This window comes from Liolophura sinensis, chromosome 12 (genome assembly GCF_032854445.1).
Source record: "Liolophura sinensis isolate JHLJ2023 chromosome 12, CUHK_Ljap_v2, whole genome shotgun sequence".
In the NCBI taxonomy this organism is placed as follows: domain Eukaryota; kingdom Metazoa; phylum Mollusca; class Polyplacophora; order Chitonida; family Chitonidae; genus Liolophura; species Liolophura sinensis.
The window spans coordinates 19,279,539-19,351,627 of NC_088306.1; the positions used below are offsets into that span (position 1 = coordinate 19,279,539).

Sequence of the window (72,089 nt, forward strand, 5' to 3'; positions counted from 1 at the left end):
TTGCGAGTAAATTTACAGAGCCATGGAGTGTTCACAAAAATAAGAAATTTACATGCTGTTTCTCACATTGAAAGGATGATGCCTTCAAAACAAAATGGTTTGCGACCGTTTAGGTATTTTTCCACCCCTTGTTCGAAATAACCAAAGTTGTATTATTTTCTGTTTATTCTTTTAAAGGAGAAACATTGGCGCTCTGCCCCACAGGTGTAACTTTCAAAAATCCAGTGAAACAACTTTGAACTTCTTTCCAACATTTCAGTACAAGTACAAAGGTATACAATTTGTGAAACTTCTCACGTCACATCTTCAATCAAGTACGTATGTGGGAAGGCCCGTCAGCTACCTGCGGATGGTCGAATATTTCACTTTTACGACGGTCAGCAATATGGTGGGAGGGAACAGGGTAGAGACCGGGGGAAACCCACGAGCATCCGCAGGTTGCTACCAGGTCTTCCCACGTACGGCCGAATCAAGTATGACATACTCTATGTATGTATACGTAAAAGTACATGACACAACATGTGTTGACAAACGTGCATTTACCAACTGGAGAATAAAACCAGACAGGTGCACGTAAACTGCAAAAACAGAAACATGTATAGCTAAAAACTAAATGCGTTTCCGACAATATAAGTGCAAAATTGTACAAAATCTATGCGACAAAGTGTGTCAGCAACCTACGGGTAGTCGTGGGTTTCCCCCGGGCTCGGTCCGGTTTTCTCCCACCGTAATGTTGGTCGCCGTCATATAAGTGAAATATACTTGAACTCAGCGTAAAGCACCAAGCAAATAAATAAATAAATAAATAAATACAGAACAAATCTAAAGCGTAACCACGCTTATTTATAGACGTATTATGTAAAATGACTCATGGGTGTCAATTCCGGACAGGCCTTATAACCCAGATAGGGGCCGTATAATAATGTATCTATGAACAGTTGCAATCAAAGCACAGCTCAGATAGGCTGCATATTTTGATTATAACATATGAACTATATTAGGGGCCTCCATGGCCAGTTCTTCAAAAGTGTATTAGCAGTTAAGTCGTGTATTAACTTTATTCGGGCTATTTGGGCAGTAGATTTTTGAACTAGAACAAGGCTGGTATTAAGGTTTAAGCTTGTCTTAAGTTTACGATACATTTCTGAAGAACTGACCTCCGGCACAATGACCCACGGGCCAATGTGGTTCCTGTGAATTCCTGTGAAAGCCCAGGTCAGGCTGGTACCCTCCCCGGTTTGCCGGCAAACCCCGGTGACTTCCCAGCATAATGCTGCATGGCCACCGTCATAAAAGTGAAATATTCTTGCAGCGTTAAACACCAATCAAATAACATAAAAGTATACATATGCACTATATCTTGATGCGCGATTTGGATACCGATTTCATCAAATCGCCTATAACATTCCTTTCTTCTTGAAAACTGTTGACTGCATGAATCCGTCTTTCGTAGTTTCTATGCATTCTGTGTTCAGTTTGTTTTACGGCTGGTATACGAATGTCTGTTTTATCGCCTAGATTTACACGACCCTGACATGAACCAGAACCACATGGTGAAACTATATTGGCGCTTATTCACTTTTTGTGGGTTGAATTACCGCCTTTGCATGTCGCTAGAATTAAATATTAATGTTATCTTGTGCTGTACGCTTATAATTTTTTGCTACGGTTTGATCTCGCTGTTATTCAGCCATTTGAAAGCCATTTACCTAGTTCCCGGAGGGCGTATTGTTTTATTATTTAGCAAAAGCAAACGCTTAATTGTGTTTGCCGAAGCGTTACTTGAATTTTCTAGAAAACGAGTCTGCATGTTTCCACTGGCAAGCTATTTGTTGCACTTCCACAATCTCAATTAGATTTCCGAATCACGTCCCTTGCAATAAACCTCCCTATAACGACATGCATGGTGGCCATTCGGGGAGCCTCCCTCAGAAATTTAACCCTATCTAGGCCTATAGGCAAAGGGGAACTGCGCGCAGAATTTCTGGATTCCTGTCTCCCATAGCATCCATGCACCAAGAATTGCCAACACAAACCGTGTAGTCAGCGTGTACAAAATGGCTCTACCAGTTACTCAGATTCTAACAATTGGCTAACCATGCATACTATACCATACTGTGCTGGACGTACACGCCATATAGACCTGTTCTCGTGAATTCTTTAATTTATGTAGGCCTACATACATGTGGAGGAAATCTGCGTTTCTTGTCAGACCTATACGGGCCTGTGTGGAACAGCTCTGAGATCGGTTGGTCATGTTCTCAGCTTAGCTTCCACTATCTGCTCTGAACCGTTACATTCACTAAACTGGAATTCGATCCTGTCGCCTGCGGTGTCCTCAAAAGTTCCAACGTTGTACGCCACAAAAGAGGTGTCCCGTGATCTTAAAAGTAATTCTGAATTCCGTTTGGTCTTATGACGACGAAGGAATCCTTAGAGTGCATGTGATGTGCCTACTTGTCGCAGGACTGATTGCAACCGCTCTTTTATCTAGTGCTGCTTCACCGAGACGTCTTACCGATGGCAAGTAATTCACCCCGCCCAAACTATTATACTGATGCGGGTCAACCAGTTCTTGGAAAATAATAAAGAACATCACAAATGTGACTGATGCAACCACTCGGACATCAGAACTTCGTCAACCACTATTTTCGAATCACTGAACTTCATTGTTGTGGTGGACTCGACCGCTCTTCCCAACTCAAGATCGTCTCCTTTCTTCCCAACAGCTGACTATAGTTTCCTTTTGTATATTATTTACACACAAATTAAAATACTACCGTACATAGGTAAGGTAATTTGTCAATCGCCCTTTAGATGATGTACAATATCCTTATTTTCAATCTAATCATTTCACGACCCACTCGAATTGAAAACGAGGGTTAGGAAGTTTAGCTTGCTGCCGATGTAACAGGTACATTTGTGGTAATTGTGACTTTATGCTCTTTATTATTCACGAATAACTGGGTGATATGAAGCAAGAATTACTCAAGGACTACAGGAAACGTTTTTGTGGCGTACAGCTTCGACTAGTTGTGCTCCTGTTTAGTAAATGGAAGAGTAGGGCTACAGAAAGCTAAACTGAATGAACTTTACAGCCACGATATTCTCACTCAAATCTCAGCTGGCTGCTCTACGCAATCTTATATACATGTACATGTAGCACGTCTGCGTCCAGTTAAAACATGCATTCTACGTTGTGCATATTGCACATTTCGTGCATTTTATCTTGGGACACCCGGAACTTCCCTTATGCACAGGTCGAAAACTTTGTCAGTCGTGTTTTACATTTGTTTCTCCGAGCTGAATTTCAGGCTGCCGTCAGTCTAGAATGTTTACAACACAAGGGAAGGATGGCTACATGCGCTTCTGATTGTGCCACGTAGCCTACTACCCTTTCTATGCCTTAAACAGTTTATATCGATACCTCACTTCACTGTATTAGTGGGTTGTAGGCTCATTTCAAAAATTCTTCCGGTCTCTGAACCAACTGACTGATCTACTTTTGAATGTTAATAACGATCATGCAAGATATAGATTTTGTTAGGCCAATGTAGCTCTCTCACCGAGAAAGTATATTTCGTCACCAGCCATGGTCAAGCTAACACAATAACTAAGTCAGGGCCTACAACTGAATGCGTTTTATTAATTTCTGGATATTTTAATTTGGAATCCACTCCACCTGTTGTCTAGTGCAAGATCTTTTTGTACGAACAAGCCAGTCATGTTTTGGCTCTTTGGTGCTGTTGATTTGCATTCGAGACTGCCAAATTGTATTTATATTTCACGCATTTTTTTTTGACACTCCTGTTTAGTTAGAGGCATGGAACGTGGTGTATCAAACCTACAAACCATTAAGGAAATCGACAATCTGCAGGATTCCTGTCCTAGAGACCCCAACAGCCACACTTCACCAAGGCTTAATCGTTTTCTTTTGTTATGGATTGTTTGTCAAATGAAATTTACATAAATCTTTGGGAGAGAATAAGTTACCGGAAGTCGAGCTTCACGATGGGGTACAGGTCACCAGGTAATGCAAACATCTTTTCAACCTTTAGTTTTCTCGAACTGATTGGACCGCCGCGTATTTGTAGGGCTGATACGTGGACAAGATCTATAACATACATATCAGGACTTACGGTCAGATATCGCCTTACGATTTCAAGCCCCATTACGGACACGAGTTTACCTACATGCATCCATATTGTGATGTGGAATGCTTGAGAAAATTATACCTTGCTCTCGTCGCCTAGTCACGTGTCAAGGTTTCCGTGAATGAAGCGGTATACACACACTCAATATCACTGAATCAAGTCTGCTACAACACCTACCATGGACAGAACGATCGGTTTAGCCCTTGCCACAGCATTTTGGAGTCTAAAAGGGCTGAAAAAGCTTGGAAAATGGACGAAACGATGTACCTCCAGTGTGACAAATTTAACCACACCAGTCTACTTCGAGAAGTTCTACAAAACGAGCCAGGAGATAAAGATAAAGTAAAAACTACTTTTGCCTGCATTACTGCAGTCTTCCGATTTGATCATTCATATATAATAGGTACGGTATCTCAAGGCATGGTTCAATCACCAAGAGAAGGAAAGCTCTTTCTTCGGGCAATGCACGTTGCTTTCACATCGACGTCCACGTGAAAATTGAAACATTGCACAATACTACTGAAGACATCTATACACACATTCAACAATATGGAGGGCTCAATAATACTGACGAGAATAGTGATTGTGTGAGGGGTGCCTTTGGAAGCCGATTGTTTCCTAATATGTCTTCTGCCTTTCTTATCTCAGTTCGCCCGCTTCCAGTTTTTCCTTGAACCTCCTGGATGAATCAAACGACTATGACTCAAGCCCGATGGCAATACTCCAGCCACCTCGTGCATGGCCACCAAGCCTTCTACAGTTAAGCTCGAAGAGCTGTAAGGTGTTTCCGAAGACTGCCTTCTCATTAATCTAACATTTTACAACGCCAACTTGTAAACCATACCTATTTGCAAGGTAAATTTCGCTAGTGCAAGCCTCCGGACTACTTCGGCATCAGTTTTGGCCACGCTCTTTCGCAACAGAGGTAAACTTTTTGCCCATATTTTAGTATGTAGGTCCCAATGTACAAAAAAGAATACATCTTATGTGCATCTTTTAACACAAACTGAACGGTTCCTTCGCTATGTGGTAATTGTTGCTGCTAACCCAATCGTAAACATTTGAGGCACCTTTCCACACTCCCTGTAGGGTTTTGGCGAAGGGAGCGACTACCCATCGGCTAAACGTTAAAAAAAAAAAAAAAAAAAAAAAAAAAAAAAAAAAAAAAAAAAACCACCAATGGAAATATCAAGTGTCACAGCTTACCAAACTGAAAATTTTCGCCTTTATTAAATTCTCCATTATCGGTAGCAGAGTTTAGGTTTGTGGGGTCACACCAGTAGATGTGTTGTGCCAGAAGTTAGATGTCAAATCCCGCTTTACGGATCATATTCTAAAATTAGCTTAGAGGTGTGGCCGGTCGACCGGTTTCGTCTAAAAGCTACTAACCAGTCGCTCTACAGTCTTCGCTTTACTATACCGCCGTTTAGCTAGTTGCATTTATTTTAATGTTTACTTCTTGAGTATATGATTGGGGTCACAAAAACTAAGATACACCTCGAGTGGCTACTATCTTTTCCTTGGTGAAGGTGTAGTCCAGTTCGAAAGTAATAAATTGTTTAAACTATGCAAACGAATTGAATTATACAAAACGGACACACCTCTATAATTAAGTCTTACGATGTTCACCTGTATAGCACCGCTTAATGGTTAGAATCATGCAGACGTAAACCGCGAGGTCAGGCTGACTTTGATTCACCTTTTATTTATTCCAGTATTCTTGGAGAGGGATGGAATGGAGTGTGCGTGGTGGGGGGGTAGGGGGTGGGGGTTACATCGCGTAAAGTGCTTGTTGGAATTTATTTAGTATACACAAATGTGCAGTGGTTGACAAATCCGGCAAAATTTTACTGGTTTGTTTCGTCGTTTAATTACTACTGTATCTAAACCATCAAGCGATGTTACAGTCCGAAACATTTACATTAAACGGAATTTAGTTTGCAAGATTTTGTGATGGAAATGCTGAAAATGTTTTAAATCACTTGCGCTTTTTAGTTCCGATCTCCAACTGATTGGAGAGGAGTTCATAAAACTGAATTTAGGTGGACAGATTTCGTGAATGAAATGCCGAAAATATTACAATCTTCCGTCTGTTCAGCATAGATCTCCATATGATCCGAACTGCAACGTTGCAACCGTCCTTGTCCACGTCTAGCCTAGACTGCCTGGGTCAATGCAGTCAACTGGGGTTGGTGAGGTCTACATCTTTCGCCTTGCTAACACCGCCTCAGTCACCATACGTTAATGTGCCACCGCCAAAACGGCACCAGCCATCTCGGTGCACTGGCTGACCCAGACTTCTCGCCACCAAACGATCCCTTGTTGGGCATATATTTAAGGGACCACCTCTTAGTCACAATATTCAACCTCATCTATCAGAATTGAGAAGCAAAGGCTGGTACTCGACCTTCACACCTCTGACACACTGTAAAGTTAAAAAGTAGTTCGAAATTTATACACCATTCACAAAAGTTCATTTACATCGGCAAATGAAACCTTCCACCTATACCATCAGGGGTTGAAAGAACATACACTCATATTTCATCTAAAAAATGTTACTATAACCTGAAGAGGAAGAATCAAGGCTATACCGGGTTTTGCACAATTTATGCAATGCACAGAAGCCAATCTGCATCCATCCTATACTCACAAATTTTGAAAAAGTGGGTAGCCTACTGACCCAAAAAACAAGGATGCGAGATACTGGGATGAAAAAGAGGAAACTATACATCACACTCATAATTTTGTCATTTACAGCATTTCTGAATTAAAATTCTGAACATTTTTCTGATGCATTTTTTTAAATAAATAAAGAGGAATTCCTCCAAAAAGAGGAAAAATCTCAGGCTTGAAAGCAGCATTCTAATTCTCAAATGGTATAAGACAATTTAGGTAAGCTTTTACACGCAGGTTCCTAAAATTGGTTGCTTTATCTTGCATACATCCATGGTCTACTTATAAATATAAATTCTTTATAACTTTCCTTAAAAATCAACTCTTATGCCATTTATACCTAGCACTTGCTTCATGGAAAAATCACAAAAATGAATCTATGAAGAATTGTGAATGTGGCTCCTGGTCTTAAAATTTGCTTATGGTTTATGATAAGAACTAAACAAATCAATTTCATTTACATTTGATTACAATTTTAGCATAATTAAAAATATTAATTGAAAAACTGCTATAAATTAAGGTTTGCAAATCCCAACTTGACACACACAAAAAAAAAAAACAGCCATTTAAGAGTGGGATACCTTTGATGACCAGCACCTCTCAGGCTTAACTCTCGGCACTCATTAGGTAGCAGAACAGGTAACCCAGCAATCGAGATCTCCTTGCTGAGAAGTGAACATTTTTGTAGGGGAGAATGGGAGGCCAGAGAATTTCAATGCCACATAGACATCTTCACACAGCCACTCAAGTTGCGAGACCACACCCATGGGATGAATCAAGGCTCAGACCCAGACAACTATTTCAACTTCAGACAGAACGCCTACACCTCTGGGGGCGTGAGCACGAATGAGGGGGGAGGGACCTCTCCATACCCTTACCAACCCAGTGTCACGCTGACTGTAAATCGAAAGAGAATGAATTAAAGCAACTGTTTTGAGCTTGGTGCCTTTGTTTTCTTCCATGGGCTGCAGCTCTTGTAGGACCTCTGAGTATACATGTAAATCTCTTCTTTCATTCACGACAAACATTTCATTCAGGCAAGAACAAACCCTTGTTAGTACAGATAACCTGAAGGTTTACATCTCCTTCACACTGTCAGATTCTGACACATGACATTTGTGTGTATCAGGCATATACATTGTAGTCCGCTCATATGCTCTAAGATGGTAATCAAAGGCTATTTTCACTAAACAGAGCATGAAAGATTTTAAAGATTTGAGTAACACATGCCATTAATAAGAAATAAAACCGTTGCGTGCTGTATAAGGGTTTACTCTTGCCTTCAAAGATGAAATACACTGAAGTGTTAGATTTTGTGCCTGAAAATCTCTATTGATTTCTTAGGGAGTTGCACAGTTTAGCAGTCCACTCACAGCTACTCTGTATTGAAAATGATCACGTGGTAGAGGATAGTACATCAGCTCACTAAGAACCTGTGTTTCACAATAAACATCTGAGAAATGGTCGACCATGGGATCATCATAAATCCTCATGGGCTACCAGATTTCACTCATATGAATTTGTTTCAGATATCTAACAAATATCAGGTACTAGTACCTTATTGGAATTTGGCAGACTGGCAAGTCTAATACTGAAACAAAACATTTATAAAATTCGTCTGAAATTAATTCTGTATATAGTTGGTGAACTTGACCTTAAAGTGCTCACGCTCATTTCTATAATGTGCCTGAACAAGTTAGCTGTGCTGAATTCCTTTACAAAATTGGGTCAACTTTGCAATACCTTGGAGAGTTTAACTTCCAAGGAGACATCCGCCCAATTCTTTTTTTTCTACCCTTACGGAGGACCATGGGAGACGGCACTCTGTTGTAGAGACACGATATGGGAGACCCAAAATGGGACAGCCAGACCTCATCGGGGACATTCGCTACACCCTCATCTAAGTGACTTGTTTTCGAGATCTCATTAAGGACTTCTCAACCTCTCAAGCCATAATTGAGCGAGTTCATCTGCCCAGACCTTCTAGTCCTCTCCAGAAGCAAGAGGTATGACCCCAAACTCAATGGAAGCCTCAGCATGTAATATACCCATTTCTCTTACACTGTAACATGAAAATAAAACAATGTTATAATACAAGGCAGTTACACATGCTGCAATGCAAAGATGTTAAGATATTAAAAACATGTTTATTACCTAAATACTACATACCAAACACTAATATAATGACAAAGCTGACGCTGAAACAAATGGCATTCTAAATATGGAGTTCCATTCCAGTTCTTAGAACACAAATTAATGTCAATGAAATGAAAGTGTATCATGATCTGTATTATGACATCGTTACTGGATGATTCTGAACCTTCGAATTGAACACTGAATATATTTAGCTGAATTGAAACCACAAAGGAAATTGCAGTCAGCCTGTTTTTCTCTTTTGAGGCACTGTATTGTTCACATTAGTCTCCTCAGTCTTGCTCTTCCTGTTTAACGTCCTCATGTCTTTCTGGGGAACCGTTCTTCTCTGGGGTTGCAGACTTGGAACGAGATCTCGACTTGGACTTGGATCGACTTCGGCTTCTTGATTTACTCCTGGATTTGGATTTGGATTTCGACACAGAACGGCTGCCCTTTCGGTCATGATCTCGATCTCGGCCTCGACTTGGGCTACGGCTCGCACTTCTACTCCGGCTTCGACTCTTGCTGCGGCTTCTGCTTCTGCTACGTCTGGACCTGGACCTGGACCGACTTCGGCTGCGCGATCTGCTGCGGCTGTCACTGCTCCTGCGTTTTCTAGATGGTTTGTCCTCGACCAGACGAATTCGTCTACCATTTAATTCAGTATCATCAAGTTTGTCAATTGCATTTTTCATATCCTTGTAAGTAGCAAATTCAACAATACCTTCGTTACGACGCTGTTTGTGAGCGTCAGCGTACGTGACTTCTCCCCCCTGGCGTACATAGTCCTTGAGATTCTGCCAACTCACGCCAGATGACAAATTTTCAACAATCACTCGGAAATCTGTTCTGCTCGGTGGACCATACTTGTCCCTGCCTCGACCACCTCGTCGACGAGGTGGGAAGCCCCAATCTCTCTCTCGTCGATATTCGTCGCCCCTGGACATCCCTCGTCCCCTGGCATGCTCCACTACAACCCTCTCGCCACAAAGCTCTTTCCCATTGAGCTCATAAACCGCGTCGTCGGCGTCTCTGTAATCGTCAAACTCAACAAATCCATAACCGTTTTTCAACATCAAATCACGGATTTTACCATAGTTCCTGAAAAACCTTTCGACATCCTTCTCCCTGGTATGGTACGACAATCGCCCGATGTACACCCTCGTGCCCATTTTGATTGCACTCGTTCTCTCTGAAAGGTCGGATCTAAATGGCACAAAATGGCGATGTGGCGATCGAGGAAGGCGCGCATGAAAAACATTAACTTGGTTTGACGAAATCCTTACACCATCTTTTCTGTATTTAAGCAATATTATTACATTCAATCATAAATATTAAAACACCACATTTTTTAGCCAATCACTCACATGTCTTTGAAATTTAAGCTTGTTACATAATGTTGTAAAATAGTAATGATTTATTTTAAGTTTGAGTTTCGTTTCTATACTAAGTTTTATTTTTCAGAGAATCTGACACGCTTCGACTTGCACAGGTGCCCGGATGATCACATGCCTTCGAAGGGAGGTAATGTAGACGGCGCTTTTTGTGTAGCTGTTGACAGTTCTAATTTTGAGTATTTGGAAGCAGATATAACGCTCATTAAACTGACATCCAAACTGAAAAGTTAACAACAGTAAATATTTCTTAGAGAACGATATACTTAGAGTTAATTTTCCAAACAACAGAATGTCTACAAGTGTAAATCGGCAAATTTCATAAAGTGGTGCAACAACATTTTCACGTCACATGTTGAGCAGGCAACTTCAGTTCACTTTGAGTTCCCATGCATGCTCTTCCTAGCTTGGCTTCAACCTGTCAGTGCCAATGTAAAGGACTTGTGATACAATTCTGTCAGTGACTCTAAAGATCTGTTGCTGCATTGTTGACTAACGTAAGTCGTATTGCACATATGCAAAGTGAATTAATTGGAGATCATATTTATTTTAAACATATAGACCTGTAATACAGGCCTAGGCCTACATCTTAATTTTTTTTTTACTTTATTTTGTTTATTAATATTTATTTATTTTTAACAGTTTTTACATTTATAATAATTGTTTTTTGTTTCCTTTTCGTTTGAAAAAAAGAAACTTGAATTTAGTGTCAGTGGAAACATCTGTGAAAACTTTATCTGAACATACCTTTGTGATACTTGTTATTTTAATTTTTGTTTTTTTTTTCCAGTTTTCACACAGTGACAGAATTTAGTTCAGTCAGTGTCGTTGGAAGCAGTCCGGCACAAAGAGGTAAAAAAAAAAAAAAATGTTAAAGAAAAAAATATTAAATCAAAAGTAAAGTTAAACCAATTTAATGGCGACCAACAAAATGAAGGCCTGTGCATGCACACACATGTGCACTGTAAACTGTTAAGCACATAACATTACTATGGATCTATGCGAAGAATAAAAAACCCATAAAAATATTTCAGGTCATCTCCAGACATTTAGCATCCCAAAGCTAGCTAGGCGATCCCTGTGTCCTTGCCTTTTGTGCTGGGATAGATGACCAGTGGCTGCACCACCACTTTCAAATTGCTTCGGATGTGCCTAGCAGTCAAATTGTTTTTTTGTTGTAGGGTGGAACCATAATAATACTTTGTAACCGTGTCAGTGACCCGTCAGTGATCAGTGACCCTAATTAAAACACATATAAAGTTAAATTTTCTTATACCAGTTCAAATAGGGCCTACATGCAGTCAGTGTTTCTAATGGTCTATTATAGAGTTTAGCTGAATATATTGATTTATCGTTAAAATTATCAATTTTCATATTAATCAGCTTGATGGCCATAAATATCAGCAAGTCAAATTTTCACCACTTTATCTCTGAACGTGTTAAAAGGAAATTCATTTGAGTTTTGCAGAAAATCATTGTGACTGTACAAATAGATTTGACGTTTTCAAATCTATATTGAGACCCTCATTAATTTGCACATTCATCCACCTAATTTTTGTAATTGTTTAACTTGTAACCGTCATTGTGTGAATCAATCCATTGGATTCTTCCACTTTGGCCGAGATATGGTCGTCTAAAGAAACATGGAATATTTATTTGATTGGTGTTTTACGTATGCATGGAGTAGGTAGGGTAAGGATTGCTGCAGTTCTAGCTCTGGATGTGGCTTATAGTCACTTTCATTTTCTATGCCTATATTTTTGAAGTTTGTCAATAACAAGTAAGTTCAGTTAAGTTCAGCTTTCACTGGTTTAGCCATAGCTTTATGTCATGGAAACATCAGTTATCTGATGAGCTACAGTGCTGTACTCTGTGCACTTCAGTTTGCTGCATCCGTAAAAATTGGACAGCCTTGTTGGCTTAATGGTTAGAGCGTCCGCCTCGAAGTTGGGAGACCTAGGGATCAAACACAGGTTGGGTCATACCAAAGACTTTGAAAGTAGTGCTTGTTACCGCCTGGCTTGGTGCTCAGCACTGAGAAATTAGAGCAAAGAAATGTGGTTGGCCTGTATAGTCAGTATAATGTGGGACTGAGTAGGGTGTCATGTTTGGTGTCTTCAGCATGATACTTTTGTGGCTGCAGCACTTTGGCGACATGGACATACCTTGCTGTAAGAAGACACAATATACAATACATGTAAGTGATGAATAAGTGATGAATGATATAGTAACTCCTTGTCATCATTAGACTGAAAAATCGTTAAGTATGACATTAAACCCCAAGCATAAATACATAAAAATTCTTCAGTGAGAACTGTGACTGAACACCAAATAAACTCAGAGAAGATATATTCTTAAAGGGTAGTATTAATGATTTCCATGTATGACACGTATTAATGTTACCGTTTCAGTTGCAAACCTTACATCAAGTTCTCAAAGCTGCATCAGTGATGGCATCCAGGCAGGAAGACGATGCCAGGTTACAAGATCTGGCTGCTCTGAGACTCTGTCGGCCAGCATTTGCCCGAATGGTGTCTTGGGAATTTGGGAGGGAAGATTATAACAAGCCTGCATCGAGGAAACCAGGAAACAAGTCTCGTATCACTGGTAAAGAGATTGGTGCTCTCCTGGTAGATTCAGTCATATGAAGACGACTCCTGGTTGATGATAACCATATGCAGTTTCAGACCTACTTGTGTAACATGTAATATATAGGATTTATTTATTTATTTATTTATTTGATTGGTATGTGTTTTACGCTGATTGGTGTTTTACGCTGATTGGTGTTTTACGCTGTGTTCATGAATATAATGGCAAAGATTATGGTGGGAGCAAAACCAGGCAGACCCTGGTCGAAACCCACGACCAACTGCAGGTTGCTCTCAGACCTTCCCACATACGGCCAGAGAGAAAGTCAGCCTGAGCTGGACTTCAACTCACAGCGACCGCGTTGGTGAGAGGCTCCAGGGTCATTGTGCCACACTGGCATGCTCACCACCTTGGCCATGGAGGCCCCTAAGGATAAATGAGCGGGCATCCCAGTATACATATTGATGTGCTACCACATCCAGTTTTTTTCTTGCTCTCCAAAAAAAAAAAAAAGAGTTGCAATTCATTTCATTTTAATTCATAAAGCCTGCTGGGGGCCTCCGTAGCTCAGTTGGTTAGCGCGCCAGCCTCTCCCCAATGCAATCGCTATGAGTTCAAGTCCAGCTCATGCAAGCTTCCTCTCTGGCCGTACCTGGACAGGTCTGCCAGCAACCTGCGGATGGTCTTGGGTTTCCCCCGGGCTCTGGCCAGTTTCCTCCCACCATATTGCCGGCCGCCGTCGTATAAATGAAATATTCTTGAGTATGGCGTAAAACACCAATCAAATAAATTTATTAAATAAATAAAACCTGCTCATACATCCACAGTAACTTAAATTGCAGGGCAAAATTCAGATTTTATGTAAAGTATTAAGAATTGCGTAGTTTAGGTATTGCTAAAATAAATGATGAATGATTGAGGTGTAATAAGATCAGATTGGCAATATTTCATCTGATTTTATGTAAAGTATTAAGAATTGCATAGTTTAGGTATTGCTAAAATAAATGATGAATGATTGAGGTGTAATAAGATCAGATTGGCAATATTTCATCTGTATCATGATGAAGCTAAGGCTAGATCCCTGCATTGTGTGTCTCCTTGAACAGGTTGTCATGGTTCTACAGGGAATGGCAGTTGTAAGACAGAAGCTGAGGGGCTGGCCACGGGTGTGTCAGGATTTGATGACGTTACTGCTGCAGATGACATTGATGATAATGATGATGCCGGAGATGATGATTCTTATTCCAGTGACAGTTCAATGTATTTCAGTGCTGAGGAATACACATATGATGATAACAATGAACTTGATGATAAAACAGAGTATCCGTCTGAAAATGCGGTGGAGATGGATTCTAAATCATCATGTTCTTCGACCTCTGTTCCCATAAGGGAACAGGAAAGAAAGCGCAGGCCCAGCAAAAAGCAAAGGAAAAAGCGTGTCAGAAATTTCAAAATGCACTACCTCAGTCTAGCTGTTCCATTTCAAAATGTAGAAAGTCTCGGAGTAGAGCTGCCCTATGACAGCGTCCATGATTCTGTTGTGAGTTTATCTAAAGAAGTGCCGAGCCTTGTGGAGCTGTGCATGCGTTGTAAAGGAAACAAAATGTATGAGAATCAAGTAAGGGGAGATAACCCTGAAAGAACAGCTTTACAAGTACCGTATGGCTTGTATCACATGACCTCAAAATATCGCCATGATGGAGCCATGGCGGCTTTACAGTTGTCATGGTTACACAGGACTCTCTCTCTCCACAACAAGTTGCTCTCTGGCTCGGATAAGGAACACTTCGTTTTATCAGAAACTTCTGGAAACAAGGAGTTAAAATTTGTTTGCCGTCCTCTGAGAAATATGTGGGCTTTGTATGAATGTAAAGTTGATCGAAGCCGACTGTCACAGCAATCTGCAGCTAAACTGATCAACAGTCTACCTGTTACTATTACCCTTTTGCCCACCCATGGAATTGAATGTGAAAAAGGCAGCAAACATCTGATGTGGTCTCGTAAGTAACATTTCAGCTGAAATTACAAAAGCCACTTCCTTAATCATGTTTTCCCTGTGATGTGCTTGGTTTCTTCCCACCATAATGCTAAAATGTATAAATGAAATATTCTTAGGAAAGCATAAAACACCAATCAAATAAGCACATAAATTCAATTTTTTTGTACAAATCTTGATACCGCCAGATTCCATCATTCAAAATGCATGTACATAGAGACCTATGAAAGCTTTCACCGAATGGACATTTAAACAAGCCATTGCAAGCAAAAACATATGGAAAATCATTTGATATAATTGATACCCTCTGGGCGCCAACAGCCCGCCATAGAATTCGACATTTGTGAAGGCATTTTACATGTTCGGTTGGAAAATTCTAAAACCATAAGTCAAACTATTTTTTCTGAACAGTGTTTAATGGCATTTCATGTGGTATATACATGTGCTCTAATTCCTCAACATTTTCGCACATGAAAAGAGCAACGTATTTTCAGTAGTTTTTTAAATTTGATTTGAGACAAAACTACATCGGATGAGTTGGCTGATTTCAAGTCTTCACAAAAAGTGTAATTTTATCACTTTAAAATAGTGATAATGCTTTCAGAATATGGTTGAATAAACAACTTGCAAACATGCGAAAATGTTGAAGGATTACAGCACTTCATTTTATTAATGGTTTCTTTGCCTTTCAAAAGTGTTTTTGAATCAGATTTGCTCCACTCACACAATAAAACGTACCAGACCAAAATAAAACAGTTAAATCAATCAGTCGATCATAAATCAGTCTTATGTTTTCCTCATCAGATCTGGCCCATTGTATTGACCTCATGTTACCTGCGACACTCCCCTCCCATTCTGGCGGCAAGAGACAGGGGCAGACAACTGAGGAATGGGTGGATAAGGCCACAATGACCTGCATTGTAAGAGTAAAGCGGGCTTTGGCCTTAAGGTGAGTATTCAACATATTATATGTAACAGGGTGTTATATATAAACGCTATCTACCTCTGGGATAGAGGGAATTTCCCTTTAACCTAGTAGTAGAAGCGTGGACTCCAAATCCCCAGCTAGTAAGCCTCGTCACATTTGGCGCTGCGAGCAGGGTTGCTGGGGTGGCCGAAAAAGTAGGCCTTGATGCTTTAGCGGACCCTGTGTAAGTTGAACTCCCCTTTCCTGGGTGGGCATGACTAGGAAAGCTGGCTCTGAATGTACCTTGGTGATATATAAGCACTAGCTCACTTTGGGCTGGAGGGAATTTCTTTTTGGCCAAGTGGTAAATCACTAGTTCAAATCCCCAGCTGGTAAGCCTCATCACATATAGTATACTATATATTTGACCTAAAATTTTGCATTTTTACAAATGACTGATTTTGCTTTACATTTATGCATCCACCTTATATTGCCACTTAAGAGTTTTTGGTGAAGTTGATTAATTTCTTATCAGAAAAAAACTTTAATATTAATTGACATCAAAAATATCATTTTAAGGTGCTTTTATGCTTCTGGAAGTGCATTCCTAAAGCTTGCCACTATCACACAAGTGCAAAATTCTTCAGTGTGTCATTAAATAACAATCAGTCAGTTAGTTTGCCTATCCTCTGAGCAGTGATAATATCATACAAATTGTCTCAATTATGCTTTTTTCAGGTACCCGTGTCTCATTGAGGTGTTGTTTGAGGCTGCGTTACCCTATGCTCTCTGGGCAAGGGGCCAAGTGAAGAGAGCAGCTGAACTCTTCTTACACCTGTCAGAACAGCAGACAGGTAAGTACTTTTCTTACCTTTCTCTCTCTGGGCACAAGGTCAGGTGAAGAGAGCAGCTGAACTCTTCTTAAAACTGTCAGAACAGTAGACAGGTAAGTACTTTTCTTACCTTTCTCTCTCTGGGCACAAGGTCAGGTGAAAAGAGCAGATGAACCGTTCATACACCTGTCAGAACAGCAGACAGGTAAGTACTTTTACCATTCTCTCTCTGGGTATAAGGTCAAGTGAAGAGAACAGCTAAACCGTTCTTATGCCTGTCAGAACAGTAGACAGGTAAGTACCTTTCTTACCATTCTCTCTCTGAATACAAGGTCAGGTAAAGAGAGCAACTGAACTCTTCTTACACCTGTCAGAACAGCAGACAGGTAAGTACCTTTCTTACCATTCTCTCTCTGGACACAAGGTCAGGTGAAGAAAGCAGCTGAACTCTTCTTACACCTGTCAGAGCAGCAGACAGGTAAGTACGTTTCATACCATTCTTTCTCTGGGTGTAAGGTCATGTGAAGAGAGCAGCTAAACTCTTTTTACACCTGTCCGATCAGCAGATAGGTAAGTGCTTTTCCTTCTTAAATGTTTGCTATGACGTCACGCTGTTTGTCTGAGCAGTTGATTATTTTTCAAGAATGCATGCTTTGGAGTTAGTAGTTTGAGTGGTGAAGGGTGGCAACTTGTACCACCTGAGTGTGCGTCCATTTGATGTACGGTAGAGTGGGACTCAAGCCAATGCTCACAATGCTTTAAAACTTTCCAATATCCCCCTGAGCTATCAGGGAAGACCACACAGCCTTCTCCTTGTAATCGACTTAAAATGTTTGTTGTAATCCTTTGTCTAACACCAGACTACATAATGCACTAGTCTTTGGAAGGGACTCATGATAATGTCATCAGGCGTCGCCTACAATGCAAACTCACACGGAACCTGTATGTAACAACAAAGTGATAACAAAAACAGTTATGAATCCATGGCAGGCACATATGGCAGGTGGTTTTCAATTAGCTCAATACGGTTTAAATATACGGCACTTCTGCACTGATTTTGGCACACCTGTAATTTTCGTGTCCAGTGGCATTTTGTTTTGCATTTTCTCAAGCACAGCTGGCTTTGACAGATCAGCTTGCAACATACAAAATCCATGATTTTCAAAAAATTCTAGAAAACTAAAAAATTGTAGGTTCTGTAGCCCAGTTTATCAGAAACTCGCTTCTCTTTTATTTGTAATTGTTTTCAAGATGAATATATGCTATAACCTGAAAAAAGATTGGAAAAAATGTGAGCATTTTGGCTTAATTGTAGCAGTTAGTGGCAATACCTTCTAAGCGGTCAACTGCCAATGAAATTTGATTACAAAACATAGGTATGGTAAAATTAATTAGGCTTGATTGCATGTCCTATATTTCTTAAAAAATTCATGCCTTTTCTGTCTTACTGCCACTGTCAAGCCCTTGACCTTGACCCTTGACCTTGACCCTTGTTTTTAGTCTTTTAAGCCAGATTAATTAATTTCAGGTACTCTGGCTTCTTCCACCCATAAACCTGACTGTTGTCATCTGTTAAAGTCAACATTTCTTCATTAGAGCGTCAAACAGTGAAATCAAATGAACAAAATGAAGAAGTTGGAGATTTTCCTGGACTTTTTATAACAGATCCATGCGGTTCATGTCATTGTTGCTCTAATCGGTTTGACTTGTGCTTGTTCTGTTCAGCCTGTAACCCTGGCTACAGAGCCACCCATCTTAACGAAGCAGGCAGGCTGTACGCCCAATTTGGTGAGCTGGCTATGGCAAGAAAGATGTACCTGAGAGCTGCCGAGCTGTGTTGCCCAGGAACATCAGACGATGTACGTCAAGCTCTCATTGGTCAAGCCATGATGTTGGTAGCCAATCAAGAGGACACTGGGTAAGTCATGTAAATGTAGGGCTATATGGATGAATTGGGCGTCCATGGGATGATGGTAGTACCAGTGGAGAATTTGGCCAGTCCATTGAAGCTAAATTTTTGTGGCCAGGCCAAGGAGAATCTGGGTTGTATGTTCAGTGACATTAAGCAACCATGCAGTCAGGCCAGGCGGATTGTGAGTGGCGGTGACGAGAATAGTTGATCGCTTGGCACTGGTAAAAGTAATAATCGAGCTGATGTTAAATGAAAACAAAAAAAACAAAAAAACTAAAGCCTGAATCTTATTGAATGGAAAAAGCGATTGGTGACCTTCACCGGCTTGTAGTGGTGTCTCACTCCGTCCTGTAGGTGAGGTACATGTCAACTGGGCTGGCAGGTGATCAGCGGACCCGTACCCTCTTGGCCGTTTTAGGGCAAAGGCTAGCGGTTCCCTACAGTTAGTGTCACAGCTTGATGTTTCTCAAACTAGCAAGTAACAACTGCAGCATTCCGGGAGTGGAAACCTGGATCATCTTCTCCTTTTTGTTTGGGTTTATTGTGGTATAAGCCCAGGCATCCGCTTGTAGCCCTAGCCTACCTGGTTGGCTGACCAAAGCCTTGTAAGACTGTAACTGAAGGGTGTTTTTTAATAGATTGGGTCAATATTTTCTCAATCTGTGGCTTTAGGTCAGGTGTGTAATTTTACAGCATCCTGTATTGTGTGAAATAATGTGATCACAAGCTGAAATTACTGGTGGAACTATTGTCTTCCAGGGTCTGTGTTGTACACATAGAAGCTCCTAGATCTGAGATCTGTTTCATTCTTCCCAGCTTAGCTTTTAGAAATACAGACCTGTACTAACTAACTAACCTAGAACTCGAGCCTTCCGCATGTTAATAACAAACAGAAATGATCTATAATCAATTATATTGTGAAAAAAAAAATGGTCTTAATTTGGGGAAAAGCAAACGAGTCACATGATGTGAAAATGTCGGTTTGCCAAGTTCTGATGCTGTCTGAGTGGATGCGTCGTTAAATTTGGTGTTATTTCTGATGTAATGGACCTTGTTATTCCCACATAATGAGGTGATATGAATTCGTTACATTTGGTGTTATTTCTGATGTAATGGACATTGTTATTCCCACATAATGAGGTGATATGAATTCGTTACATTTGGTGTTATTTGTGATGTAATGGATGTTGTTATTCCCACATAATGAGGTGATATGAATTCGTTACATTTGGTGTTATTTCTGATGTAATGGACATTGTTATTCCCACATAATGAGGTGATATGAATTCAGAATTGCTTTAAGATCACCGTGTACAGCGTTGGCACTTTGGAGACAGCGCACGTGACAGGACCAAGTTCCAGGCTAGTGAACGTAACTGTTCCGAGCGGTTAATGTGGAAGCTAAGCTGGGAACATGACTAACTCATCTCAGAGTTTAGAGGCCCCAATATGTGTTCAGGGTATGCTTGCTACAGTGTCACAAGGTCAAAGGTCACTCTGTCGCAGTGAAGTAGGTGTTCTGATCCCCACATTTTACTGTTTTTCTTCCGTTTCTGACAATTTAAATGACTGTAATCCATTTGGAGAACATTAAAGCTATCTATCTGCATTTTGGCGGGTCCAGCACGGGATCTAAGTTAAACCCTTGCCATTCACCCTTTAGTGCATGCCCTGTAGATTTCTGAGATAATACTCGCAGATAGGTATATTTAACCCTGTTGTGATGTAAAATGAGAATGTTATGTGATCCACAGGGATATCTCAGTGTTGTTCGGACTTGCAAAAAATGAGTACTACATTTTACTACTAATTTCAAACTGTATCAGTCATTGCCAGAAGTGTTCATATTCCATTCACCTTTATTTCCCTGACAGAGTTTTTTCCCCTGAGAAGGCCAGAGGAGCTGCCAGGGCCTGGGATGCAGTACTTAATATGTATTCTATCCCGGAGTTTGCAGAAGATGCTGCCTTTTTGTCACTGTTTTGTTACCATGCCGGACAGTATGAAGGTACTGTTGACTGAACCTTTGACCATCAGACATCTTCTGCCTTGAAATTATTCTCTGAAAATCAAATGTTATTGACAATTCTAAATGTAAGATGATTCTGTGATTGAAGTAATGTTAAAATTGTTTAATTTCTTAGTTCTTTTTTTTGTTTCTTTTTTTGTTTCTTTTTATTTCTTTTTTTAAAAACTTTAATGGTGTAGTTTCAAAATAACATTTGCAAAATAATATCTTTAAATTTAACAACTTATTCTTTTTTATGACAAGATACACAGTGTAAATATTTTCTTTCATAAAACATTATGTATATGTAACTGAATTAAGGAATATCTCATGAAGATGATACATTTTCAGCAATAAAATTCATATCTGGAGACAGATAAATTTTATAATATATGACATTTTGGTGCTGAAACTTACATTAATTTCACATTGGGGGGGGGGGGGGGGCCTCTGTAGCTCAGTTGGTTAGCGCACTAGCGCAGTGTAATGACTCAGGAGCCTCGATCCAATGCGGTCGCTGTGAGTTCAAGTCCTGCTCATGCTGGCTTCCTCTCAAGCTGTACGTGGGAAGGTCTGCCAGCAACCTGTGGATGGTCGAGGGTTTCCCCTAGGCTCTGCCCAGTTTCCACACACCATAATGCTGGCCACAGTCGTATAAGTGAAATACTCTTGAGTGCAACGTGAAACACCAATCAAATAAATAAATAAATAAATTTCACATTAGGATATCGTTTAACCTTCCAAATAAACCTTAAAACCTCTTTCTCAGATAATTATTCCTCTCAGAATCAGCCAAAATGAGCAAGTAATTTAAGCCATGGACAGAATCAACTCATTAATTCGTACCACGTACATTTGTAAGTTAAATTATGTATAATGATTTTTAAAATGTTGAATGTGATATTTTGATTAAAGTGAGTCTGTTTTCATGGTTATCCCAGATTGTACTAACTGATATTTTTACATTCCCCAGGTATTAGCTGGCTTAACGAGGCCCAGACAAGGCTACAGGTGTGGGTGGAGAGGGCACCCCACCTGTATCTCTATCTCTCCATGATACATGCTCTTAAAGGCGACTCACAGCTGTCAGAAGCAACCTTCAAACAGTTTGCTAGGAAGTAAGTACCTGGGGCCGATTTCACAAAGCCATTTCTGACTTACGTCAAAATTGGAAATACGATCGTCCACTTGACAAATGTGTCCAAAATTCAACTTCCATTACCAAAATGTGCCCATTTTGAAGAGGTTTTAAATTTTCACTTAAGTTAGGACACAACAAGACTGTGATCCTTTGTCCATTCCTGTGGAAGTTCAGAATACACAAAGATCTTTTATTTACATCTTTATTAATATTCATCTGTCTGTTAATTGTGTGATGTCCACATTACTCTTGCGTTCTTTACCAAGTTTCAAGAGAAGTGGGCTGTATGACTGGGTCATTATTAAGGTACATATCTTTTAATTTCTAAACACACACGAGATGCGAGTTCAATCCTTGGACAAAAAATTTGTAGCTTCTAGCTCCTGTTGGGGCCTCCATGGCTCATTTAGTTAGCGGGCTTGCGCAGTGTAATGACCCAGCAGCCTCTCCCCAATTCGGTCGCTGTGAGTTCAAGTCCAGCTCATGCTGGCTTCCTCTTCGGCCGTACGTAGGAAGGTCTGCCAGCAACCTGTGGATGGTCGCTGGCCGCTGTCGTATGAGTGAAATATTCTTGAGTATGACATAAAACACCAATCAAATGAATAAATAAATCTAGTTTCTGTCTTTGGGTACTGATGGGTGACAATAAATAGTTGATGACACTTGTTGCACATCATGACATTTGTTGAAAACCACATAACTAACTTGCCAAAGGTTGGTGGTTGATACTCAGGACAATCCTGTTTCCTCTACCCATAAAACCAACCGCCATCATATAAGTAAGACATTCCTGAGCATTATGCTAAAACTACGATCAGATCAAATCAAGTTACATGTATCTTTGGAGCTATATATGACCAAATTTTACCAAATGTATTGAGAAGCTGGTAGTTATTTATTTATTTATTTATATGATTGGTGTTTTACGCCGTACTCAAGAATATTTCACTTATATGACGGCAGCCAGCATTATGGTGGGTGGAAACCGGGCACAGCCCGGGGGAAACCCACGACCATCCGCAGGTTGCTGACAGATCTTCCCACTTATGGCCGTAGAGGAAGCCAGCATGAACTGGAACTTAAGCGGCCTCATTGGTGAGAGACTCCTGGGTTGCTGGTAGTTATATCAACTGCCTGAAGACATGCCTAAAAATGGCATATCCTCATCTATTCATCCATCTTTGATTACATTTTTGAATTAACCCTGACTGTTGCTTTATAGATTGTCTATTAATTCACAGTCATTGGTATCCACATGTCAGGTGGGGCAAGATCGTGAAGATAAAAGGGTTTTCATCAATGTGGTAAATAACCTGACATTGCATTTAGAATGAAGTTTTATTGAGCTAATTAAAAAAGGTGATTTAAAGTTTGTCTGATATTCTACCAGGAAAGTTAAATGTTTCAACACCAGTTTTATTTTATGACATTTATTTGCCTCTAAAATGCTGCTTTGTTTTGCATAGTTTTAGATCCTTTATAATAGTATCTGTTAAGTCTGGATTGTTCATCAAGATGTAAACATTTGTGTTGATGCATTTTATTTGTTTTTTGTAATTTTTTTCTGTTTAACTACATGTATATGTATATGTGAACACTCTATGTATGCATGATATGCAAAATACAATCCAGGTGTAAAAACTACTGTAGTTTTGATATTATTTCCATCTCTAGTCTTAATCTTTTATAGTTTCGTGTGATTCACAACCAAAACCATCTTTACAGTTTATTCAAAGTAATCCTTGGTTGTAACTTGTTATATGCTCTCTTGCTTCATGAGTTTGCTATACACCTGATTGCAGGCTGGTATTGATATACTTCTGATTGCAGGCTGATATTGATATACATCTGATTGCTGGATGATATTGATATACATTTGATTGCTGGATGATATTGATGTACTTTCTGATTGCTGGATGATATTGATGTACTTCTGATTGCTGGATGATATTGATGTACTTCTGATTGCAGGCTGGTATTGATATACTTCTGATTGCAGGCTGGTATTGGTATACATCTGATTGCTGGATGATATTGATGTATTTGTAATTTCTGGATGACATTGATATACTTCTGATTGCTGGATGATATTGATGTACTTCTGATTGCAGGCTGGTATTGATATACTTGTGATTGCTGGATGATATTGACATACTTCCAATTGCGGGATGATATTGATGTAAATCTGATTGCAGGCTGATATTGAATGTTTTTCAGGACTCGTTTACATGACTTGGACTTCCTACCTGGCCAGCCTGCACATCCACAACGAAATTACACCCCTTGGAAACCAATGGTTGACATGGTGAAGAAACATGGCCAACTTCCTGTGATAAAGTTGCAGTGGAGGACTCAGTTGTGTCACCCCATTTTCAATCATGAAAGCAAAGGGTAAGAAGGTTTTCTGGATTTGAGATTACTTGGTTTTATATCTTATGTAACATAGCAGTATGATTCTCAACATGGCATATCACAAGGAATTTAATACGCTTAGCAAAATGGTTGTGAAGGTACAGTGGGAAATAACAAACCCTAGTTCTTGTTACATTGGCAACATCGCACACAGAGTTGATGCTGTCTTCCACTCAGGCACCTCGTTAAATGTCCTGTGTTAAAATATAAAATGTCAAAAATGTGACAGTCCCACAACTGACTGACAGAGAGAGAGAGAGAGAGAGAGTTAAAGATCTGCTTGTCTGAGCAAGGCTAGAAAGGTACATTTATGTAAATTTTTCTTTATAGTGACCTGTATCAGATGTGGCAGTGGTTTTGTATTTTACAGCTGTTTGTGACCTGTCAATGGTTTTGTATTATAAGGGGGCCGTTTGTGAGTTGGCAATGGTTTTGTATTATAAGGGGCTGTTTGTGAGTTGGCAGTGGTTTTGTTATGTAGAGGGCTGTCTGTGACATGGCAGTAATTTTATATTATAGGGGGCTGTTTGTGAGGTGGCAGTGGTTTTGTATTATAGGGAGCTGTTTGTGAGGTGGCAGTGGTTTTGTTTTGTAGGGGGGCTGTTTGTGAGGTGGCAGTGGTTTTGTTTTATAGGGGGCTGTTTGTGACCTGACAGTGGTTTTGTATTGTAGAGGACTGTTTGTGACCTGGCAGTGGTTTTGTATTGTAGGGGGCTGTTTGTGAGGTGGCAGTGGTTTTGAATTATAGGGGGCTGTTTGTGAGTTGGCAGTGATTTTGTAATGTAGAGGGCTGTTTGTGACATGGCAGTAATTTTATATTATAGGGGGCTGTTTGTGAGGTGGCAGTGGTTTTGTATTGTAGGGGACTGTTTGTGAGGTGGCAGTGGTTTTGTATTAGAGAGGGCTGTTTGTGAGGTGGCAGTGGTTTTGTATTGTATGGGGATGTTTGTGAGGTAGCAGTGGTTTTGTATTATAGGGGGCTGTTTGTGAGGTGGCAGTGGTTTTGTATTGTATGGGGCTGTTTGTGAGGTAGCAGTGGTTTTGTATTGTATGGGACTGTCTGTGAGGTAGCAGTGGTTTTGTATTATAGGAGGCTGTTTGTGAGGTGGCAGTGGTTTTGTATTGTAGGGGGCTGTTTGTGAGGTAGCAGTGGTTTTGTATTGTATGGGGCTGTTTGTGAGGTAGCAGTGGTTTTGTATTATAGGATTCTGTTTGTGAGGTGGCAGTGGTTTTGTATTATAGGATTCTGTTTGTGAGGTGGCAGTGGTTTTGTATTGTAGGGGGCTGTTTGTGAGGTAGCAGTGGTTTTGTATTGTAGGGGACTGTTTGTGAGTTGGCAGTGATTTTGTAATGTAGAGGGCTGTTTGTGACATGGCAGTAATTTTATATTATAGGGGGCTGTTTGTGAGGTGGCAGTGGTTTTGTATTGTAGGGGACTGTTTGTGAGGTGGCAGTGGTTTTGTATTAGAGAGGGCTGTTTGTGAGGTGGCAGTGGTTTTGTATTGTATGGGGCTGTTTGTGAGGTAGCAGTGGTTTTGTATTATAGGAGGCTGTTTGTGAGGTGGCAGTGGTTTTGTATTGTAGGGGGCTGTTTGTGAGGTAGCAGTGGTTTTGTATTGTAGGGGACTGTTTGTGAGGTGGCAGTGGTTTTGTATTAGAGAGGGCTGTTTGTGAGGTGGCAGTGGTTTTGTATTGTATGGGGCTGTTTGTGAGGTAGCAGTGGTTTTGTATTATAGGAGGCTGTTTGTGAGGTGGCAGTGGTTTTGTATTATAGGGGGCTGTTTGTGAGGTGGCAGTGGTTTTGTATTGTAGGGTGCTGTTTGTGAGGTGGTAGTGGTTTTGTATTATAGGAGACTGTTTGTGAGGTGGCAGTGGTTTTGTATTATAGGGGGCTGTTTGTGAGATGGCAGTGGTTTTGTATTGTAGGGTGCTGTTTGTGAGGTGGTAGTGGTTTTGTATTGTAGGGGGCTGTTTGTGAGGTGGCAGTGGTTTTGTATTGTAGGGGGCTGTTTGTGAGGTGGCAGTGGTTTTGTATTATAGGGGGCTGTTTGTGAGTTGGCAGTGATTTTGTAATGTAGAGGGCTGTTTGTGACATGGCAGTAATTTTATATTATAGGGGGCTGTTTGTGAGGTGGCAGTGGTTTTGTATTGTAGGGGACTGTTTGTGAGGTGGCAGTGGTTTTGTATTAGAGAGGGCTGTTTGTGAGGTGGCAGTGGTTTTGTATTGTATGGGGCTGTTTGTGAGGTAGCAGTGGTTTTGTATTATAGGGGGCTGTTTGTGAGGTGGCAGTGGTTTTGTATTGTATGGGGCTGTTTGTGAGGTAGCAGTGGTTTTGTATTGTATGGGACTGTTTGTGAGGTAGCAGTGGTTTTGTATTATAGGAGGCTGTTTGTGAGGTGGCAGTGGTTTTGTATTGTAGGGGGCTGTTTGTGAGGTAGCAGTGGTTTTGTATTGTATGGGGCTGTTTGTGAGGTAGCAGTGGTTTTGTATTATAGGATTCTGTTTGTGAGGTGGCAGTGGTTTTGTATTATAGGATTCTGTTTGTGAGGTGGCAGTGGTTTTGTATTGTAGGGGGCTGTTTGTGAGGTAGCAGTGGTTTTGTATTGTAGGGGACTGTTTGTGAGTTGGCAGTGATTTTGTAATGTAGAGGGCTGTTTGTGACATGGCAGTAATTTTATATTATAGGGGGCTGTTTGTGAGGTGGCAGTGGTTTTGTATTGTAGGGGACTGTTTGTGAGGTGGCAGTGGTTTTGTATTAGAGAGGGCTGTTTGTGAGGTGGCAGTGGTTTTGTATTGTATGGGGCTGTTTGTGAGGTAGCAGTGGTTTTGTATTATAGGAGGCTGTTTGTGAGGTGGCAGTGGTTTTGTATTGTAGGGGGCTGTTTGTGAGGTAGCAGTGGTTTTGTATTGTAGGGGACTGTTTGTGAGGTGGCAGTGGTTTTGTATTATAGGGGGCTGTTTGTGAGGTGGCAGTGGTTTTGTATTGTATGGGGCTGTTTGTGAGGTAGCAGTGATTTTGTATTGTAGAGGGCTGTTTGTGACATGGCAGTAATTTTATATTATAGGGGGCTGTTTGTGAGGTGGCAGTGGTTTTGTATTGTAGGGGACTGTTTGTGAGGTGGCAGTGGTTTTGTATTAGAGAGGGCTGTTTGTGAGGTGGCAGTGGTTTTGTATTGTATGGGGCTGTTTGTGAGGTAGCAGTGGTTTTGTGTCATAGGGGCTATCTGTGACCTGGCAGTGGTTTTGTAATGTAGAGGGCTGTTTGAGACCTGGCAGTGGTTTTGTATTGTAGTGGGCTGTCTTTGACATAGCAGTGGTTTTGTTCTGTAGGGTACTGTTTGTGAGGTGGCAGTGGTTTTGTTTTAAAGGGGGTGTGTGTGTGACCTGACAGTGGTTTAGTATCATAGGGGGCACTCTGTGACTGGGCAGTGGTTTTGTAATGTAGAGGGCTGTTTGTGACCTGGCAGTGGTTATGTATTGTAGTGGACTGTTTGTGAGGTGGCAGTGGTTTTGTATTGTAGGGGGCTGTTTTTGACCTAGCAGTGGTTTTGTTCTGTAGGGTACTGTTTGTGAGTTGGCTGTGGTTTTGTTTTAAAGGGGGTGTGTGTGTGACCTGGCAGTGGTTTAGTATCATAGGGGGCTGTTTGTGACCTGACAGTAGTTTTGTATTGTAGAGGGCTGTTTGTGACCTGACAGTGGTTTTGTATTGTAGGGGGCTGTTTGTGACTGACATCTCCTGCTCTGATCTCTCTCTGCACCTTGATGCTGACGGGAACCTGACAGGAAACCTCCAGATGCTGCTTCCACCAATGAGGACGATCCGTTTGGACCCATTCACAGGGTAGGTATTTAGGTAAAGTTGGGAGTTAGCCAGAAATGTGAAACAAGCTTGTCCAGTCAGCAGTTTTTGACGCCATCTGAAGCAGGTTGTCTAGGTTTCCTTTTCTCTGATTTCTTGTTCCCATGTGAAAATAAGGAATCTAAAATCCAAGATTTATGTTGTGTTTTACTGATGAAGACATTAATGAAGAATCCAAAAGTGGAATAAATATAAAAATTAATTTTTTTTTTTTCATGGCTGTTCGATCATAAATATATCTTCAACAAGTAAAATGCTGGGAGACTCCATATTTTCCTCAGATATTTAAGTTTTATTTTTATACCCACTTGAAAAAGATTTGTTCTGCCCGTAAAACAACAACTTAAATCAGTGTGGCCTAACCCTACATACTCTATGAGTTAATGAAGAAGAAATCAAAAAACATGAAGGAAACGTCATCCAAAGGACCATGGAAAAATCTATTTAAAAAAAACATTATGTTTGTAATGATTTTTAAAGGTAATTACATTTTTTTTACTGACAAAAGTGCAGTATGTGAACTGATCAGATCGTATGGTGGAGGATATTGTGTCACTTTTTTCTTTTTTTTTTTTGTCCTTTGCATAATGTTATAATCTACAATATATATACCTCATTATAAAGAAAGCTGTACATGTTTTTGCAACGGTACATATACATTTAATATAACATGGAAACAGTTAATTGATGTATATATTTCACCAAAATGTAATGTGTGAAGAATTTGGGGCGAAAAAAATGCTTTCGCTTCATTGTACCAAAATATTGCTCAAAGTCCACCTTTTCAGTCTGACTAACATATAATGGCACTTTCCTCATTAATAAAAATCTTAAAAATTAGTACATGTATTTCCTCATGATCCTTCTGATGACTGTTAGCTCACTTTTCTCCTCCTTTAAGTTACTGCACAGTACTGGTGAGGTGCCCCTAATATTTATTCATTTATTTATTTGATTGGTGTTTTACGCTGTACTCAAGAATATTTCACTTATATGACAGTGGTCAGCATTATGGTGGGAGGAAACCAGGTGGAGCCCAGAGAAAGTCCACAAGCATTCTCGGGTTGCTGGCAGAACTTCCCACTTACAGAGAGGAAGCCAGCATGAGCTGGACTTGAACTCACAGTGACCATATTGGTGAGAGGCTCCTGGGTCATTACCCAATGCTAACCAGCTGAGCCACAAAGGCCCCTAGGTGCCCCTAATAGGTCAGTTATCTTAAGTGCTGTCCTCAGGTCTGAATTGTTAAAAAAACTAGTGTATTATCTTATACTAGTATAAAGTCATATTATATATTTACGTTTTTTTAGCAAGACCCAGCAGCCAATGCAGGTGTATAGAGACCAAATGGAAAAGCAGCAATCATGTAGTTCATATTTACAATATACCGATACACCATTATTTTTGGGCCAGATGCAAAACTGATTACTTGGCTTGCAGTTGATATATGTAACTAGATCTTCTATTCTTACAATAATCCATTCGCAGGTCTCTTGCTTTCCCGTCTGTGCCACTGCACAGTGAAGTTTGGCGGCCTGGAGTATCAGCTGACCAATCAGAACATTCTACTGGTAAGATCTCTTTCAATATTCAGAGACCGGCCCCGCTAGCATAGTTGGTAGAGCGTCCACTTCGGGAGCGGTAGGTCCAGGGTCAATCCTGGGACGAGTCACGCCTAAGACTTTAAAAGAGGAAGTTGCAGCATGAAGGGGATATTGCAACTACTGTTTGACCCGTATCAGTATAATGGCTTGGGTAAGGCCATTACTTGGCTTCGGTAAGGTGTCTCATTGAAGCAGCACTAGATAAAAGAGCGGTGGAAATCTCTCCTGTGCTCTAAGGTTTCCTTTGTCGCCATATGACTGAAAAAAAATTGTTAAGTGCAACGTTAAACCCCAAGCACTCACTCACTCACTTACAACAAACATGTGACTTGGTCAAGGGCCGATTCCACAAAGCCATTTCTGACTTGAGCCAAAATGTAGAACATCTTCACAAAGATTTAATAGTATTTGGAACCTGAAGTTGAAATTTTGACACGTTTATCTTAAGACAACATTTAAGCAGGGGTTAAACTTTTACATACTATGTCCTATACATAAGCTCTAAAATTGCATTTCAAATTTTAACATAAGTCAGAAATGGCTTTGTGGAATTGATCCTTGTTTCAGGAGTGGGGACGTTTGTTAGACACTGGTGAAGGACTACAGTATTTTATGAATTCTTTCACCCACAAATTGACTGCCTTCTTATAGGTGAATTACCTGTATTCTGTGGTGTTTTAAGGGTTTTTTTTTAATGTATCTTTCAGTGTCTTCTCCGATGACAGTGTTGTTGTTGACTGAAAGAAGCACACCACCTTTAAATAATGTACACATCATCTGAAGGGCCATATCTAGATGATTCCAAATATGGTTTTCATAATTTTCCATACATTTTTTTCTGTATAAAATTATAAATAAAAAATATAAAAAACAAAATAACATTGAGGTCATCTATATATCACGCATGGGATAGTTTCCTCCACCCATAAAACTGGCCGCCATCATGTAAAGTGAAAAATTCATAGCTTTAGTGTTGAACAACAGTCAGGTGAAGTCGTAAATGCATGAAACAGACCAAATACGTTTGTTGCAGATTACCTCCTCTTGCCTCAGCAGAGAGAAGTGTTCAGAGACTCCTGTGGTAGGACAGTTTACCTGTTGCTGACCAGCAAGCTAAGGTATGATAAACGTGAGTGGAGCAGCGATGGTACTCAGACTGCAGTCCTAACCTGGCATTGTCCACTCTCTGGTCAGTGGGTCAAGCTGGATCTCCGGAAAACTCTGCGTCAGCACATTAAACAGGTAAAGAATTTCAAGTTTTTGTACATCAGCTCCACCAGAGGTTGCTTCATCTGGATGTACCTGTTTAATCACAGCTATGATGTGTTGATACATTTATTTATATATTTGGTTGATATTTAATTTGGTAATTTTTCACTATATGAACATGGTGGGGGCATCCGTGGCTGAGGTGATTAGCACATCAGCATGGTTCAATGACCCAGGAGCCTCACATCACCAGAATTAACTCAGGAAAATATATTTCTGTTTTCCCAATTTTCTGTGAATTCTTTGTTGCGAGATTGAATTTCGCCAATGATGCTTTGCCTGAACATTTGTCTCATGCAAGAGGCATTTAAATGCTTTCCTTCATTGTATTTATTTGACATCATGCTGAAAATTTTTTCACTTTGTGCGCAATGATGTTCAGGCTTACATGTGGGACAATTGAAACGGAGGTTACACATCTGCTCCTGGGCCCATTTGTGAAAAGCAGGGCAAACTTCCTGACGTGAAGCTGCAGCCAAACCAGGGAGAGCTGAAAGAATTTCCATCAGAATCTATCTATAAATAAACTATGACAACTATGTCATATTCAAAACTATGGATGTTTGCGATTATCAGATAACCATCATTGACAGAAATATGATTAGGATTGGTCAACACTGGTGTTTCCACAAAATCATAAGCTGACTAGGTGAGGAGCTTAGCTATGCCGTAACGCTTTGACAAAAACATTATAAAGGGAGGCTACTCATTTGTTCCTACTGTAGACATGTTTAGAACTGGGACAATTTTCTTTTGTTTATTTAAATATTTTATTTTATAGGTGCTTTACTCAAGATAATTTCACTTATAGAATTGCGGCCTGTATTATGGTGGGTGGAAATTAACCCATATTCTTTTGTTTATTTAAATATTTTATTTTATAGGTGCTTTACTCAAGATAATTTCACTTATAGAATTGCGGCCTGTATTATGGTGGGTGGAAATTAACCCATATTCTTTTGCTTCATGCTCTGTTCTGTTGTTCTGTTGTAGAAAATAGCCGATACCATACGAAAGGAAGAGACGGACATTACAGAAATGAGTCAGCAGCTTGAAGCTTTGGAGCTGTTTCACAGCTCGGGATGGGCAGTCACGTCGAGGGTAAAATTGGATATATTTATTTATAAAGTCCAGGGTTGGTGTTACATTAAAGTCATATTCCACAGACTCTTAACTTCGTGATTTTTAAGATCTTTCTTTTCAAAGTCATCAGGATATTGTCCTTATGTAATCAAATACTTCTGCATTCTTATAAAAAAAACAAAATTTATGTAGCTACAGACATGTACGAATTCAGAATAATCTCTTAAAAGTGATCAGTTTGGTGTCCCACAAGGTATAATACTTTTTTTAGTCCAGGGGCCTGATTTACAAAGCAGTCTGCTGCTACCTCCCAAGGGATTCAGTACTGAGTTGCTAGAGCAAGGAAACAGGACTGGTTGGCCTGGTTAGCATGGTGTCAGTATACTGTGACTGGGAGGGGTTTCATGTCTGGTGTCTTTGGCTTGATACTTCAGTGGCGGCGGCACTTTGGCAGCATCGACTCGTCCTGCCACAAGAAGACACAATATATGACTCCTCCTGGTCCGTATGACTGAAAAATGTACAACATTAAACCCCAAGCATATGTGCAAACCTATATGCAAAGCAGTCGCAAATTGCGACTAACGTAACTTCCATGGTGTCCCCAGGGTAATTGCACCTGGGACAGAGTTGGTACACTTTTTTAAATGTGCTCCAGATGGTATTGAATTATTGTCAGGCATGTCTCAGGAAAATGGAAATGAAACTGAGTTTTGTAATCTAGTACTTATAAAATCATAGTTACATTTAAGCATAGGGTACCCAAAGCCGCTTAATACAAGACATATAAATGTACAAGTCACGCCGTAGAAATGGTCTTATGTAGCAGGTGAGTGAGTGAGTGAGTGAGTGCTTGGGGTTTAACGTCGTACTCAACAATTTTTCAGTCATATGACGACGAAGGAATCATTAGGGTGCATGCACGTGTAATGTGCCTCCTTGTTGCAGGACGGATTTCCACCGCTCTTTTATTTAGTGCTGCATCACTGAGACGACTTACCGAAGGCAAGTAAGCCGCCCCGCCCGAGCCATTATACTGATACGGGTCAACCAGTCGTTGCACTATCCCCCTTATGCTGAACGCCAAGCGAGGAAGTTACAACTTCCTCTTTTAAAGTCTTAGGTGTGACTTGACCAAGGATTGATCCTGGATCTACCGGTCCCGAAGCGGATGCTCTACCAACTGTGCTATCCGGGCCGGTATATGTAGCACGTAGAGCCTCTGTGAAAGCTACGTTGCTTAATGCAATATTGTGACTTGTAACGAACGGAAATGTTTTCAAATTATCTACATCACAGTACAATGTACAAAAATCATCATTTACTATCCTTCTTTGAAGTCATAAATGTAGTTGTTTGCAAGGTTTTAGGTGGTTTTATTTTTTTATCTTGCAGGCAATTCGACAATATGTTTCTCATCAGTGGCAAATGGTAAATGAGATGGCGAAACTGGAAAGGAAGGGATTTACAAAAAGAGCCAAGAAAACAGGTGACAGATGTCGCAAGAAGATCTACAGTGAATCAGCATCTGGGAACGTATTCAGGTTAAAGGTGTCCCATCACACCCAGGTGGGGCAGATGCTTGTGCTACAGATGAGTTCCATGACCGTCAACACAAACAACAAGGACAACATTTGTGTGGTGAGTGCAAATCTAAAGCTCAGTTTGTCTGTTGGTTGGTTTGTTCAGGTCAGGTTTAATGCTGCTTTCAAATGAATATTGGTCTCTTCACAACACTTTCTTTCATTTTATTGCTCTGTATCACCGGGTAACCATACAAAAACACATCAGACGTGACACCCCACAAAGTTACAGTGTACTGAGACCAGGCTGACTGGACACCAGGCATACTGGACATGAGACATGACACCGCACCAAGTCATCGTGTACTGATACTGTGCAGACTAGATGCCAGACAATTGATGACTTGTCCAGTCACAGTGTTCTGATAAAAGGCAGTCTAGACACCAGATATGACACCTCACCTAGTCAACATGTACTAATACCAGACAGACTAGACATGGCACCCCACCCAGCCCCATTGTATTGACACCAGACAGTCTGGACACCAGACATGACTTGTCCAGTCACAGTGTACTTGCACCAGACTGACTAGACGCCAGACATGGCACCCCACCCAGCCCCAGTGTATGGACACCAGACATGACTTGTCCAGTCACAGTGTACTGGCACCAAATAGAATAGACACCAGACATGATGACTTGTCCAGTCACAGTGTACTGGCATCAGACAGACTGGACACCAGACATGGCACCCCACCCAGCCCCAGTGTATGGACACCGGGCAGTCTAGACACCAGACATGACTTGTCCAGTCACAGTGTACTGGCATCAGTCAGACTAGACACCAGACATGGCACCCCACCCAGCCCCAGTGTATTGACACCCGACATGACTTGTCCAGTCACAGTGTACTGGCACCAGAGAGACTATACACCAGAAATAATGACGTGTCCAGTCACAGTGTACTGGCACCAGACAGACTGGACACCATACATGACACCCCACCTAGTCAACTTGTAATGATACCAGACAGACTAGACACCAGACATGGCACCCCACCCAGCCCCATTGTATTGACACCGGGCAGTCTAGACAAAAGACATGACTTGGCCAGTCACAGTGTACTTGCACCAGACTGACTAGACACCAGACATGGCACCCCACCCAGCCACTCAAGCTTTGGAAAGACACATCAGGGGTTGAACCAGCAAACATATAGAATCTGCTGCCTGCAAAAATATACATGTTAATAAAGCGTTCATGTATAACTTAAAGAGAGGCCAGGTGGAAATATCAAACTGATATGAAGGATACCGCCATGGAAAATAACTAGCACCACTGTTCAAACAAATTTATGCTGAATAATGCTATTTAAACTCAGTAAGTGAAGAGTCCTGACAAACAAAATCCTCGGCAATTTCCGTAAAATTTTCCTGATGTGACGTAATAGTATTCCATATTTGACGATGAATCAGGCTGATATGACGTCGAGTAAGGCAGTTATGCTGGAATGATGTCATGCGCGTTTGATTTGATTTGTAGCTATACGTCAGTGATGGGGGACGTCAAGTGTTCTTGCATGACGTCACACCAGGCAAAATAGGAAACCGCAGAAAACTTTTGTTTCCGTATTATCCTCCTGAACCAACAACAACAGCTTTAATACAATGAATTTTTTCTACAGTTTTAAAAAGCACGTCTGACTATCTCAATCCTTATCATTTAACCTTGCCTTTAGGACATACAGGTCTTAACACTAAAGTAACTCTTTAAAATGTGGGAGGGTTGCTGGATAAGAAGTCAGGTTTTGGGCTGTCCACCTGGGGCACTGACAAACACTGATGTTCCTCCATATTACTGTCACCATTGACATTGTTTTTCGGCCTATCATATAAGTATGATCATTATACAACTCCTTCCATTGGTTTCTGTATTTGTTTGACACGTTGGGTGGCCTTTCTATCCTCACCAGTCGAGCTTGAACTAGCGTGGGTTTGAGATCTGTAAGATGACCTTGGTATTTTCTTCACACCATTCCATGTTTTTGGTAAACACTTGTCTAAAATAGAAATTACTACTCATAGGACACACACTTGAACTGTCAGTGTCTAGAATGGAGTAAATGGTAATGTTGAGTGCTGGATAAAGTATATACATGTAATAGGCCACAATACTGTATTTGTAGAATTACGGTTAGGATCCGGCTTTACTATATCTACCATTGTCCTAGAAGCTCAATACAAATGAATGCTAAAGACAAAAAAGTCACGCCTTTTTTTACGATACATGTACATTGCTTGTTCGAGTCTATACTACGTCTACATCATTATAAACCCAGAAGCTTATTGAAACTGCATCCCTATGGGCATATCTTGAGTTTCTGAAATGTTGTTGTTCTTGCAGTTGATAAACTGTGAGACAGCTGAAAGCTTCCTGAACCCAACCATCGTCTGTGAACCTGATACAGATCCTTTTGGGAATGTGTTCCACATCAGCTTGAGAATTCCCTCTGCTGATAGCATCCACCATGGCTGTAAAGGGGAGATAATTGGGGTCACCAGAGAACTGATCATGAAGCCTTTAGGTAGAAGAGAAACTGAAGATCAAAGAAGGTAACGTCAGTTCTTTGATCTTTACAAGACACTCTTTCGCTAATATTGCGGAAAAACCTGTTTAACAAGTAAATAAGACACCTTTTACATAAGTGAAACGTGGCTCAGTTGGTTAGCGCACTAGCGCAGCATAATGACCCAGGAGCCTCTCACCAATGCGGTCGCTGTGAGTTAAAGTCCAGCTCATGCTGGCTTCCTCTCAGGCCGTAAGTAGGAAGGTCTGTCAGCAACCTGCGGGTGGTCGTGGGTTTTCCCTGGGCTCTGCCCGGTTTCCTCCCGTCATAATGCTGGTCGCTGTCCTATAAGGGAAATATTCTTGAGTATGGCATAAAACACCAATCAAATAAATAAATAAATAAATAAGTGAAACATTACAATAAATAAATTCATAAATAAATAAATCAATAAATAAATAAGGGTAAATAATAATAAATCATGCAGAAATCATCACATAATAAGCCTATTTTCCCTCCTGATCATGAGGAAGCACTAAAAGCTCTAGCTGCAATTGTGATTTTGAACACTCACACCTCTCTGGCTGTGGAAGGGACGAACACAGCAAATTATGTGTTTTAATCTTGTGATATATTCAGTAGCTATATCAGAATTTGGCTGTAAATAATAAAGATGGTGTGCTTGTTGGATGGAATTCAAATTAATTTGAAATGGAATTTCAGTATTTAAAAAATCTCACTGTGTAGACTGTAGCTTTAAGCCAGGACGTTTGTCCTGTACGGCTGGAGAGGAAGCCTGCATGAGCTGATCTTGAACTCACAGCGACTGCATTAGTGAGAGGCTCCTGGGTCATTGCACCGTGCTGGTGTGCTAACCCCTCGGCCACAGAGGCCCCTAAAATATATTAAACATTAGCATCTAATCAGAATGATTTTATTACAGAAGTTACAGCTGATCCTGTCTTCATATTTGAGAACCCGAACATCCAGGCATTTGTCATTTTACTCGCTCACATGCTGCAGTGAAAAGATTGTCTAAATAACATACGGGTTAATACAAAACCTTGCTTTACGGCCTCATAAATCCAAAACCAGGCTTTGTAGACATTCACAATTTATTTATGTTGTGCACATTGTTCTGTTGTCTTAAACATACTATAATTTCTGGTTATTATCAGCCATACTTCTCTAATATCGCTAATTTTGTTCATTTCCCTATACCTCCCCATGTTATCTTTCACGTCGTAGTCTGCCGAACAGTATCAAATAAGTGTGAAAAGGATGACTATTTATAGCATAATTATAATGAATTTTGGGTACATTCGACTGACAATTTTCTGTCCCTTTTCTTAGGATATACTTCTACAACACAAAGGCAGAACTTCTCTGTGAAATAGAAGCTGAAGGTTTTATTGCTCCAGGGACAGTGGTAGCTGTCACTGAAAAGGCTGTCCTAGACACCAAACTTGTACTGGGGCCCAGACTGTACAGTGTTCACCCTAACTGTACCAGGTATGTGATCATGCAGTGGGTGGGACAGAAGGCCTGTACAGAGAGTGTTTACCCTGGTAAATGACCCACCTTTAGCTCTAATCTGTGTGGGCCCAGTACACAGTTGAAATAGGTCACTCTCATTCATATTTGATAATAATAATAATAATATACTTGACGCTGCCATAGCCTCTCCTTCCCAGCATGTATTCCATGTTTTGACAATACTGTTGGCAATGCTATATTATATACTAACTGTATTAAGTGTGGTTTTTGAAAAATCTTTTTTTTTTTTTTATTGACCTTTGGTCCATATTTTGGATGTTGTCATTATTATGTTGACAGCCAAATTGACTTCCAGGTTGAACCATGTTCCCCATGATATCGTCTAATTGTTACCAGCATTGCATTCAATCATAAGCCGTAGGTAACTTTGACCGAAGCTAGTCTGATCATTATCCCTGTCTTTGTGATGAAGATTTCTGAGAAAACTGATAGAATAGAACATTGGTTAATCTGTGTTTGGCTGAGTTTCCATTGCTTAGGAACAGGGGCTCTTATTATCCTGTGTGTTACAGATTGGTTTGTAATGACCTGAACCAGTCCACTCTCAGTCCTATCCATTACCCACTCATCCAGGGTCTACAGATCATTGGGGACCATCTGCTAGTGACCACCCAGTCAGGAGTGAGTCTGGCCCGACATACAACCTTACAACCTCTCCACATACACATCAAGACAAGGGGGTGAGTACGGAAAGTGGAAATTCTTCATAGAGATAGTGCACTTTAATATACTATTTTATATTGCATCTCGCAGTCGTCATCATTCATATTGCGCACCTGCAAAAATCCCAATTTGCATTTCAGGAGTCTCAGATGCTTATGCAGATATTGGCGAGACAGGTGGGGGCTCTTGCAAACTACTACAGTTGAAAGACATGATTTTATGCTACTTGCTGACGGCTCTGTCGAGTCGACAGGCAGATGTGTATTCAGTCTAGCAGCTAGCAAGTCTATGTTAGTTACTGAAAGCCGTAACCTGTCTCGCCGATGTCTGTGTGACCTTGCGAAACTCCTGAAACGCTTATCGGACTTATTGCAAGATGACGATCCTTTGACCTCATCTATTTTTCCGTGCTGAAATGCAAAAATGGAACTAATCCACCTGAACCGGTATTCATTCAGTACTCTATTTAATATTATACACCAACCCCTGCATGCCATGATACATGCATCTTAGCACACACGATACACGATACATGCATCTTAGCACACACGATACACGATACATGCATCTTAGCACACACGATACATGCATCTTAGCACACACGATACATGCATCTTAGCACACACGATACATGATACATGCATCTTAGCACACACAATACACGATACATGCATCTTAGCACACACGATACACGATACATGCATCTTAGCACACACGATACACGATACATGCATCTTAGCACACACAATACATCCATCTTAGCACACATGATACACAATACATGCATCTTAGCACACACGATACATGATACATGCATCTTAGCACACGCTGATGCTTTTTTCTCAGCACACTATGGTACCTCTCAGTACTGTATGATACATTCGTCTTAGCACACAGTTCAATTCCAGCTCATGCTGGTTTCCTCTCCAGCCATACGTGGGAAGGTCTGGCAACAACCTGCAGATCGGTGTGGTTTCTCCCTGAACTCTGCCAGGTTTCCTCCTACCATAATGCTGGCTGTTATCGTATGTGAAATATTCTTGGGTGCGGCGTAGAGTACGAATCAAATAAATAAATAAAATCTTAGCACACACTGATGCTTTTTTCTCAGCACACTCCGATACATATGTCTCAACACTTTATAGTCCTCAACCTTTTCGCTATGAAATGATCAACTATGAGTGTAATTTATGCACAAATTTTAAATAGACTTTTTAGACGAAACTACGTTAGATGGAGTGGTCAGTTTGAGGGCTTGGTAAGAAATATTATATCAGTGAACTCAGAATAATGCCTTCAGAATATGCTTGGATAAACACTTTCCAAATATGGGAAAAGTTTGAAGAGTTACAGCATTATGGTTACCATCTCCACACACCATGATACATACGTGTACATCTGAGTACACTGGGATACATCTTAACGAACTAGGGATAAATATGTCTCTGCACACACCGTAATCCATACATTTTGGTATATTTTGATACAAATGTCTCCGCTCACAATGGTATGTGTATCTCAGCACACTGTCATTCATACATGTCAGTACACTATAGTGTACACGCACAGTGTATTCTAGCTGAGCATGATTTATTTAGTTATTTATTTGATTGGTGTTTTACACCGTACTCAAGAATATTTCACTTAAACGGCAATGGCCAGCATTATGGTGGGAGGAAACTGGGAAACCCACAACCACCCGCAGGTTGCTGACAGACTTTCCCACATACGGCCAAAGAGGGAGCCAGCATGAGCTGGACTTGAAGTCACCTTGAGGAGAGGATCCTTGGTCATTGTGCCGTGCTGGCGTGCTAAACCCCTCTGCCGGGGAGGCTCCTGGGTCATTGTGCCGTGCTGGCATGCTAACCCCCTCTGCCGGGGAGGCTTCTGGGTCATTGTGCCGTGCTGGCGTGCTAACTCCCTCTGCTGGGGAGGCTCCTGGCTCATTGTGCTGTGCTGGCATGCTAACTCCCTCTGCCGGGGAGGCTCCTGGGTCATTGTGCCGTGCTGGCATGCTAACCCCCCTCTGCCGGGGAGGCTCCTGGGTCATTGTGCCGTGCTGGCGTGCTAACTTCCTCTGCTGGGGAGGCTCCTGGCTCATTGTGCTGTGCTGGCATGCTAACTCTCTCTGCTGGGGAGGCTCCTGGGTCATTGTGCCGTGCTGGCGTGCTCACTCCCCCTGCCGGGGAGGCTCCTGGGTCATTGTGCCATGCTGGCATGCTAACCCCCTCTGCCGGGGAGGCTCCTTGGTCATTGTGCTGTGCTGGCATGCTAACTCCCTCTGCCAAGAAGGCTGCGCACCATGATCGATGTACGTGCACACATATGTCGCCCTAGCATGATTATACAACTTTAAGCGTGGGTTTTTTTCAGGCACTTAAGTTTTCTCCACCCATTAATATGCCTACCATTGTAGTCAGTGTCAAATAATCTTGAGTACAGTGTTAAACCTGAATGGGATGAATGAAGAAAATGAAATTATACAAAAAGAACACAGAAATGAACACACACACACACACATAACACACTTATTGTTTACAGACCCTGTCCATTAACATTGGGTACTTCAGAGAAGTACATGTGCATCAAGGGTGAATTTGGGGCTGTCAACGTTCTGAAGGAAAAGACCATCCTGGAGAACACTGGGAGTCGTATGACCAGGGCAGCTGTAGGAATCGGCAACTACATCGTGTTGATGGAACTCAACAAATCAGACAGGTACCCTATTTAATTCTTCAATGGTCTCAACCACTTCTGCAATCAGTATTTTGAAACATTATGAGAGAACTGTACGGTGCAGAGAAACAATTTGCACAGTCTTTATTGACACAGAAAAATCAGCATCATTTTCATAGGCAGACAGGTGACTGAGGCAGACAGGTGACTGAGGCAGACAGGTGACTGAGACAGACAGGTGACTGAGGCATACAGGTGACAGAGGCAGACAGGTGACTGAGGCACACAGGTGACAGAGGCAGACAGGTAACTGAGGCAGACAGGTGACTGAGGCAGACAGGTGACTGAGCACAGTGTAACTACGGAGACACTTAACTGAGGCAAGTTGTCATGCTGACGAACTCAGTGTTGGTCCGCATGTAATAGGGAAAATACATGTAAGAATTGTTTGTCCTATGTTGACCTGTTACCTGAATGTGTCCAATGTGTTGGAACATGCAGGTAAAGACTGGTTTGGCTGGAGTCTTTTATCGGAAGGTTTGTCATGTACCGGCTGAGGTGTTTTGGTTTCTTTACAGCTAGGCTTTGTTGAATTCCTTTCACACATAAGGTGGGCCGCTCTTATTCAAGTGAAATATTGTTGAGTATGCCGTAAAATGTCAAGAAAACAAATAACTGAAATTAGAATGTTAGAAGAACCCATATCATGAAGTAGATCTAGATTACCTGCGACAGGCCAGTTAACAAGATTTGATCAAGCCAATGCATAAATTTGTGTATAAGTTTGCAGACTGATAGACAAACAAATAAACACAGGCTAAGACATGCATGACCTGCTCAGCAGTGGTAATAATACAATGACTACATTTTCTTGATAGTGTTGACGTCACTCTGGCTCTGGAACTACCTGGGAGACCTAAAGAAGTCCATTTCATGGGACAACAAGGTGAGCTGGTTTACTTCAGGTAAAACTCCACCCACCTGTTTTTGTCCAGTACTCTTGTCTGATCTTACAAGTGAAAAGCCCTGTAAAGAATAATGTCATCATTAAACTTCCTATAGAGAATTCTGTCTGCACCTTAAAGAGCTTCAACAAGGAGAAGAATAGAATTCATACATCATTTTTTACTACAATCAGTCGTGGCAAATTGTCGTCATTTTATGAAAATGTGCGGCACATGAAAAGGCTCACCTGCCCTTAAACTGCATACCCCTCCCTCCTTCTCACTGCACGGGCGTTAGCGACAGTAAGCAGTCAGTGAGCTAATGTGGCCATTTGCAGTGTCTAATCTTCACTTGTCTTCCCCCAATACTGTCTGAACATAAGTAAGTATGTCACACGTAGGAAAGTTTGTCTGTGACATGCCAAGGCTTTTCCCCCAGGCACTTCCTCCTCATAGAAAACCGAGTACATATAAAAATTCTCTAGCATGGTGTTAAAGTATAATCAAATAAATAAATAAAATTGTAAATCTTTTTTGCAAGAAGATGAAGGAACCACATATTTAAACATTTATCGTAATTATGTACTACATACAGTGTATACTAGTGTATAAATTAGAAAACATAGCTCATAGTCTAGTAATATACTGTATTTTTTGCAGTGGGTTTTCTTGTTACTGCCGGCGTTCATTCCTCAAACTTCGCGTACTGCGAGAACCTGTATCATGTTGATTATGACGGTAACGTCCGTGGTATTCTGCCGTGCTTGGGACTGGGGCCTCGTTCCTTCTTCTCGTTCCCCCATCAGGGAAGGGCAGTTACTTCTCCTGGGGGAGAAATGAACAGTGATCAAACACACCCCCTGGCTGGCTGGTACGTGTACATGAGAGATGGTCATGGAGGCCTGTGCTGTTTTAGAATAGGTTACTGAGCCTGGTCTTAACATGCAGAAGTTGGGGGCTGAATAGTGTACTGAGTCACCCTGAAGTCTTTAAAAAGTAATGACTTACACCATTCATCACCACTGTGCCTGGTTTTGGGTTTGAGGGAGGTATCAAGCTAGTACTGTTTTGATGGGTATCATGGGAAAATTTTCCACACATTTTTGGTGAGAACAAGTTTTTAATTTGTATAATAAATTGATAAAAAAAATGATTTAAAAAAAGATTAGCAACAATCGTATTGTCTCTTACATTTTTATCTGACCAATCAAATGCAGGATCGTGTAACTCGAGTGTATGAATAAGTCAGCATATGATATGACTCTTTCAGGAAACTGTTTCCATAAATCGTCAATGAATATTCAGTGCAATTTATACACCTTTTTAAATTTGATTTAGGGGACAAAACTACATTGGTGTGGTTGTACAATTTCAGGACTTCACAAAAAGTACAATTTTATCAATGTACTAAGAATAATGCCGTCAGAATATGCTTGAATAAACATCTTGCAAACATGCCAAAATGTTGATTTCTCTCATAAGGCGTGGCCTGGAAATGGAAGGAAAACTATCTCAGTAGGTTTATAGGCTCGATCATTTCTACAACCAAAACTGTGAGTTAAAATTTTCACTGAGATGGCCACCAAAATAGCACTAGTCCTTTTTCAACAACTAGCACATGGGACAAAACCAAACAAGGTGAACGAGAAAAGAAATAGAGAACTCAGATAAGGGAGATAAGCTGTTCAGAACCTCATGTGGTTTTAAGGACAGGCAGTTGTGGGTATCGGCTACATTGAAGAGAGGGCACAGTGTAGCTTAGAGGTGCACGTCATGCATGTACCCTTAGTGTTAAATTGTGCTATAATACCTTGTACATGGTCTGGACTTGGTTATATTTATTTGTTTGATTGGTGTTTTATGCAGTACTCAAGAATATTTCACTCATTCATCGGCCAGCATACATGGTATTAGGAAACCAGGCAGATCCGGGGGAAAAGCCACGACCATCCGCAGCTTACTGGCAGACCTTCCAATATACAGCTGGAGAGGAAGCCAGCATGAGCTGGACTTGAACTCACAGCGACCATATTGGTGAGAGGCTCTTTGATCGACTGGATTATATAAAACAAATGTAGCTTTATAAGAATGTAGATGTATGTGCGATAGATTTCTAGCCAACAGAACTCTGTGATACACAATATATCATTTTTAGGGGATGAATAAGCAAATGAAGTATTTAAGCAATGTTTAATAGCAGAGTGTAAGGCACTTCTTTAATCAGAAGAGTATTTGTTATATAGCTTATTTGTTTAATCATTATGTTTTTTTTTAATTATATATTTTTATGTATATATTTTTGGCAGTATTTATAGTGACACAGCTGTATATGTTTATTAAGCACTTCTCTGTGATACTTGTTAAGGTGAAGAGTAATATTTTATTACGCAAAATCTTGACGTGTTTAGTGGTGGGATTTGTTTGGAATTACCATAAAGTTCCTATTGATATAGTATATGTATTATTTCTGTTTTGTGAGTTTCTTCTGTACTGGCTTATTTTCTATTATAAGTGTTTTCACAGGAAAGTCACACAAATTAACCAAAATTTTATAACTGAATTTACAACTGTTGTCATCGAGTTCATTGTTGCTATTATTTCCAATGCTAAAATCAAGATAAAATTTGCTCTGTCTCTTGTTCCATCACTATCAGTGCCCTGTATTTAACGAGTAATAAAAATCCGGAAAGTAAAAACAACATGAATTGTAGCAATAATGGCATACATGCAGTTTAGGAAGTCTTGTCTCCGGCGGTACATGGAAAGCTCTGACAACAACTTGCGGATGGTCATGAGTGTCCTCCGGGCTCTGCCATGTTTCAGTTCACCATGATGCTGACCGCCGGCGTGTAAGTGAAATTTTCTTGAGTAAATCACCGATGGAATCAATAATCTTGTCCTTCGTGCTGATTCAGATCTCATGCTGAGAACACCCATATCTACGGACCAGGTGTCCCGCTCTACACACAGGATATTATATCACCTCACTGCAATGGTTCACTGAGCTATGAAGCTGGCGTTGTTAAGTTCAGCACAGTAAGTAATGGTGGTGGGAAGATAGGCCTATTACGCTCAATCGCTTGCCACAGGGCAGAATACGTATATGTATCTCGGGATTAACTCTGGTATGGCTTCACTCCGGTGTCTTGGACAGAGAATTTGTTTCACCGTTGGTGAAGCCTTGAGCAGTCGATGACGCTCGTGTGACGACGACTTGTCTTCCATTGGTATGGAACGGTGTACGTCATTCGTGGGAAAATTCCTCCCTACCTCGCGCGAAATTATGCCCCAGACACTCACAGGGCACGTTGGACAAATCACACGTAACACTACGTGCACGCAACTTTCATGACAACCAGTACTGTACATGTGAGTACTACGTCACTCGTACCCATGGTGATATCTACATTTACACGTAGTGCTATATGCGCATTGTTAGACCGAAACCACGTTCCTCCACTAAGGAACTGGCTGCCGTCATGTAGGTGAAGAATTCTTGAATATGGTTTCAAAAACTAATCAAATAAATAAAAAAGCCATCATGACAATTGTATTATTATCGAAAAGCTTTAAATTTGTGCAAAATTTAAAAACAAACGATGAGCTTTCCCATTTATAGCAAGCACAACATCAGGCAACGACACGTATTCTCATTTGCATAAAAACCGTGGTTACTTGCAAGAGGAACGTTTAAACAGACGTATGTCAGACATTGAACAAGGATTATAAAGGAAAATTTTTGACAACAGGCGTCAAGTTTCGCCGATATCAGGTGGACGGGTTACAAAACCGCCGTGAAATGGTAAACGTGGTTTAAAGCGATGTTAAAACCGCAAACAAATATAACGAAGTTGACTGATGGAGTCAGGAAATTTTACAAAAGAGTTCTTCCCAGTTTTATGTAGGTATGAGTAAATTATGAGAAAGGTCATTCTTGAAATTGTAGCTTTAGTCCAATTGTGTCATGTCACTGCACGGTCAGATTGAAACCGTGATGGTAACGTTAAAAAATAACTTGATGGCCCATATAGATGCTTCTCATTGTTACGCCCGTTTCATAGTAATGTCATGTGACGTTACGCAGCAAGTCTGAAGAACGCTTACTGGTCAGTTTTCTCCACGTGACGTAGACAATCAGATCACGTCAGGCGGGTTGACAAGAGGTCAGTTACCAATCGTGGAGTGAAGACGTATGCTTTTGCAAACTTTTGATGATGAGCCAAGATGGGATGTGTGAATTCCAAAAGGAAGAGGAATCGTATTGCCCCGCTGGAGCAAGACAATGTGTCATCTGAAGGTGAAGTTACTGTAGTGGCGAAGATTTACCTGCCACTCTTCCTCCAGCCGGCCCTTGAGGAGCCACGGAAGAGAGTCTGAGCAAGAAGTGCTGGAGAAACTCCAGCAAGATGGTGTCTTAAGATCCCAGACACTTAATATAAAAGACAATGGTAGTGTGGTGTTTTTCGTGTCACTGGACGGAAATCCCTACCCATCGGGAAAACCTCGGCTCTTAGAACCCATCGAGCTTAAACAAGAGCGGCAAAAGATAAAGGCTGATCTGGAGAAGCGGATGGCAAATGCTAGCCAGTTGAGGAAGGATACCTTTCGACGAGTGAAGAGGAAGGCCCGCATCACCTCCGCAAGGCAGAGGCAAGCCATGGCCAATAAGGAGAAGGCAGAAGAGGCTCTGCAAAGGATTTACAAGGAGAGGTTAGAAATGAAACAGGAAAGAGCTGCCAGAAACCGCCAGCAGTCCCGCCACGGGCACAGAAAATAAATGGCGGGAATGTAAGAGATCGGGAGGAATGCGGTGGTGAGCTTGTTCTGGTATGGGCAGATGACGAGTGAGTGTGTATGGGGAGATACATATGGCTACGTTGCATGGCGAATGTGGTGAAAAGGTGCATGGGAGAATGTGAATGTGGGGGAAGACGACTGGACGTGGGGTGTGGAGCGAAAACAGTGCATGCCTGTGAATATGTAGCGAGAAAGGTGGATGTGGAGGGAAGACAACTGGATGTGGGGTGTGGAGCGAAAACAGTGCATGCCTGTGAATATGTAGCGAGAAAGATGGATGTGGAGGGAAGACGACTGGATGTGGGGTGTGGAGCGAAAACAATGCATGCCTGTGAATATGTAGCGAGAAAAGTGGATGTGGAGGGAAGACGACTGGGCGTGGGGTGTGGAGCGAAAACAATGCATGCCTGTGAATATGTAGCGAGAAAAGTGGATGTGGAGGGAAGACGACTGGACGTGGGGTGTGGAGCGAAAGCAATGCATGCCCGTGAATATGTAGCGAGAAAAGTGGATGTGAGGGAAGACGACTGGATGTGGGGTGTGGAGCGAAAACAATGCATGCCTGTGAATATGTAGCGAGAAAAGTGGATGTGGAGGGAAGACGACTGGACGTGGGGTGTGGAGCGAAAGCAATGCATGCCTGTGAATATGTAGCGAGAAAGGTGGATGTGGAGCGAGAAAAGTGGATGTGGAGGGAAGACGACTGGGCGTGGGGTGTGGAGCGAAAGCACTGCATGCCTGTGAATATGTAGCGAGAAAGGTGGATGTGAGGGAAGACGACTGGACGTGGGGTGTGGAGCGAAAGCACTGCATGCCTGTGAATATGTAGCGAGAAAAGTGGATGTGGAGGGAAGACGACTGGGCGTGGGGTGTGGAGCGAAAGCACTGCATGCCTGTGAATATGTAGCGAGAAAGGTGGATGTGAGGGAAGACGACTGGACGTGGGGTGTGGAGCGAAAGCAATGCATGCCTGTGAATATGTAGCGAGAAAGGTGGATGTGGAGCGAGAAAAGTGGATGTGGAGGGAAGACGACTGGGCGTGGAGTGTGGAGCGAAAACAATGCATGCCTGTGAATATGTAGCGAGAAAGGTAGATGGAGGGAAGACAACTGGACGTGGGGTGTGGAGCAAAAGCAATGCATGCCTGTGAATATGTAGCGAGAAAGGTGGATGTGAGGGAAGACGACTGGACGTGGGGTGTGGAGCGAAAGCACTGCATGCCTGTGAATATGTAGCGAGAAAGGCGGATGTGAGGGAAGACGACTGGACGTGGGGTGTGGAGCGAAAGCACTGCATGCCTGTGAATATGTTGCGAGAAAAGTGGATGTGGAGGGAAGACGACTGGACGTGGGGTGTGGAGCGAAAGCAATTCATGCCTGTGAATATGTAGCGAGAAAGGTGGATGTAGAGGGAAGATAACTGGATGTGGGGTGTGGAGCGAAAGCAATGCATGCCTGTGAATATGTAGCGAGAAAGGTGGATGTGGAGCGAGAAAAGCGGATGTGGAGGGAAGACGACTGGGCGTGGGGTGTGGAGCGAAAGCACTGCATGCCTGTGAATATGTAGCGAGAAAGGTGGATGTGGAGGAAAGACGACTGGGCGTGGAGTGTGGAGCGAAAGCAATTCATGCCTGTGAATATGTAGCGAGAAAGGTGGATGTGAGGGAAGACAACTGGACGTGGGGTGTGGAGCGAAAGCAATGCATGCCTGTGAATATGTAGCGAGAAAGGTGGATGTGGAGCGAGAAAAGTGGATGTGGAGGGAAGACGACTGGGCGTGGGGTGTGGAGCGAAAGCACTGCATGCCTGTGAATATGTAGCGAGAAAGGTGGATGTGAGGGAAGACGACTGGACGTGGGGTGTGGAGCGAAAGCACTGCATGCCTGTGAATATGTAGCGAGAAAGGTGGATGTGGAGGGAAGACGACTGGGCGTGGGGTGTGGAGCGAAAGCACTGCATGCCTGTGAATATGTAGCGAGAAAGGTGGATGTGAGGGAAGACGACTGGACGTGGGGTGTGGAGCGAAAGCAATGCATGCCTGTGAATATGTAGCGAGAAAGGTGGATGTGGAGCGAGAAAAGTGGATGTGGAGGGAAGACGACTGGGCGTGGGGTGTGGAGCGAAAGCATTGCATGCCTGTGAATATGTAGCGAGAAAGGTGGATGTGAGGGAAGACGACTGGACGTGGGGTGTGGAGCGAAAGCACTGCATGCCTGTGAATATGTAGCGAGAAAGGTGGATGTGGAGGGAAGACGACTGGGCGTGGGGTGTGGAGCGAAAGCACTGCATGCCTGTGAATATGTAGCGAGAAAGGTGGATGTGAGGGAAGACGACTGGACGTGGGGTGTGGAGCGAAAGCAATTCATGCCTGTGAATATGTAGCGAGAAAGGTGGATGTGGAGCGAGAAAAGTGGATGTGGAGGGAAGACGACTGGGCGTGGGGTGTGGAGCGAAAACAATGCATGCCTGTGAATATGTAGCGAGAAAGGTAGATGGAGGGAAGACGACTGGTCGTGGGGTGTGGAGCGAAAGCAATGCATGCCTGTGAATATGTAGCGAGAAAGGTGGATGTGAGGGAAGACGACTGGACGTGGGGTGTGGAGCGAAAGCACTGCATGCCTGTGAATATGTAGCGAGAAAGGCGGATGTGAGGGAAGACGACTGGACGTGGGGTGTGGAGCGAAAGCACTGCATGCCTGTGAATATGTTGCGAGAAAAGTGGATGTGGAGGGAAGACGACTGGGCGTGGGGTGTGGAGCGAAAACAATGCATGCCTGTGAATATGTAGCGAGAAAGGTAGATGGAGGGAAGACAACTGGACGTGGGGTGTGGAGCAAAAGCAATGCATGCCTGTGAATATGTAGCGAGAAAGGTGGATGTGAGGGAAGACGACTGGACGTGGGGTGTGGAGCGAAAGCACTGCATGCCTGTGAATATGTAGCGAGAAAGGCGGATGTGAGGGAAGACGACTGGACGTGGGGTGTGGAGCGAAAGCACTGCATGCCTGTGAATATGTTGCGAGAAAAGTGGATGTGGAGGGAAGACGACTGGACGTGGGGTGTGGAGCGAAAGCAATTCATGCCTGTGAATATGTAGCGAGAAAGGTGGATGTAGAGGGAAGATAACTGGATGTGGGGTGTGGAGCGAAAGCAATGCATGCCTGTGAATATGTAGCGAGAAAGGTGGATGTGGAGCGAGAAAAGCGGATGTGGAGGGAAGACGACTGGGCGTGGGGTGTGGAGCGAAAGCACTGCATGCCTGTGAATATGTAGCGAGAAAGGTGGATGTGGAGGAAAGACGACTGGGCGTGGAGTGTGGAGCGAAAGCAATTCATGCCTGTGAATATGTAGCGAGAAAGGTGGATGTGAGGGAAGACAACTGGACGTGGGGTGTGGAGCGAAAGCAATGCATGCCTGTGAATATGTAGCGAGAAAGGTGGATGTGGAGCGAGAAAAGTGGATGTGGAGGGAAGACGACTGGGCGTGGGGTGTGGAGCGAAAGCACTGCATGCCTGTGAATATGTAGCGAGACAGGTGGATGTGAGGGAAGACGACTGGACGTGGGGTGTGGAGCGAAAGCACTGCATGCCTGTGAATATGTAGCGAGAAAGGTGGATGTGGAGGGAAGACGACTGGGCGTGGGGTGTGGAGCGAAAGCACTGCATGCCTGTGAATATGTAGCGAGAAAGGTGGATGTGAGGGAAGACGACTGGACGTGGGGTGTGGAGCGAAAGCAATGCATGCCTGTGAATATGTAGCGAGAAAGGTGGATGTGGAGCGAGAAAAGTGGATGTGGAGGGAAGACGACTGGGCGTGGGGTGTGGAGCGAAAGCATTGCATGCCTGTGAATATGTAGCGAGAAAGGTGGATGTGAGGGAAGACGACTGGACGTGGGGTGTGGAGCGAAAGCACTGCATGCCTGTGAATATGTAGCGAGAAAGGTGGATGTGGAGGGAAGACGACTGGGCGTGGGGTGTGGAGCGAAAGCACTGCATGCCTGTGAATATGTAGCGAGAAAGGTGGATGTGAGGGAAGACGACTGGACGTGGGGTGTGGAGCGAAAGCAATTCATGCCTGTGAATATGTAGCGAGAAAGGTGGATGTGGAGCGAGAAAAGTGGATGTGGAGGGAAGACGACTGGGCGTGGGGTGTGGAGCGAAAACAATGCATGCCTGTGAATATGTAGCGAGAAAGGTAGATGGAGGGAAGACGACTGGTCGTGGGGTGTGGAGCGAAAGCAATGCATGCCTGTGAATATGTAGCGAAAAAGGTGGATGTGGAGCGAGAAAAGTGGATGTGGAGGGAAGACAACTGGGCGTGGGGTGTGGAGCGAAAGCACTGCATGCCTGTGAATATGTAGCGAGAAAGGTGGATGTGAGGGAAGACGACTGGACGTGGGGTGTGGAGCGAAAGCACTGCATGCCTGTGAATATGTAGCGAGAAAGGTGGATGTGGAGCGAGAAAAGTGGATGTGGAGGGAAGACGACTGGGCGTGGAGTGTGGAGCGAAAACAATGCATGCCTGTGAATATGTAGCGAGAAAGGTAGATGGAGGGAAGACGACTGGACGTGGGGTGTGGAGCGAAAACAATGCATGCCTGTGAATATGTAGCGAGAAGGTGGATGTGAGGGAAGACGACTGGACGTGGGGGTGTGGAGCGAAAGCACTGCATGCCTGTGAATATGTAGCGAGAAAGGTGGATGTGAGGGAAGACGACTGGACGTGGGGTGTGGAGCGAAAGCACTGCATGCCTGTGAATATGTAGCGAGAAAGGTAGATGGAGGGAAGACGACTGGACGTGGGGTGTGGAGCGAAAGCAATGCATGCCTGTGAATATGTAGCGAGAAAGGTGGATGTGAGGGAAGACGACTGGACGTGGGGTGTGGAGCGAAAGCACTGCATGCCTGTGAATATGTAGCGAGAAAGGTGGATGTGAGGGAAGACGACTGGACGTGGGGTGTGGAGCGAAAGCACTGCATGCCTGTGAATATGTAGCGAGAAAAGTGGATGTGGAGGGAAGACGACTGGACGTGGGGTGTGGAGCGAAAGCAATTCATGCCTGTGAATATGTAGCGAGAAAGGTGGATGTGGAGGGAAGATAACTGGATGTGGGGTGTGGAGCGAAAGCAATGCATGCCTGTGAATATGTAGCGAGAAAGGTGGATGTGGAGCGAGAAAAGCGGATGTGGAGGGAAGACGACTGGGCGTGGGGTGTGGAGCGAAAGCACTGCATGCCTGTGACTGTAGCGAGAAAGGTGGATGTGGAGCGAGAAAAGTGGATGTGGAGGGAAGACGACTGGACGTGGGGTGTGGAGCGAAAGCAATGCATGCCTGTGAATATGTAGCGAGAAAGGTGGATGTGGAGCGAGAAAAGTGGATGTGGAGGGAAGACGACTGGGCGTGGGGTGTGGAGCGAAAGCACTGCATGCCTGTGAATATGTAGCGAGAAAGGTGGGTGTGAGGGAAGACGACTGGACGTGGGGTGTGGAGCAAAAGCACTGCATGCCTGTGAATATGTAGCGAGAAAGGTGGATGTGAGGGAAGACGACTGGACGTGGGGTGTGGAGCGAAAGCACTGCATGCCTGTGAATATGTAGCGAGAAAGGTGGATGTGGAGCGAGAAAAGTGGATGTGGAGGGAAGACGACTGGACGTGGGGTGTGGAGCGAAAGCAATGCATGCCTGTGAATATGTAGCGAGAAAGGTGGATGTGGAGGGAAGACGACTGGGCGTGGGGTGTGGAGCGAAAACAATGCATGCCTGTGAATATGTAGCGAGAAAAGTGGATGTGGAGGGAAGACGACTGGGCGTGGGGTGTGGAGCGAAAGCACTGCATGCCTGTGAATATGTAGCGAGAAAGGTGGATGTGAGGGAAGACGACTGGACGTGGGGTGTGGAGCGAAAGCAATGCATGCCTGTGAATATGTAGCGAGAAAGGTGGATGTGGAGCGAGAAAAGTGGATGTGGAGGGAAGACGACTGGGCGTGGAGTGTGGAGCGAAAACAATGCATGCCTGTGAATATGTAGCGAGAAAGGTAGATGGAGGGAAGACAACTGGACGTGGGGTGTGGAGCGAAAGCACTGCATGCCTGTGAATATGTAGCGAGAAAGGTGGATGTGAGGGAAGACGACTGGATGTGGGGTGTGGAGCGAAAGCACTGCATGCCTGTGAATATGTAGCGAGAAAGGTGGATGTGAGGGAAGACGACTGGACGTGGGGTGTGGAGTGAAAGCACTGCATGCCTGTGAATATGTAGCGAGAAAAGTGGATGTGGAGGGAAGACGACTGGACGTGGGGTGTGGAGCGAAAGCAATTCATGCCTGTGAATATGTAGCGAGAAAGGTGGATGTGGAGGGAAGATAACTGGATGTGGGGTGTGGAGCGAAAGCAATGCATGCCTGTGAATATGTAGCGAGAAAGGTGGATGTGGAGCGACAAAAGCGGATGTGGAGGGAAGACGACTGGGCGTGGGGTGTGGAGCGAAAGCACTGCATGCCTGTGAATATGTAGCGAGAAAGGTGGGTGTGAGGGAAGACGACTGGACGTGGGGTGTGGAGCAAAAGCACTGCATGCCTGTGAATATGTAGCGAGAAAGGTGGATGTGGAGGGAAGACGAGTGGGCGTGGAGTGTGGAGCGAAAGCAATTCATGCCTGTGAATATGTAGCGAGAAAGGTGGATGTGGAGCGAGAAAAGTGGATGTGGAGGGAAGACGACTGGACGTGGGGTGTGGAGCGAAAACAATGCATGCCTGTGAATATGTAGCGAGAAAAGTGGATGTGGAGCGAGAAAAGTGGATGTGGAGGGAAGACGACTGGGCGTGGGGTGTGGAGCGAAAGCACTGCATGCCTGTGCATATGTAGCGAGAAAGGTGGATGTGAGGGAAGACGACTGGACGTGGGGTGTGGAGCGAAAGCACTGCATGCCTGTGAATACGTAGCGAGAAAGGTGGATGTGAGGGAAGACGACTGGACGTGGGGTGTGGAGCGAAAGCAATGCATGCCTGTGAATATGTAGCGAGAAAGGGGATGTGGAGCGAGAGAAAAGTGGATGTGGAGGGAAGACGACTGGGCGTGGGGTGTGGAGCGAGAGCGCTGCATACCTGTGAATATGTAGTGAGAAAGGTGGATGTGAGGGAAGACGACTGGACGTGGGGTGTGGAGCGAAAGCACTGCATGCCTGTGAATATGTAGCGAGAAAGGTGGATGTGGAGGGAAGACGACTGGGCGTGGAGTGTGGAGCGAAAACAATGCATGCCTGTGAATATGTAGCGAGAAAGGTGGATGTGAGGGAAGACAACTGGACGTGGGGTGTGGAGCGAAAGCACTGCATGCCTGTGAATATGTAGCGAGAAAGGTAGATGGAGGGAAGACGACTGGACGTGGGGTGTGGAGCGAAAACAATGCATGCCTGTGAATATGTAGCGAGAAATGTGGATGTGGAGCGAGAAAAGTGGATGTGGAGGGGCGGGTGGCGGGTGTGGGTGTGGAGCGAAAACAATGCATGTAGCGAGAAAGGTGGACGTGGAGCGAGAAAAGTGGATGTGGAGCGTGGATGGCGGGTGTGGGTGTGGAGTAAAAACAATGCTTGTGGATGAGGAGCGAAGACGGCCGGGTGTGCGGATTTGGAGCGCAAACAATGCATGCATGTGAATATGTAGCGAGAAAGGTGGATGTGGAGCGAGGCTGGCATGTATGAATGTGGAGCGATGACGGTCGAGTGTGCGAATATGGAGCGAAAACAATGCATGTATGTGGATATGCAGCAAGAAAGGTGGATATGGATGTGTAGCGACGTTGTGAGTTGATGTGAATTGGGCAAAGTTGGCAAGGGTATACGTCCCAGGAGGTGTCTGTGTGCTGCGTTTTATATATAATTCAGATATTAAGATGTGTAATTAGCGGTTAAAAACGGAAAAGAAGACGTAACGCAAAGGCTGTTTGTGTTTGAAACTCTGATACATTAGTAAGTAGATGGAATAATAATGATTTATGCCTTGCTGCAAGTTTTTATAAAACTGATTTTATTGTAGTCGTAATAGTCCAGACCATTTACGAGAAAGCTGTGCGATGGTATACAGATCACATGTATGTGCCACAGGAATGCGTTGGAGGAAGAATATGTTTTGTAAACTGTGTGGTTTGTTGTTGTGTTTTATTTTTAGATATAAAATATATTCACATGCCTACATGGCGTTTTCCACGACATCATATGTAGTCCACCAGAAATAAAATGCAACTGTTCTTTGTATAACATACCAATCAGAAAGCAGGATCGGCCATATCGCGAGCAAATCCTGATCTACCCGATATATAAAACATTACACCAAAATTGACATCTGATTCACCGGAAGTGGCGGGGGGGGGGTTCTCTTCTATGGCCGAGGTGTCTTAGCGTGCCAGCGTGGCGCAAGGACGCAGGAGTTTCTCACCAATACGATGGCTGTGTGTAACAGTTCAGTCCAAACTGGCTTTCTCCACAGCCGTGCGTGGGAAGGTCTGCAATTAGCAGTCTATGGACGGTCGTGTGCTGTCCCTGCAGTCTTATTTCCTTCCACCACAATGCAGGCTGCCGTTGTATCAGTGAGTATTCTTGAATTTGGCGTAAAACACCAATCAAATAAATAAATATATAAACCACGCTGTAATGCAACTGTCTTTAGTAGCGTAATATTAATAAAGCGTCTGACGCCGTGTTTCGTTATGTTTGAGTTTAATAATATGTGAGGAAACGTTTTGAAAAAAGTTCCGGCAAAATGATTCGCGAGGGACAGACGGATTGACAGACTGGCAGACGGGGTGTAAACCTATAGTTTACTCAATAACTACCCTGTAGAGACTAACAAAATAAGCAGACATGGGGTCTGTTACAAACGCAATGTTTGGTAAATATATTTAACATCACTGTATTGGATTAACCCCTACTTGGGCCCTCCAAAGAATGTTCAATTAATATCAGGATGATCAGTTTATACGGGTGGAGAGATGAACGCATTTTATAACTGAGCCAGCGCGACCTTGTGAGATATAGGTATATACAATTAAGCTAGATGACTATCAGTCGGTTTCTGTCAACTCATACAGGTTAACTGAAGACGAATCACATCCTTAATATCCAGAATACTAAGTAATAAAATAATCCATGCAGCCTTGTAGCCGGCATTTTTTTTGGGGGGGGGGGGGTGCATACATTAATTAATGCTTCCTGTTGAGTGAGACGTAGTCTAGTCTTTTTAGAACTGCTTCGCTTTTCAATTGCTCTGGGACACACGAGGCGCAGGTTCAAACCCTGACTTTGACATGGAATTTAAGATTTCTGAGTCCTCACTGCTCGTGGGCCGCGGTGTGACAATAACCAGTCGCAACATACAGGTGGCACAGTGTCTCACGTTCGTTTACGACCACTAAATTGTCTCCACCAACATTTTATCTCAACATGATACAAGTGCATCATAATAAACAGTCATCATCATGTACCTGACCGGCCCCGATAGCTCAGTTGGTAGAGCTTCCGCTTCGGGAGCGGTAGATCCAGGGGTCAATCCTAGGTCAAGTCACACCTAAGCCCTTCCTCGCTTGGCGTCAGCATGAAGAGGATAGAGCAACGACTGATTGACCCGTATCAGTATAATGGCTGGAGCGGGCCGCTTACTTCGCCTTCGGTAAGGCGTCTCAGTGAAGCAGCACTAGATAAAAGAACGGGAAAATCCGTCCTGCAACAAGGAGGCATGTTAAACACACCTCTATGTCATATGACTGAAAATTTGTGAAAGATGACGTTAAACCCAAGCACTCACTCACTCGTGGTAAACTAACCGACAATCGTCACTCAGAAGCATACAGGTCCGCGACACCTTTAGGCCTACTCTACAACCCACCAACTCTCTGACCGCCTCACGATTCGGCTGGGGATATCTTTAGATTCATCAATATTCGCAAAAATCCTCTACGGCTTATCGTACGATTAGTCCAAGATTTACAATAATTACTTATGATTTTACGCTCGGAAGTTGTCTTAACTATAAGTGATGTGTTGACCATGTCACAGGTGAACTAGTATGAGAAATTCTTCAGCACGTCGACAAATACCAATCCATCAATCAGTCTAAAAAGAAAACATATTATTTATTTATTTATTTGATTGGTGTTTTACGCCGTACTCAAGAATATTTCACTTATACGATGGCGGCCAGCATTATGGTGGGAGGAAACCGGGCAGAGCCCAGGGGAAACCCACGACCATCCGCAGGTTGCTGCAAGACCTTCCCACGTACAGCCGGAGAGGAAGCCAACATGAGTTGGACTTGAACTCACAGCGACCGCATTAGTGAGAGACTCCTGGGTCATTACGCTGCGCTAGCGCCCTAACCGACTGAGCCACGGAGGCCCAGAAAACATATGAAAAACATTTTATATGTTGTTATAAGATGTTATAAGATGTCATATGTACATGCAATCGTGCTTGTTTACTTCACTCAGTTCTAGGTATATATACTACATGTAGGCCTATATACGTTTAAATGCACGTATTACTCCTGCCATCTCGTAATATAGGCGTCCCTTCAGTTTTTGTTATATTATGCTATCACAGATGGCACTCGCTGAAGAGGCTATAAACAGGAGTAGTGTAACTCCAAAAAATGAAAGTCTCAGTGAGACTTTCGGCACTTTATTTTGCCATGATGAGGAGAATTCCGGCATGGTGATGGCAAGTGAATATCCCAGAGCTAAGCTGGATGTTCCTACCGTAACGCTCAGCTTTTGTCATATAGACTTCCACGCGGACAAATTCACTAAAAAAATCACCGACTCGAACCCTACCTTATTTTTGCTATCCACCGATTCCCCAAAACGCCCGAAATGTAATATGTCAAAACCAGTATTGGTACACCATCTCTTTAACCGTAATCCAGCTATTTAAACTTTCTAATCGGACAACTGAAATCAACGTCTGCCATGTATTTTTTATTTTTTATTTTTTTGATCTTCGGGCATTGTGAAGGGCCGCGAAAATTTTATCCCACCCAACATTCTGTTTATAAAGCATGCAATTGTTAAAGAGAATGTTGGGTAGGATAAAATTGTTGCGGCCCATACCTTGCCCAAGGTTAAAAACAAAAACTCCAAACATGGCAGACGTTGATTTGAGTTGTCCGATTCGAAGCTTTAGACGGCTGGATTGAAAGATTTTACTGTTGAAAGATGGTTTGAATGCTTGCTCCTAATAGCCCATACAAGGGAGATAACTACTGACATTACTAGCAATTAGTACATTAAGTACATCTTGTTTAATCTATTCTTTAATTGTTTAAGAAATTTTTTATTCATCAGTGTTGATAATGGATTCCTTCTATGTCATTACTGGTGAGACTGATCCAAAACAATTATCTAGTATGCCTGTCAAAAGGTCTAACTTGTCTAATAGTGGCAGTGATGAATCGCTTCACTGTGAGGAGTATGCATTCAAACATGGCAGTTGGAGTTAGAATTTCTCCAGTTTCCACTAGTCTCATACTTGTGTGGATTTATTAGTGATGACACATGGGAACACCTTCCTGGAACTGATAGCTAAGACGACTATGACTAAGGGCAAACAAATTAGTTCTTGCTCAGCAATAGTACATTAAAGCCAGCACAGGAAGTACAGAGGTGTTCGAGGTAAACTTATGGAATAAGACAGGGCTATGACAGTATACGTAATCACAGCCCTATAGAGCTTGGCGTTACTATAGGGATGTTCATCTTAGCTTTTGGGCTAGCAAATGAAGTGCCAAAATATCGAGTCAAAATACGCCTTTTGTCAAAATAAGCCTTTTGTCAAGTATTGTTTAAAGAGCCTATATATATATATATATATATAAGAGATTTCGTATTTATTAATCAAATCAAACTTTCTGTATTAACCAAGAATAGCTTAAATTATTGTGATTTAGTAAATATCAAGCCCGTACTTCTAGGCCCAAATATTTATGGTGTTAAAATGATTGTAAAGTTTGAACAAGTTATATATAATGCACTTCGGCGGCTTTATAAATTTTAAGAAATTTACTACCGATTTCGAAAAACAACACAAGCACCCTTACTTTTCCCATACTAAAAGAAAGAAACCAGAATTTGTTTGTTTATTTGTTGTTTTTTATTTATTCATTTACTTATTTTTTATGTTTAACTATTTAAACATTTTTTTTTCACGTAAGTTTAGTTACATAGAATGTCCCTTTTACACCTTTAAAAACGCTTTAAAAATTGTGAACAGGCGATCGAGGGCGTCAGTCAAATGTTTTGAAATCTCCACGTTTACGTGCCTGTGCTTCCGCGAGTAAGGGAGAGTGTCGAGGTCTAAGGTCAATTTGAAAACGTGGTCGAATGGTCGAATAGACGAAACATTGGGAGAAACTGTGTACATTTCTAAGCACACGTGATACACAGAAAGAGGTACGACGGTGTCATGAGTATTAGCAAATGACGGCTGATGTTTGACCGTTGATGAATTATATCTCGTTTTGAAGAGAGCTAACAACAACAACAACATATGTAGCCTGAGACCTCGGTCTGAGGGTTGCTTATATATACTGAAACGCGGGGACCGCTGGTCTCGTGATGTACGCCTAACCTCATTTTAAAGGATCACAGCCGAGATCCTTGGCTACACTGCAAAGTGTCACTGTCAGTGTGGTAACTCTGTCCTTGGGTTCTACAAGGTTCTAGCAGTATAAGACAGGCAACAGCCTGACTGTTTGCACTGCTGGTTGCCCCTTTCCTGGAGACAGAGAGCACCGTGTTCAAGACATCCTTGAATTTCTGTCCTTTCTGGCTATTAGCCCTGGACCAGTAAATGTGCACTTGTTATGTTTGGACGACACTTACATAGTCATAACTGAGGTTCCTAATATTAAAAAAAGCAAACAAACTCATCCAGGTCTATCTTGCAATCATATTTAGAATTCAACGTTAATTTTTGTTTTTTGTTTTTAGAATTCTGTGAGTTATCTATTGTGTATTGACTTATCGTGCATTACAAATTAGGTATATTTTATCACTTTTCTCTGTTTTGAACATCAAGAAGTGTTCTACAGACTAATTAAAGAGCTTTGTCATTCAGCGGGACTCTTAGTTCCCCAAAATTCAAGTTGATAAAATCAAGGGAATGAAGTAAAATTTTAAATTTTTGGGATTAAGTTTCATACAGGCCTATGAATTATATACTTAATGAAACACTGTGTTTAACATATTGCTGTCAGTCTTGAATACAGTTTGCTCTTTTTGTATGTAAATATGTTGAATGTTATTTTTTCCCCTTGTTGTAGGTCACATTGTTGAAGCAGCCGGTTAAAGCTCATGTAAATTCTTGACCAGTGATGTGTGGTCCATTGATAAGACAACCTTTGGAACTGTGAGCTGACAAAAAAGAAAGAATGTCATTCACAGAGGGCGGGGAGGGGCTCACCCGCAGACGTTCCACACGGCGATCTGTAGTAAAGAGGTATATCTTGGCAGTTGACATTGGATCCACCACCCTACGGAGCCACGTCTATGATCAGAATGGCAGCATTAGAGGAACAAGCAGCAAAAAGGTGGGAAGAGTAGAAAAATGTTCTCAAAGATTGTATAACCATCCTTTAAAGCTTTCTGTTGGATGTAACCAGACAGTATCAGAAAAAAAAAGGGAAGGAATTTTTTTCTATGTTTTTTTTCATTCTGGCGAATGAAAATGATAGGAATTTTCCAGACATCGACATGGAAGGAAATGTCATCAAAATTCCTTAAAAAATTCATTAAACCTTTTATAGGACTGTCTATCAAGTTACATCCAGTGAACAGATTTTTAGTGATAGTCTAAAGTATAACATTTTAATATAGGCATTGAGTTTTCTTTGTGATATATTGGTTTTAAATGTTAACACTGTATTGTACATCTGGTTCACTAATTCACTTAGATAGTAGGCTTACTATTGTCTCAGAACCTTTTTTTTTGATTTTATTGGATATTTCTTGAGATCCTCAAAGTTTTTTCACTTGTAAATGAGCCCGCCACATTTACGGATCAAGAAAAACCAGAGCACCTGAAGTATAAATTATTCTCCAGTTGTCACATGACAGCAAGCAGTGAAGCTATTTAAAGAACTTAAATGCTTCAGTGTTTTCCAGCGTATTCACTTCTTTACAGCTATTTAATGTTCAAATGCTGGATACCCTAGGAAATTCAGTTATATAATGGTGAATATTGCCTGATAAATATGATTTAAATGGTTGAAAAAATCCCAAGTAATTTTACACTATATTTTGGTATATAAGGAATTAATTCCGGTTTCTTAATATTGGGAAAATAATTTAGCCCAAATTAACTTACTTAAAGGTTGTCCAAATTAAAAACCTGTATTTGTCCCTGAAATGATGGACACAGTCATCTCTGACCTACTTCACAAACAGTTTTACAAAGAAACTCATTATTCTTCTATCATAAAAGAACATTTAAATATCCAAATAGTTGTATAAATACATTTATTTATTTATTTGTTTGTTTGGTGTTTTACGCTGTACTCAAGAATATTTCATTTATATGACAGTGGAAAGCATTATTGTGGGAGAAAACATGGGAAAGATAGGGAAAATAGCAGAAAATTATAAATGAGACGAGCTGCTTGAAAATCTGGCTAATCTTTGATCTGGATTATGTTATCTGGCTATGAAACATTTCCCTGAACCTTAATCATTTAAAGCGGGGGCTCCAAAAACATATTTTCAATACTGGGACTTAATTTGTATTCAAGATGGTGGTTATTCCCACTAAATCATTTTTTTGTGTTTCTTTTTAAAATTGATCAAAATTCAAATTATCAAAATTTTATTGTTAATTTTCATCCCCTTTCTGGATTGTTAAGCTCACCCAGGCCTCTGTGAAAACCATTCCTGCAGAGGTAGGGCTTCCCTGGTTAAATAGAACAATTTTGATTTTAACTCACAAATTCACCATGTTACGGTTGTTTCAGGTGGAGGTGTTACACCCACAACCTGGGTGGTGTGAGGTGGACCCGGAAAAGCTGTTTGATGAGGTGGTGGATTGTGTCTGGCAGAGTATGACAGGTAACTGGCGGAAATAAAAGCATTTTGTTAACCTGAGAGATGGTTCATCAGAAGAGAACAATGTCACAACACCCTTTACTCTACACCCTCAGGAAAAAAATTTAGAGTACAGCTTACTTTGAAGGGTTGGTTGGTTTATTCCAAACAAATATATTTCTGATAATGACCCAAGCTCCTCACCTTTTTTTTTTTTTTTAACCGGCCCGGATATCACAGTTGGTAGAGCGTCCGCTTCGGGACCGGTAGATCCAGGATCAATCCTTGATCGAGTCACACCTAAGACTTTAAAAGAGGAAGTTGTAACTTCCTCGCTTGGCGTTCAGCATGAAGGGGATAGTGCAACGACTGGTTGACCCGTATCAGTATAATGGCTCGGGCGGGACGGCTTACTTGCCTTTGGTAAGTCATCTCAGTGAAGCAGCACTAAATAAAAGAGCGGTTGGAAATCCGTCCTGCAACAAGCAAGCACACTACACGTACATGCACCCTAATGATTCCTTCGTCGTCATATGACTGAAAAAATTGTTGAGTACGACGTTAAACCCCAAGCACTCACTCACTCCTCACCTTTTTGACGATACATGGTGATACTGATTTCCTGGCATGGATTTGTCTAAAATATAGTTATCTCTGCGTAAGCTTTGTTCAGCATTCTCAAATATGGAGTGTTTGGATATATCCTGCTTCTAATGGGAAATGTGTAAAACTCCACCAATTGTTGTAAACCCTAATTGTTCTGTCCCTTATTATGTCACAATTATTGATGTATGTGTGCTCATAAAATATATATGATGTACACACACATTGCTACATCACAGAAGAGAACAATATTCAGTTCTACTATCAGTCAGACCTACTGTGTAGCTTGTCGTTTAGTCCTCCCATTATCCTTGGGGGGTTTGGTGTCAAGAAGCAGTCAGTTGGAATCTTGCATAGTCTTACATAAAGTTGACTGAGACCGCTGGCCTTCCATTGTGTAATTGAAACATCATTGAGCATGGTGTTGAACAATGATCAAATAAATGAAATAAAAATTATATTTCTTCTTTTTTTCCCCCATATCTAAGTTTAACCTACAATCCTACACGTATCTACATGAAGTATATATATATATATATATATATATATATATATATATATATATATATATATATATATACACACATATCCTATGTTTGACTAGCTGCTGGAGTAAGGGCGGATCAAATTACCTGTATGGGTTTAACGACTCAAAGGAACACCTTTGTTACCTGGAATAGGTAAGTACAGTAGCCATGATGAAAGAGCAGTCTTTTTAAGCTGTAACATGACAAATATTTGGAATGAAAACTTGACAAGAATTTCATCATCAGAAGTCATATGAAACACTACAGTAGTGGGAAGGTCTGTCAGCAGCCTGTAGATGGTCGTGGGTTTCCGCCAGGCTCCGCCGGGTTTCCTCCCACCATTATGCTGGCCGCCGTTGTATAAGTGAAATATTCTTGAGTACGTCATAAAACACCATTCTTAAAAACACCAATCAAATAAATAAATAAATGAAGCCACTACAGCAAAACAGATGGGTAAGTGGAAAGTATCGAACTTGAACGATATATCCGCCATTGATTTCTAACAAACTGATTTGGCCTCGGGGAATTCATGTCACTCGGTTGCTTCTATCCATTGTGTTCTGACAGTCATTACCTGTTGTCGTATATTGCCTGTTTCCAGAGTGACGGGTGAGCCATATCACAAGATGATCACATGGCAGGACATGAGAGCTCGAGATTACGTTGAAGAGTGGAATCGCTCTTATACCATGAAGTAAAAATGCTCCTTGTTTGGAAAGTTTTCTTAGTATGCAGTGAGATTGAATTAACTGTTTAAGTGGTGTTATCTTTTAATGATTATGCCTCTTCATTTATACATGTGTATCATTGATAACAAGGATTTCGATAATTTTTCTGAATGTTTGTTTATTTATTTATTTTATTTTTATTTTGATTAACAGCTCTGAAAGGAAAAGCTCTTCTGAATAATTTGAAAAAAAGTAAAATGCAAATTAGAAAAGGAGTGGGCTTCGTCTCATTCATTTCTAAACTGAGTTTGTCTTGTTCTGATTGAACTAACAGCTAACTCACACGCTATGAATTTTCTTTAATGATACAACAAGACAGTTTAAAAGATAAACTGTTTGGGTTTGATTTCAGATGTTCAATGGAGGTTCAAAACTGTTACATTTCCTGACAAGACGAAAGCGTTACTTAGCCGCCAGTGTTCTCAGGTTCTTATCTCCACAGGTAGCTGTACACTTTATCTTGCATCTCAGTGGACCCTCAAGGGCTTACATGCAAAGATACATCTCTGTATATATGCCCCTGGCCTACCCAAAGTCTTCCACAAATTTGAAAAACTAAATATCACAAATATAATTCACTGTAAATCTTTGACATGTTCATGCACTGAAACACTCCTTTTCCATGGAATTTATTCATACAGTTATTATGAAAATGATTCTAAAAATGATTTGTTTATATCATTAAAGATGCAAGCTTCATAAAACTGTGCAAATTATCTTTCTACACCCATAGTTTTTCTCAAAAATGTGTCAAAATATTGTATGCAGAGGTGGGTGAAAAGGTTGAAGAATTGGAGTAGTTTTTTTTTTTTTTAAATTTTTTGATTCAAATTACTGTTACTTTAGTAGTGAATTTAATCTTTAAAACATTGACAAATACGGCTTTTATAATAATATTCATCACAAGTTACATGTGACTGAGCGCTTTACTTGCCTAATTCGTTGAGGATTTAGGAGGCATGTGTTGACTAAATCAGTGGGCCCTGTCACAGCTGTGACCCATTACACAGTGTAAAACGGAAACTGTTACTTGCTGTTTAAGGATAATTCAGGTGTTTTTATTTACACATTTTATAGATAACATAAAAGTGAAAACTTAAAATACATATGTGTTGGATATAACTCATCGTCTGTTCAATTTTGTATGAATTTCAGGTATCCATGAGACTGTTGTGGGTTTTGGATAACATTGATGGGGTGAGTTAGCAGTGTTTTTAAAATGGCTCTTCTTCCTGTGAAAGTGTGAAATTCTTGGTAGAATGCGTCTAGCTTGGATCATCTGAACTATACCTGTATTCTAACGTCCTGTACCATGGTATAAGTTCTCACAAATCGACTTTAGGTGGCATCAAATTCATGTGGTATCATTTAATTTTCATAGTGTCTTTTATTCTCAAAAACAACAAATAAACGCCATTCAATCTGTCCAGCAGAGGTTTTTTACTCTTTGTACAAAGTGAGGAGGTAACTGTGATAATGAGATGTATTAGTCAGTGGTAACCTCCCTTGTAATAGGTGAAGCTTGCAGCCAACAAGGTCACATGGTATTCGGATGCATAGAGACTTGGCTGATTTGGAAACTGACTCGTGGGGCGACGTTTGCCACTGGACTACTCGTGTGCCAGTGCCACTGGCTTGTTTGACCCCTTTCAGGTGAGAATTGTCAAGACAGTTTTGAGTGCCTGAGGTCACTGGTTCAAAACCCACAGTTGTCTCCTTTCCAGTTTTCTCTGCTATACCCAGAGAGTGAAGGTCTCAGATATCGATAATACTTGTACTTCAACTACTGTATGAATGACTTCTGCTAATCTGAAGTTAAATACTCTTGTATATAGCATAAAACTACCCTTGAAATAAGGAAATGAACTTCTGCTGGCCAAGCTGTATAATGGGTTCTCCCTGGAGAGGACTAACCCTTTGAGCAATGAGATCATGTGAGCAAATCCATCTCCACTAGCTGGTACATGGGGAGCTTACGTCAGATGGTTTGGCAGTCACTTGGAGAGGTGTAGGCTCTTTATCCATCTCTCACTTGTACTTCTCTATGGGAACAAGATTCGGTTAAGTTAATGACAAAACACCAGTTAAATAAATAAGTAACTGAATAAACCATGTATCTGTGGTCTATTTTCTGGGGATAGGCTCTGCCCAGTTCCTCCCACCGTAATGCTGGCCGCTGTTGTATAAGTGAAACATTCCTGAGTACGTCGTAAAACACGAATCAAATAAATAAAATAAATAAATCAGTGAATCAGTACAAAAGTGTCATTTCCTCTTACCATGAAGCTGGCTGTCATTGTATAGGTGAAATATTCTTGAATACGGCATAAAACTCCCTATCAAGCAAACAACCAAAGGTGTCAAGTTCTGATCTTAGCAATAGTTTTTCTTATATGCAGAGCTGAGGACATTTAATATCAGGTGTTAAGAGGTGTATTACTGATACCTTACAAAACTTGTTATCTCAAAATCTCCATAAATGTTAATCACTGTTTAGGTAGAGTGGAGCTCAGCCGTATGCAACCTTCTTGACATCCCCATGTCCATTTTCCCCAAAGTCCTGGATACAAGGTAAGCTGAATTAAATTTCACTGGGTCTGACACTTTATAAATTACATGAGGTGATATAAATTATTGATGATTATGAACAGGTGAGCTAAATTAATCCTGTACAGGTTAGCTGAATTAATCCTCACCAGTGAGCTGAATTAATCCTGTCCAGGTTAGCTGAATTAATCCTCAACAAGTTAGTGGAATTAAGCCTTACCCAGTAGCTGAATAAATCATCACCAAGTTAGCTGAATTAATCTCACCAAGTTAGCTGAATTAATCTCACCAGGTTAGCGGAATTAAGCCTCACCCAGTGAGCTGAATTAATCATCACCGAGTTAGCTGAATAATCCTCGCCAAGTTAGCGGAATTAAACCTCACCCAGTGAGTTGAATTAATCATCACCAAGTTAGCTGAATTAATCTCACCAGGTTAGCGAATTAAACCTCACCAGTGAGCCGAATTAATCATCACCGACTTAGCTGAATTAATCCTCACCAAGTTAGCGGAATTAAACCTCACCCAGTGAGTTGAATTAATCATCACCAAGTTAGCTGAATTAATCCTCACCAAGTTAGCTGAATTAATCTCACCAGGCTAGCAGTGAGTGGAATTAATCATCACCAAGTTATTTGAATTAATCATGACCAAGTGAGTTGAATTAATCATCTTCAAGTGAGTTGAATTAATCATCTTCAAGTGAGTTGAATTAACCTTCACCAAATGAGTTGAAGTAGCAATCACCTCACCAAGTTAGCTGAATTAATCATCACCAAGTGAGTTGAATTAATCATCTTCAAGTGAGTTGAATTATCATCTTCAAGTGAGTTGAATTAACCTTCACCAAATGAGTTGAAGTAGCCATCACCTCACCAAGTTAGCTGATTTAATCATCACCCAAGTGAGTTGAATTAATCATCTTCAAGTGAGTTGAATTATCATCTTCAAGTGAGTTGAATTAACCTTCACCAAATGAGTTGAAGTAGCCATCACCTCACCAAGTTAGCTGATTTATCATCACCAAGTGAGTTGAATTAATCATCTTCAAGTGAGTTGAATTATCATCTCCAGGTGAGTTGAATTAACCTTCACCAAATGAGTTGAAGTAGCCATCACCTCACCAAGTTAGCTGAATTAATCATCACCAGTGACTTGAATTTATAGTCACCAAGTTACATATAGCCATCACCAAATGAGTTGAATAGAGGAGTTTTGAGTTTGACTTTTTTTATCACAAAAGTTTTTAAAAAGCCTGTACGTGACCTGTAAAAAATGTAAAGAAACTATTTTTGATCATATTACTGCAATATGATGTCTGAAAAATGTTCAGTGATATAATAATAATTCATGTAGAGTGGACAAGAGATGGAGACAGTTGAGGAGCTGAATGTCTGTGGACATGAGATGATCCTAAACGAAAGAGGTGTCATTTGTGCCCCTGGAGCATGGTGAGGCAGTTGATCGGAATTAAAAATAATGTCAAAACTGGTAGCCTAGTTTTTATTACAGAAATCACAGGGTACATGACACAATAGGACTGTTTTTGCTCAGCAACAAAGCAGTCAGAACTCGAAACTGTTTTTGTTTATTATCACTGGGGTGTTTGAATTTAGAATTGTTGAAATAAACTACCTATATGTTTTTGTGGGTTTACTGATACTTCCCTTTTCTCCTAGTGGACATTTTGGAGAATGTGACTGCGAGTTGTTTGGAGTTGGGATTCCCATTTCAGCCGTGGTAAGTGTGTAATTTAGTAAGCTTTCTGTAAAGACATTCCCATTTCAGCCGTGGTAAGTGTGTAATCCAGTAAGCTTTCTGTAAAGACATTCCCATTTCAGCCGTGGTAAGTGTGTAATCCAGTGAGCTTTCTGTAAAGACATTCCCATTTCAGCCGTGGTAAGTGTGTAATCCAGTGAGCTTTCTGTAAAGACATTCCCATTTCAGCCGTGGTAAGTGTGTAATTTAGTAAGCTTTCTGTAAAGACATTCCCATTTCAGCCGTGTTAAGTGTGTAATCTAGTAAGCCTTCTGTAAAGACATTCCCATTGACAATGTAGAGGTTACTTCATTGCTGCAGAAGACACCCAACATGTCAGCCTGCTCCATTAGTAATATATCACAGGTCAACCGGTATTTCCCCTTTTGCTGAGCAGTAAACCAGGGAATTTCCAAAATTGCATGTATTAAGTTTGACCTAACTTTGGACTTTGGACAAATCCAAGTTTCTCGTTTACGAGACAGGCACTTTATCAGTATTACATTTATAAAGACTCATGTACTGCAGTGCGATTTAGATACTTATTTATTTATTTGATAGATGTTTTATGCTGTACTCAAGAATATTTCACTTATATGACGACGACCACCATTATGGTTTGAGCCCAGGGTGGAGCCCAGGGGAAACCCACAACAATCCGCAGGATGCTGGAAGACCTTCCCACATATGGCCGAAGAGGAAGCCAGCATGATCTGGATGAACTCACAGGGACAGCGTTGGTGAGAGGCTTCTGGGTCATTGTGCCATGCTGGTACGCTTACCACCTATCAGTTCAGTACGGTTTTGTATTTGAAAGGCGGTGGGAGAAGGGGAGAGTAAAAGTAATGTTTTATGAAAATGATCATAAGCTTTAGAGTCATTGCCTTTAAATGACTTGCAGACTAAACAAAAGCTTTGAAGAATATGTTAATTTTTTTTCCATACCCCATCTTTTAAGTTTGATCTTTTAAGTTTAAGTTACATAAGTAAATAAGAATAAATACAAATTAAAGTAGCAATTTGATGGTTTTGTGACAAATCAAAACAACTCATTGACTGCACAGATAAGCGCTCTTCGCTGCAGTCTGCAGGTTTGAACATTTCCAACTAGTGATAACGACATGACATGACCTACGTGTTGACAGTCCAGACCATTTTTGACCAGCAATCCTTACTGTGAAATAGCAATACATGTTGACAGTCCAGACCATTTGACCAGTAGTCGTTACCGAAAAATAGTAGTACATGTTGACAAAGCAGACCATTTGACCAGTAGTCGTTACCGAAAAATAGCAATACATGTTGACAGTGCAGACCATTTGACCAGCAGGCATTACTAAAAAATAGGAATACACGTTGACAGTCCAGACCATTTAACCAGGAGGCCTTACCGAAAAATAGGAATTAATGTTGACAGTCCAGACCATTTGACCAGGAGGCTTTACCAAAAAATAGTAATACATGTTGACAGTCTATACCATTTGATCAGCAGACCTGACCAAAAAATAGGAATACATGTTGACAGCATGGACGATTTGACCACCAGACCTTACCGAAAAATAGGAATTAATGTTGACGGTCCAGACCGTTTGACCAGGAAGCCTTACCAAAAAATAGGAATACATGTTGACAGTCTATACCATTTGACCAGCAGACCTGACCAAAAAATAGGAATACATGTTGACAGCCCAGACGATTTGACCACCAGACCTTACCGAAAAATAGGAATTAATGTTGACAGTCCAGACCGTTTGACCAGGAGGCATTACCAAAAAATAGGAATACATGTTGACAGTCTATACCATTTGACCTGCAGACCTGACCAAAAAATAGGAATTCATGTTGACAGTCCAGACGATTTGACCAGCAGACCTTACCGAAAAATAGGAATACATGTTGACAGTCCAGACCGTTTGACCAGGAGGCCTTACCGAAAAATAGGAATACATGTTGACAGTCCAGACTGTTTGACCAGGAGTCCTTACCGAAAAATAGGAATACGTGTTGACAGACTATACCATTTGACCTGCAGACCTGACCAAAAAATAGGAATACATGTTGACAGCTCAGACAATTTGACAGTACTGACAGTTGACCAGCAGACCTTACCGAAAAAGAGGAATGTCAGTGTAACTAATGTTAATGATAAGACTTCACGGCAAACATGCATTACGATCTGATGTTAAGAAAAGACACTGAGTTTCAAGCCGAACATATCAGATTGGTTTAGGTGGCATTTAGAAAGTGGTTTCAATTTATACATTTGATTGGTGTTTTATGAAAAATATTTCACTTATACAACATCAGGCAGCATTACGGTGAGAGGAAACCGAGCAAAGCCCGTCTGAAACCTACATCTATCCTCATACAATTAGAGGGGAAGAATGTGGTTTTAAGTATGAAACAGTGGTGTAGATGGTTAGGATGGCACTTTGCCCTGTAGTGACACAATAATGCCCTAAATCAACATCACTTCATTATCGAAATGTTGATTTCCAATTGCAGGTGGCCGATCAGCAGGCAGCCATGTTTGGGGAATGTTGCTTCGATGCAGGAGATGTGAAGTGCACCATGGGTACGGGCACATTCATCGATCTCAACACAGGAAGTAAACCCCATGCCTCTATAGCAGGTAATCTTTGAAAATCCTCTGCATCAGTTGTCCATGTCAAGTGGTTATGCCGATCTTGTTGTTCATGTATAAGACATTTACAGCCATGATAAAGCCATCAGACATGATGTTCCAGTCACAAAAACAGAAACATCAGGCTGACAAGTATTTATATCTCCATATTCCTTACTATCCCCGATAGCATGGTTGGTAGAGCATCCGCTTTGGGAGCAGTAGATCCAGGGTCAATCCTGGGTCGTGTCACACCTAAGACATTAAAAGAGGAAGTTGTATTCAGCATGAAGGGGATAGTGGAACGACTGGTTGATGGCTCGGGCTGGTCGGCTGACTTGCCTTTGGTAGGTCATCTCATTGAAGCAGCACTAGATTAAAGAGGGGTGGAAATCCATCCTGCAACAAGGAGGCACATAACATGCACTCGTCGTCATATGACTGAAAAATTGTTAAGTACGTCGTTAAACCCCAACCACCCACTTGCTCTCTCCTTATTCCTGACACCAGACTATCGGCATAAGTTTGAAAAGAGATCAAAACTTCGTTTTCTCTACACTTGGTCAAAATGTGATAATTGCGTTGGTAGACCATATTTAGAAGAAAGAAACCGAAGGCCGATTTCACAAATTTTTTTCTGATTTAAGTAAAAGTTTATTACCTCTCCACAGGACATTGTAATTATACACATCTTAAGATTTAAAATTTTAATATACATAAGCTCTGAACTTTTATTTGAAATTTAGTCTTAATTTAAAACTGGCTTTGTGGAATATACCCCAGGGGCTGTTTCTCAAAGGGGTCTTCAGGTTATGCGGGCCTATTTACCATGGCATCACATACCGACAGTATATGTTGCTTTGGTATTTGTGACCGGCGTAACATTACGACCCCTTTGAGAAACAGCCCCCAGGTCCTGAATAATAAAGGAATAATCATGAATATAGTTTCATCCTGGAGAGAAAGTAGAAGAAGGAAATAAAGTCAAGATCATGAGACAGAGCACTGAAAATTGTATCTGAACCTGTATCCTCGTGTATTCTCTTGAAGAGAGGGCCTCAGTTGGTTAGCAGCGCGCTAGTGTAGCGTAATGACCCAGGAGCCTCTCACCAATGTGGTTGCTGTGAGTTCAAGCCCAGCTCATGCTGGCTTCCTCTTTGGCCGTACGTGGGAAGGTCTTTCAGCAACCTGCAGATGGTCGTGGGTTTCCCCCAGGCTCCCCCTGGTTTCCTCACACGATAATGCTGGCCGTAGTCATGTAAGTGAAATATTCCTCAGTACAGGGCAAAAAAACAAATAAAATAAATAATTCAATGCTTTGAAATACTTGAAGTTTAAGGTGTTCTTTAGGTATTCACACGAACAGTTAAAATAAAACGGTCAGCTGAGGCAAATTGACAAGAGGTTGTACTCAACAGGTTACATGCCATGTGACCACTTGCCCACTGTTACACTGTTGTTGTTGCTCTAGTTTTACACCCTATACTGTAGACTTTTTATGCCATATTCATAGCGTTGGGTGGCAATGCAATTGAAGGCAAATGTGGT

The 72,089-nt window shown here is 41.7% G+C and overlaps 3 protein-coding genes across 3 annotated transcripts in view; 2 read left to right on the top strand and 1 right to left on the bottom strand.

The window, feature by feature from the left end:
* Positions 1-8,952: 8,952 nt before the first annotated feature.
* LOC135479022 (serine/arginine-rich splicing factor 6-like) lies at positions 8,953-10,196 on the bottom strand. Its single transcript, XM_064758725.1, has one exon. The coding sequence runs from the start codon at positions 10,133-10,135 to the stop codon at positions 9,254-9,256; it is 882 nt and encodes a 293-aa protein (XP_064614795.1). The 5' UTR covers positions 10,136-10,196; the 3' UTR covers positions 8,953-9,253.
* Positions 10,197-11,204: 1,008 nt separating this feature from the next.
* On the top strand, positions 11,205-46,677 carry LOC135479766 (uncharacterized). Its single transcript, XM_064759671.1, has 22 exons — positions 11,205-11,209; positions 12,769-12,964; positions 14,053-14,946; positions 15,747-15,891; positions 16,588-16,703; positions 17,107-17,160; positions 18,408-18,600; positions 20,469-20,602; positions 21,576-21,720; positions 23,961-24,134; positions 27,869-27,997; positions 29,504-29,586; positions 30,653-30,861; positions 31,882-31,989; positions 33,367-33,612; positions 35,898-36,106; positions 37,414-37,572; positions 38,130-38,297; positions 40,822-40,998; positions 41,835-41,902; positions 42,561-42,804; positions 46,245-46,677. The coding sequence occupies exons 2-22, from the start codon at positions 12,808-12,810 to the stop codon at positions 46,675-46,677; spliced, it is 4,245 nt and encodes a 1,414-aa protein (XP_064615741.1). The 5' UTR covers positions 11,205-11,209; positions 12,769-12,807.
* Positions 46,678-59,069: 12,392 nt separating this feature from the next.
* LOC135479495 (putative glycerol kinase 5) overlaps positions 59,070-72,089 on the top strand; it is a 21,878-nt gene continuing 8,858 nt past the window's right edge. Inside the window, 12 exon segments of the mRNA XM_064759357.1 lie at positions 59,070-59,127; positions 60,000-60,266; positions 61,683-61,776; positions 62,960-63,035; positions 63,487-63,579; positions 63,941-64,055; positions 64,769-64,814; positions 65,129-65,220; positions 65,222-65,266; positions 66,111-66,184; positions 67,840-67,900; positions 70,424-70,550. Coding sequence (XP_064615427.1) covers positions 60,108-60,266; positions 61,683-61,776; positions 62,960-63,035; positions 63,487-63,579; positions 63,941-64,055; positions 64,769-64,814; positions 65,129-65,220; positions 65,222-65,266; positions 66,111-66,184; positions 67,840-67,900; positions 70,424-70,550 — 982 coding nt within the window. The 5' untranslated portion in view covers positions 59,070-59,127; positions 60,000-60,107.

Bases quoted from the DNA above. Each gene is read 5' to 3' on its own strand.
- LOC135479766 (XM_064759671.1), top strand. From the start codon at position 12,808: ATGGCATCCAGGCAGGAAGACGATGCCAGGTTACAAGATCTGGCTGCT. The intron at 12,965-14,052 runs GTAAAGAGATTG...CTCCTTGAACAG, and splicing joins AAACAAGTCTCGTATCACTG to GTTGTCATGGTTCTACAGGG. The intron at 21,721-23,960 runs GTAAGTACCTGG...AATGTTTTTCAG, and splicing joins TTCAAACAGTTTGCTAGGAA to GACTCGTTTACATGACTTGG.
- LOC135479022 (XM_064758725.1), bottom strand. From the start codon at position 10,135: ATGGGCACGAGGGTGTACATCGGGCGATTGTCGTACCATACCAGGGAG.